Here is a 72,089-nt window from a genome sequence, read left to right as displayed (position 1 = left end):
GGAGGGTGCTCGGGGCAGGAACTTGAGGACGCGCGAGGTGGCTGCGGGATGGATGGATCTGGCTGGTGGTTGGCTCGATGGGGAAAACGAGGGTGGAGAAGGTGGCGGCGGCATGGGGATTGATGGATGGGACATCTCCCTAAAATTTAGGGTTTGGTCTGATTTGGTTAGGAGCTGCCCACTATATATAGTAGGTGGCTAATATGAGAGGGGATTAGCCCCTAGATTTTTATCGGACGGCTTCGGGTGTTCTAAACAAAGAACGGATGATGTTTAGGATAACTCGGGATTGATCCGGACCCACTGGTCATGACCGTGCAGTTCGGGGAAGTTTTTGGACAAGGCAGCAAAGAGTGTGGGTTGTGCGGAGAGGTTATGCCGCCACACAAGGGAAGCAAAACCCGGTCGATCTGAGAAAGGACACCGAGATGAAAGAGAAGCGGCACTATGAACGGATGCAAGTTTTATGAAAACATGAGAATGCAATGCTCATGATGACATGATGAACTGCAACAAACAAATAAATACACACAACGATAACAAAAAATATGGAAGCCGTCTGGAGCGTCGGTCTCGGGGCGTTACATCGATGGAGATTGCCCTCTCCCGATGTGAGGAGCGTTGGTGATGACGATGGTGATGATTTCCCCCTCCCGGAGGGAAGTGTCCCCGGCAGAACAGCTCTGCCGGAGCCCTAGATTGGTTCCGCCAAGGTTCCGCCTCGTGGCGGCGGAGTCTCGTCCCGAAAGCTTGCTTATGATTTTTCTTCGGACGAAAGACTTCATATAGCAGAAGATGGCCACCGGAGGGCCAACAGGGGGCCCACGAGGCAGGGGGCACGCCCAGGGGGGTAGGGCGCGCCCCCCACCCTCGTGGCCAGGGTGTGGGCCCCCTCTGGTATTTCTTCCGCTCAGTATTTTTTATTATTTCCAAAAATAACTTTCGTGGAGTTTCAGGACTTTTGGAGTTGTGTAGAATAGGTCTCTAGTATTTGCTCCTTTTCCAGCCCAGAATTCCAGCTGCCGGCATTCTCCCTCCTTATGTAAACCTTGTAAAATAAGAGAGAATAGGCATAAGTATTGTGACATAATGTGTAATAATAGCCCATATTGCAATAAATATCGATATAAAAGCATGATGCAAAATGGACGTATCAACTCCCCCAAGCTTAGACCTCGCTTGTCCTCAAGCGGAAGCCGATAACGATAAATATGTCCACATGTTTAGAGGTAGAGGTGTCGATAAAATAAAATACGGACATGAGGGCATCATGATTATTCTCATAACCGCAACATATAAGGATAATGTCATATGACCTCTTATGCTCAAGTAATAATCTATTCACAATGCAAAGTATGAATCAGAAACTTTATTGAGAACTAACAAACTATAATCTCAGTCATTGCAGCAATTGCAATTTATCATAACATCAGAAAGAGTCTATGTCAGAGCTTTCTAGCAAGTCCACATACTCAACTATCATTTAGTCTTTCACAATTGCTAACACTCACACAATACTTGTGGTTACGGAGTTTTAATCGGACACAGAGAAAGATAGGGGCTTATAGTTTCGCCTCCCAACCTCTTACCTCAAGGGTAATGTCAACAATAATATTCATGCTAACTTACATCCAATTAGGTATATATATCAGGATCTTTCCAACATCCTGTGCTTGCCAAAGGATAAAATGTAAAAAGGAAAGGTGAAGATCACCATGACTCTTGCATAAGGTAGAAGATAATAATAAAAGATAGGCCCTTCGCAGAGGGAAGCAGAGGTTGCCATGCGCTTTCAGGGTTGGATGCACAAAATCTTAATGCGAAAGAACGTCACTTTATATTGCCACTTGTGATATAGACCTTTATTATGTAGTCCGTCGCTTTTATTTCTTCCACATCACAAGATCGTATAAAGCTTATTTCCTCCACACCAATCAATCCTACATATTTAGAGAGCAATTTTTATTGCTTGCACCGATGACAACTTACTTGAAGGATCTTACTCAATCCATAGGTAGATATGGTGGACTCTCATGGCAAAACTGGTTTAAGGGTTTTTGGAAGCACAAGTAGTATCTCTACTTGGTGCAAAGAATTTGGCTAGCACGAGGGGGAAAGGCAAGCTCAACATGTTGGATGATCCATGACAATATACTTTATCTCAGATATAAGAAAACATAACCCATTACGTTGTCTTCCTTGTCCAGCATCAACTCTTTAGCATGTCATATTTTAATGAGTGCTCCCAATCATAAAAGATGTCCAAGATAGTATATTTATATGTGAAACCTCTCTTTCTTTATTACTTCCTATTAATTGCAACGATGACCAAAGCTATGTTTGCCAACTCCCAACAATTTTTAATCATCATACTCTTTCTATGTGAAGTCATTACTCTCAATAAGATTAATATGATCTCTTTATTTCTTTTTATTCTTTTCTCTTTTCTTTTATTCACTCAAGATCGTAGCAAGATAATCAAGCCCTTGACTCAACACTAATCTTTATTATATAGCTCACGGACTCGATTACATAGAGATCATAAAGCAAAACTCAAAACTAGATCATACCAAAACTTTATTCTACTAGATCAAGATGCTACTAAAAGGATCGAACTAAGAAAAACGGTAAAGATAGAGATGTGATGGTGATACAATACCGGGGCACCTCCCCCAAGCTTGGCAGTTGCCAAGGGGAGTGCCCATACCCATGTGATTATGTTTCCTTCTTCGGAGGTGATGGTGTGATATTCTTGGCGATGATACTCCTCAGGATACGATTCTCTTCTTCGAGCTTATTGAGTTGCTGCTTGAGATCCATTATCTCCTTACAAAGCTTTCCTGTAACGGCCAAAGCTCCTTGCACCCAAGGGTGTTGCATAGCTGTGGGAGAACAAGTGACACTCTTCTTCATATTTTCATAAGAAAGAAATCTAACATTGGAAGGGATAACCGAGTTTGGAATAGCCGAGCTATGTAGTTCTCCCATCGTGAATCCAGCTTGGAAGCGAGAAGTGACTTCTTGATCCTCCTCCATGGCGTCTATCCTCTTCAAATCATCCTCCATCTCTTCCTCCAATGTTGGCCCGAAGTGGTCAGCGTCGCTGTTTGTCCTTGATCTCGGTGCCGGATGAGACACCCGGCTCTGCCCGACTGACTCTTGAGAAGACATCTTGCTCTAACCTGTAGCAGCAACAACTCGAAACGAAAATAGAGGATATTTGCGTGATACAGGAGTCAAAACCTTCGGGAGATTGTATAATGGATTTTTACCGACCAAAATACGTATCGTGCAAGAAAACAGAGTTCGGAGACCACACGAGGTGCCCACGAGGCAGGGGGTGCGCCCAGGGGGTAGGGCGCGCCCTCCACCCTCGTGGAGCCCTCGTGTCCTTCCCGGACTGCTTCTTATTTTTCTATTTTTCTAAATATTCCAAAATGGAGAAATATTGCCTTTAGAACTGTTTTGGAGTCGGTTTACTTACCGTACCACATACCTATTCCTTTTCGGAGTCTGAAACGTCCGGTAAGTGTCCCTTATGTATTCCTCCGGGGTTACGGTTTCAATAACATTGGTTTCAACATTTATGGGATTACCTGAGATGTAGTGTTTGATTCTTTGGCCGTTCACCACCTTCGGATTTGTGCCTTCAAAGTTGTTCATTTTTATGGCACCAGAACGATAGACCTCCTCGATAACGTAAGGACCTTCCCATTTAGAGAGAAGTTTTCCTGCAAAAAATCTTAAAAGAGAGTTGTATAGAAATACATAATCACCTACATTAAACTCACGCTTTTGTATTCTTTTGTCATGCCATCTTTTAACTTTTTCTTTAAACAACTTGGCATTTTCATAGGCTTGGGTTCTCCATTCATCAAGTGAGCTAATGTCAAATAACCTCTTCTCACCGGCAAGTTTGAAATCATAGTTGAGCTCTTTAATGGCCCAATATGCCTTATGTTCTAGTTCGAGAGGTAAGTGACATGCTTTTCCATAAACCATTTCATACGGAGACATACCCATAGGATATTTATATGCAGTTCTATAGGCCCATAATGCATCATCAAGTTTCTTGGACCAATTATTTCTAGATCTATTAACAGTCTTTTGCAAAATTAATTTGAGCTCTCTATTACTCAATTCTACTTGACCACCAGACTGTGGGTGATAAGGGGATGCAATTCTATGATTAACATCATACTTAGCAAGCATTTTTCGGAAACCACCATGAATAAAATGTGAACCACCATCAGTCATTAAATATCTAGGGACTCCAAACCTCAGAAAAATAACTTCTTTAAGCATCTTAATAGAGGTGTTATGATCAGCACTACTATTTGGAATAGCTTCTACCCACTTAGTAACGTAATCAACAGCAACTAAAATATGTGTATATCCATTAGAGGCAGGAAAAGGTCCCATATAATCAAAGCCCCAAACATCAAATGGTTCAATAACAAGTGAATAGTTCATAGGCATTTCTTGATGTCTACTAATATTACCAATTCTTTGACATTCATCACAAGATAAGACAAACTTACGGGCATCCTTGAAGAGAGTAGGCCAATAAAAACCGGATTGCAATACCTTATGTGCAGTTCTATCTCCAGCGTGGTGTCCTCCATAAGCCTCGGAGTGACATTTGCGTAGGATCTGTTCCTGTTCATGCTCAGGTACACAATGTCTAATAACACCATCTACTCCTTCTTTATAAAGATGTGGGTCATCCCAAAAGTAATGTCTCAAATCATAGAAAAACTTTTTCTTTTGCTGGTATGTGAAACTAGGTGGTATAAATTTAGCAACAATATAATTAGCATAATCAGCATACCATGGAGCAGTACGAGAAGCATTTATGAAATTGTTCATCAGGAAAGCTATCATCAATAGGTAGTGGGTCATCAAGAACATTCTCTAGCCTAGACAAGTTGTCTGCAACAGGGTTCTCGGCTCCCTTTCTATCAATAATATGCAAATCAAATTCTTGTAGCAAGAGAACCCATCTAATAAGCCTAGGTTTAGCATCTTTCTTTTCCATAAGATATTTAATAGCAGCATGATCCGTGTGAATATTTACTTTAGAATCAACAATATAAGGTTTGAAATTATCACAAGCAAATACAACTGCTAAGAATTCTTTTTCAGTAGTAGCATAATTTCTCTGAGCATTGTCTAGAGTTTTACTAGCATATTGAATAACATTTAATTTCTTATCAACTCTTTGCCCTAGAACAGCACCTACAGCATAGTCACTAGCATCACACATGATTTCAAAGGGTAAATTCCAATCAGGTGGCTGAACAATAGGTGCAGAGATCAATGCTTTCTTAAGTATTTCAAATGCTTCTACGCAATCATCATCAAAGACAAATGGTATATCTTTTTGTAATAAATTAGTTAGAGGCCGAAATTTTTGAGAAGTCCTTAATGAACCTCCTATAAAAACCGGCGTGACCATGGAAACTTCTTATACCTTTGATGTCCTTGGGACATGGCATCTTTTCAATAGCATCAACCTTGGTTTATCAACCTCAATACCTCTTTCAGAAACTTTATGCCCCAAGACAATACCATCATTAACCATAAAGTGGCACTTTTCCCAATTCAAGACAAGATTAGTTTCTTCACATCTCTGCAAAACTCGATCAAGGTTGCTCAAGCAATCATCAAAAGAGGATCCATAAACAGAGAAATCGTCCATTAAAACCTCAAAAATCTTTTCACATAAGTCAGAGAATATAGCCATCATGCATCTTTGAAAGGTAGCAGGTGAATTACATAAACCAAAAGACATACGTCTATAAGCAAAAGTACCGAAAGGGCAAGTAAAAGTGGTCTTTGATTGATCATCGACTGACACAGGTATTTGAGAAAAACCAGAATAACCATCTAGAAAGCAAAAATGTGTATGTTTGGATAATCTTTCTAGCATTTTATCGATAAAAGGTAAGGGGTAATGATCCTTTTTAGTAGCTTTATTTAGTTTGCGGAAATCAATTACCATCCTATAACCTATAATAATTCTTTGCGGAATCAATTCATCTTTATCATTAGGAACGACAGTAATACCTCCCTTCTTAGGGACACAATGGACAGGACATACCCATTGACTATCAGCAACGGGATAAATTATACCTGCCTCAAGGAGCATTTCCTTTCTTACCACTTTTTTCATCTTAGGATTCAGGCGTCATTGGTGATCACGAACTGGTTTGGCATCTTTCTCCAAATTTATTTTGTGTTGACATAGTGTGGGACTAATGCCCTTAAGATCATCGAGAGTATATCCAATAGCAGCATGGTGCTTCTTCAGAGTTTTCAATAATCTCTCTTCTTCATGCTCTGAAAGTTTAGCACTAATAATAACAGGATATATCTTTTTCTCATCAAAATAAGCATATTTAAGAGTATCAGGTAACGGTTTAAGCTCAAACACGGGATCACCCTTGGGTGGAGGAGGATCCCCTAGGATTTCAACAGGCAAATTGTGTTTCAGGATGGGTTCTTGTTTAAATAATACTTCATCTATTTCCCTTCTTTCATTCATAAACATATCATTTTCATGGTCTAGCAAATATTGCTCTAAATGATCACTAGGAGGTACGGCCATGGAAGCAAGACCAATAATTTCATCTTTACTAGGCAATTCCTCTTCACGGTGTTGTCTACGAAATTTAGAGAAATTAAACTCGTGAGACATATCACCCAAACCAATAGTAACGACATCCTTTTTGCAGTCTATCTTAGCATTAACAGTGTTCAAGAAGGGTCTACCAAATATAACGGGGCAAAAGCTATCTTGTGGGGAACCGAGAATAAGAAAATCAGCAGGATATTTAGTTTTCCCACACAGGACTTCAATATCTATAAGAATTCCCATTGGTGATATAGTATCTCTATTGGCAAGTTTAATTGTGACATCAATATCTTCTATCTCAGCAGGTGCAATATCATGCATAATTTCTTTGTATAAGTCAAAAGGTATTGCACTAGCACTAGCACCCATATCACACAAGCCATGATAACAATGATCTCCTATTTTAACAAAAATAACAGGCATGCCTACCACAGGTCTATGTTTATCTTTGGCACAAGGTTTAGCAATTCTAGCAGTCTCATCACAGAAATGAATAACATGCCCATCAATATTATCAGACAAGAGATCTTTAACAATAGCAATATTAGGTTCAACTTTAACTTGTTCAGGAGGTGTATAGGTTCTAATATTGCTTTTATGAACCACAGTTGAAGCTTTAGCATGATCTTTTATCCTAACAGGAAAAGGTGGTTTCTCAACATAAGCAGTAGGAACAATAGGATCATTATAAGTGATAGTCTTTTCTTCAACTATAATAGGTGCAGCTATTTTTACTTCTATGGGAGGATAATATTTAAACCACTTCTCCTTAGGGAGATCAACATGAGCAACAAAAGATTCACATAAAGAAGCTATTATCTCAGAGTCAAGTCCATATTTAGTGCTAAATTTACGGAAAACATCGGTATCCATAAAAGATTTAACACAATCAAACTTAGGTGTCATACCTGACTCCTTACCTTCGTCGAGGTCCCAATCTTCAGAGTTGCCTTTAATTCTTTCCAATAAATCCCATTTGAATTCAATAGTCTTCATCATAAAAGAGCCAGCACAAGAAGTATCGAGCATGGTGCGGTTGTTATCAGAAAGCCGAGCATAAATTTTTTGAATAATTATTTCTCTTGGGAGCTCATGATTGGGGCATGAATATAACATTGATTTAAGCCTCCCCCAAGCTTGAGCGATGCTTTCTCCTTCGCGAGGCCAAAAATTATGTATATAATTGCGATCATGATGAACAAGATGCATAGGATAAAACTTCTGATGAAATTCCAATTTCAATCGTTTGTAGTTCCATGATCCCATATCATCATAGCCTATACCATGTCAATGCATCTCCCTTAAAAGATAAAGGGAAGACCTTCTTCTTAATAACATCATCGGGCACACCTGCAAGCTTAAATAATCCACAAACTTCATCCACATATATTAGGTGCTCATCAGGATGCATTGTTCCATTTCCTGCAAAGGGATTAGCTAGCAGTTTTTCTATCATACCCGAAGGAATCTCAAAGTAGACATTTTCATTTTCAGTAGGTTCAGTAGGTTGAGGAGCAACTCTTTGCTCTACTGGTCAGGGTGAAGATACCCCGAACAAGCCCCTCAGAGGATTACTTTCCATAGTAACAAGTGACAATAAATTTCAGCACACTATATAAATTTTTCCTTACGAAATTCCACCTACCAAAGGCGCTTCACTCCCTGGCAACGGCGCTAGAAAAGAGTCTTGATGACCCACAAGTATAGGGTATCTATCGTAGTCCTTTCGATAAGTAAGAGTGTCGGACCCAACGAGGAGCAGAAGGAAATGATAAGCGGTTTTCAGTAAGGTATTTTCTGCAAGCACTGAAATTATAGGTAACAGATAGTTTTGTGATAAGATAATTTGTAACGAGCAACAAGTAACAAAAGTAAATAAAGTGCAGCAAGGTGGCCCAATCCTTTTTGTAGCAAAGGACAAGCCTGGACAAACTCTTATATAGAGAAAAGCGCTCCCGAGGACACATGGGAATTATCGTCAAGCTAGTTTTCATCACGTTCATATGATTCGCGTTCGGTACTTTGATAATTTGATATGTGGGTGGACCAGTGCTTGGGTGCTGTCCTTACTTGGGCAAGCATCGCACTTATGATTAACCCCTATTGCAAGCATCCGCAACTACAAAAGAAGTATTAAGGTAAACCTAACCATAGCATGAAACACGTGGATCCAAATCAGCCCCTTACGAAGCAACGCATAAACTAAGGTTTAAGCTTCTGTCACTCTAGCAACCCATCAGCTACTTATTACTTCCCAATGCCTTCCTCTAGGCCCAAATAATGGTGAAGTGTCATGTAGTCGACGTTCACATAACACCACTAGAGGAGAGACAACATACATCTCATCAAAATATCGAACGAATACCAAATTCACATGACTACTAATAGCAAGACTTCTCCCATGTCCTCAGGAACAAACGTAACTACTCACAAAGCATATTCATGTTCATAATCAGAGGAGTATTAATATGCATAAAGGATCTGAACATATGATCTTCCACCAAATAAACCAACTAGCATCAACTACAAGGAGTAATCAACACTACTAGCAACCTACAGGTACCAATCCCAGACTATGAGACAAGAATTGGATACAAGAGATGAACTAGGGTTTGAGAGGAGATGGTGCTGGTGAAGATGTTGATGGAGATTGGCCCTCTCCCGATGAGAGGAGCGTTGGTGATGACGTTGGCGATGATTTCCCCCTCCCGGAGGGAAGTGTCCCCGGCAGAACAGCTCTGCCGGAGCCCTAGATTGGTTCCGCCAAGGTTCCGCCTCGTGGCGGCGGAGTCTCGTCCCGAAAGCTTGCTTATGATTTTTCTTCGGACGAAAGACTTCATATAGCAGAAGATGGCCACCGAAGGACCAACAGGGGGCCCACGAGGCAGGGGGCGCGCCCAGGGGGGTAGGGCGCGCCCCCCACCCTCGTGGCCAGGGTGTGGGCCCCCTCTGGTATTTCTTCCGCTCAGTATTTTTTATTATTTCCAAAAATAACTTTCGTGGAGTTTCAGGACTTTTGGAGTTGTGTAGAATAGGTCTCTAGTATTTGCTCCTTTTCCAGCCCAGAATTCCAGCTGCCGGCATTCTCCCTCCTTATGTAAACCTTGTAAAATAAGAGAGAATAGGCATAAGTATTGTGACATAATGTGTAATAATAGCCCATATTGCAATAAATATCGATATAAAAGCATGATGCAAAATGGACGTATCAAACGTCTACAAGACGAAGGTTGCGTAGTAGACATCATCTCTTCACTCGTTCTGTAATGGATCATCCCGCAACTAACTCATTAGTCACATTGCTTGCAAGGCTTATAGTGATGTGCATTACCGAGAGGGCCCAGAGATACCTCTCCGATACTTGGAGTGACAAATCCTAATCTCGATCTATGCCAACCCAACAAACACCTTCGGAGACACCTGTAGAGCATCTTTATAATCACCCAGTTACGTTGTGACGTTTGATAGCACACAAGGTGTTCCTCCGGTATTCGGGAGTTGCATAATCTCATAGTCAGAGGAACATGTATAAGTCATGAAGAAAGCAATAGCAATAAAACTCAACGATCATAATGCTAAGCTAACGGATGGGTCTTGTCCATTATATCATTCTCTAATGATGTGATCCTGTTCATCAAATGACAACACATATCTATGGTCAGGAAACTTAACCATCTTTGATTAACGAGCTAGTCTAGTAGAGGCATACTAGGGACACTTTGTTTTGTCTATGTATTCACACATGTATCAAGTTTACGGTTAATACAATTCTAGCCTGAATAATAAACATTTATCATGATATAAGGAAATAAAATAATAACTTATTATTGCCTCTAGGGCATATTTCCTTCAGGCTCGTGGTTCCGAGAGGGAACAATGCATGTTTGATGACAAACAGGAGATAGCTTCCTCTTACGGCCTTCAAATTTTTTCTATGTTTAACTGCACTACTACAACTGTCATGTGAAAATTTGGAAAATTCTAGGGGTCATTTGACCTTTTAAAGACATTTAAGTGATTTTCTAGCCATTTGATGACCGTAATTCAAATTTGAACTACATCTACATGCAACAGCTAACCATAATGGTTTGAAAAATCATATTTTTGTGTACTTGTGTGCGAGTTAAAAAATCATCAAACGATGTAAATATCTGGTGTTCAAAAAAGAAAATGGAAATGTCTGGCAAGACAACCGGCCCCCACAAGATTGGCACTCTATCTCGCGGGTAATTAATCAGACATGGTTCTGTATTGGAAACCGTCAGCTATTATGTTCACACACGGATTTTGCTGCGGGAATCGTGTGTAATTCAAACTACAGTACTCGTAAGTTCCGGCGACCGGCGTGTGTATTGTTCCCATCCATCTAGATTCCGGCCGCCAATAAACAGCCAGCTCACGTTATCCTGCCTGCATTCTCATCTACATCCTCCCCTCGCTCGCCCTCTCTCTCTCTCTATCTATCTATCTATCTATCTCTATCTCTCTCTCTCTTCTCAAATCTCTGCCATGGCGTCGCCGGTCTGCCCACGCGCTGACGAGGAGTCGGCATCCCCCGAGGATGTTCACTCGAATAGCAACGACGAGGACCCCTAAGCGCCGCCGGACAAGGTTGCGTCGAACCCCCCAACTTTGGATTGGTCTTGGGGCCAGTATAATCTTTGTCTGTGGAAGTCGCTGCTGCCGGCTGAGAAAGCCAGGCAAGTGGCGTTCAAGAAGGAGATGGCGGAGGAGGAAGCCAGGTACCAGGCGGCCTGTGAAGCCCGTGATGCCGCCTGGAAAAAGCAGGCGGCGGAGCTTTGGGGGCGGGCGCGTCGTCGTGCGGAGGAGGTGTACGAAGACGGGTACTTCGCGAGGAAGGTCAAAGGCGCTGGGCGCCTCGTCGCTGCGTGGAGGTGGGCCGATAAGCTCCAGTGTGCAACCAATGAGGAGCTCCGGTGGGCGCCCAATGAAATGGCAAGATCGTTCGCGCTCGTCCGCCAGCAAGAGGCAGATCGGTACGTCAAGCGTTGCGAGGCGGAGGAGGTGGAGTACTGCCTCCGCACTGGGAAGACGCCACGCACCAGGGAGCTGCTGGCGAGGGGCTGCCGGAATACTAGCCCCAGGAGGGATTATTAGTTTTAGTATTGTTCATTTTCAATTTTATGCATTGTACCTAGTAGTTAAGTATCATCACGTATATGTGTGATATTATATATATATTCTGTGATGAACTAATGAACAATTAATATATATGTATATATATTATGAATTCCATTTTCTATCTGTTTTTGTATACTAATTTAAATCTAGCTGTTGTCATCCACATATACAGAATAGAAAGCGTATATACACACATTGAACAGTGCAATAAACAGAGCAATACTATGATTGCTGTGAATACATAGCTATCCACGCCGAAATGACTCAACAAAATAAAACGCGTCCATGAGCCCATGACCAGCAGCCCTTGCCTACGGTAGCTCTTGGCTCTGCCTGAACTCGTGCAGGCGTTCGTCCAAGCGGTCGACACGCTCGCGGTACATCTAGAGCGCGATCTCGAGCTCGAAGTTGGCTATTTCATCGGAGATCATTAGCTAGAGGATGCGACAGCCATGTTCCTCTACTGCACCCAGGTGGACACCTGGGCCAAGGAGGCGGTCGAGCCTACCGACCAGCACACTGGCATCGAGCGGGCCGCGGACAAGGCGAACGGCGCGACCCATGCGAATGGCGCGGGGGCGTCCGGTGCAAGTACAGCGCGGCCGGCCTCTGGTGCAAGTACGGCGCAGAGGGCCTCTGCCCACTCCTGGTGAGGAATGGGGGTACTGACGGAACGTGTACCCAGCTGCGACACCATGTCGACAGCAGGCAAGCGCCGATAGATCCGCTCTTGCTGTGCGGCGCGCCGCGCCTCTCGCTCTGCGGTGCTCCAATGGTCTCGCCGTGCGGCGAGCCACAGCCTATCGGCGCGGACGCGCCTAGCTTGCTCTGCAGCGCACCATCGATCATGTTGTGCGGCGAGCTGCAGCATGTCGGCGCTGCATGCCTATCTTGATCCGCGGCGCTGAAGCTCCATGCGCTAAGGATCTGCTCAACCCTGGCGATGACGCGCATAACGACGTCATCCATCGCATTGCCGGGAAGCGCCGTGGCCTCGACGGGTCGTGGCGCCTTCTGGTTTTCCTCGTCGACGAGGTTGATGGCAGAGGCGGCGCTTTGGTGGGTTGGCATGCTTGAAAAAGGTGGATGTGCTACAGGCTGCGCTTGTTGCCTCCGTGCGTCGCGCGCCGCCTAGGTTTATGCGCAATATCGCTGGGTGGCGGGAAACAGGTGCGGGAAACGGTGGCGTGTTCATAAAACGCCATCAATTAATGAAAACTTAACATACTAGAAATGCATCAAGTACAACAACAAAAAAACTAAAAAAAAATTGGGACAACAAACATAACTTGTACAATACCAAGTCAATTTGCACTTCCCTCAACAATAAAAAACAATTCGTGTTGTCTAGCATATGGACTTTGAGTACATTTTCCCATTTTGAATGGGATTGTACTTGGGTTAGTTATACAACCATCTAAATATTATCTTCACAACACATCTACATATGATCTCAAATTTCAAATATATGTATCCATTTTATGTTGAATTCAAATCATAGTACATGTATGCTCTAGCTAGATGTTCGGAATCTAAACCATGTATGAGACTATTTACAATGTGTTTAACACGCACAACACACACAAACACCATTTAGACTAGTAAGGTACACATGCATTGCATGCATGAGATTTGGCAACCAAATTATAAATAAATACCACATTATAGCATGTAAGCTTTGAGTTATATATGCATGACGTAGATGTTCGTTTAATTCTTATAATTCATCTCATTCAAAATCAATTATTTTTATAAAAAAGCTAATCTATTTTAAGATTCATGGAATTGTCCGAGCATAAAGTAAAAACAAATAATGGCAATTCATGTAAAAGAATTTGGGCAATTATGATACGGAAGATTCTAGAACAAATGATAAGTGCTTGTGTTTTGAGGTTTGTGCATTATGCTTAAGTTCAACCGTGGAGTCTTCTAGATTGTACACGTGGCAAAATCTGGTGGAATGTAGATGATATCCAACGGCCAGTAGTGCTCGGATTTTCCATCTGTGCACTGTTGGATTGGCTTCATCCAACGATCATCTTTCAAAGTTATTCGCACACTATATAGGGGTATAGATAAGGAACATCGAGCTAGCACAAGAAGTAGATGATGCTGAGATGAACACGGACCACACTAGGGAACCCGTTGGTGATGAATTCATCAATCGCAACGGTTGTACACTAGCAAGCGTTTGCCCACAACACACACGGCTTATTCCATCACAAACAGGTCGGATGGATCAACTATATGCCACGTATCGCACATTGTCAAAAAGTAATGCGGTAGACCTTCTTTAACATGTGTTAAAAAAATAAAAAAACAAGGACCTCGAGGTTAAATTAACTGATAGGATGGGTCATATCTGTCAAATGACAGATATGACCCATCCTATCAGTTAATTCAACATCAACACAACTTCCCATCTAGTCACCCATCTGATGGCTGCTCCAGCCTGAGCACACTTAACTTGAGAGTTCTTTTACATGAGCTACTGGTGGAACAGCTAGTCCTTGCTGATATAGGATGCCTCTTCGCATCCTTATGACGTATCTGGATGACCGCCCGTCCCCCAATGGCCAATAGGTGTTGTGTAGACATAGCATAGCACATACGTCTTATTAGAAGCAATAATATGTGTTATTATCGGTCTTCGCACACATTTCTGATTACAGACCTGTTTGTCGCGTATCACACATATCTTGTTATATTGAACCGTTTATGTTCTCTTGTCTCAACGCAAACAGTTCATCCGAGTGAACCGCATGCCGTATATCGCACACACCTTGATCTGGCTGACCGTTTTGTTTTGTATTGCCTAATCACAAACAGTTCATCTGAGTGAAGCGTATGCTGCATATCGCACACACCTTCATCTGGCAGCCCGTTTATTTTGTTCCTCCTCATCGCAAGCAGTTAATTTAACTGAACCGTATGCCCTGAATCGACACGCAACCAAAATCTGAACCGTGTTTGATGCATTCGTCATCGCAAACGTTTTGCACCTTTTTTGACGGTTTTTTACACCATCGTTTGCGATTATTGCATCGCACACAGTTTCATCGAAGGATCTCTGATCGTAGTGTCGCGTTAGCAGCATCCTGCAGTAGTGAAGTATACAGCTGTGGCTCATCATTCTTTATTTGGTTCTTATGTAATTCTTGAACATATGTACCTATGAATCGAATAATGCATTGGCTGTTTGAACCTGATGGATTTGAATAAAGCTATAGCATACATTCAAATTCGGTACAATTTGAAATAGCAGCAATTAAATTACGGTGAAATTACGCTCTCCAGGTCGTTACGGCACACACGGTTGGTAAAATACAAATGTTTGTGATATACATCATAATCCGAGATGGTTCACAGAGAGGAAACGTGTGCAAGCATGCACATAGTTGCCATTTGCAAAGCGTGTCCGATGTCAGACAATATCACAAATGGTGCGGGCAAACTAAACGTTTGTGTTAGTTGCCTTATCGTACACGATTCGCAATCACGAACTGTTTCTGATGAAGTATGCATCGTAAACGTTGCACCACAGAATAGCGTGTGCGATAGTTGTCATGTACGACGATGTTACGATGGTCCGACGTTTCGTAATCCTGTCCGACACTCGTACGACGATTAGCTAATCTTCTTATTTAGTTATCGCATACGGTTTGGGAAAAGCAAATGTGTGTGATTGTATGCTTATCATACACGTTCTATAATAGTGAACTATTTGTGATGGGTCGCGCATCGTAAACGTAGCATCACAGAATACCGACTGCGATGGCAATGCGAGCACAATCGAGTAGGAGTATTGTATATGCATCTTTGCTCCCTATCCCCGATGGTTTCTGGGTCGTGTGGGAAGCCCCCCAATCGCCGTCACTCACTAGACGATGGATCCAAATGCCGTCGCGGAAAGGGGTTATAAACCGTTTGTATAGCACCGACGCGTACCAGTGAATGGCATGACTGCAAGGCACAACTGTCATGTCCCACCTCCTACAGTCACATATATAGTTGTTCAAGTTAACACAATATGTGTTCTCAGACCTACTAGTCACTTGCCAGATGCCTGGACCTGCCATGTATGCTTCACAATACTTAGCCCACTTCTTGCCTTCTTCTAAAATTTATGAGTAGGTTGGTGTGATCTCCCATCTGCATGTCTCTGTTTTCTCTCTGATTTTCTGAAACTTGATCTTCAACTTTGTTCTTATGCCCTCCAACATAGTCCTGATTGGTTTGTTCCTAACATCCAATGTCATCCTGTTGAAAACTTCACTAAGGTTGTTTACAACCAGGTCAGTTTTGCAAATAGTATCCATTTATATCGTGCCCATGTATGGTCTGGTATCTGTGACAACCACTACCAAGCCTCAAAACTTTCTTTCTTCCAATTTTCCATCCCTTTATCATGACCATTCTTAGTGAAGGAATAGGCAGCCTGATCTAAGTGTTTCTTGAGTTCCTCCCCTCTAAAACCAGCAGATTGGAAGTTGGCATATATATGTCTAAGACAAAACCTCTATGGGGAGTCAAGGAATACATCATTGATTGGATTCAGCAATCCCTGTTAAGTATGATGGCTAACTATGATGCTAAGTTTAAAGTGTGGTCATGAGTAGTGGAGCACATACCTTTTGTCTGTTAGACATAATTGTGTATTTTCCAAACTTGTTCCCAGTTTCAATAACAGTTCTCAGCTGTGTGAGAAACCATGTCCAACTGTCTGTCTCTTCCTTGTCAACAACACCAAAGGATATGGGGAAGACGTTGTTGTTCCCATCCCTCCATGTAGCTACCAATATCTGTTGTCCAGTGCTGAGCTTGATGAAGCAACCATCTAGACCTGAAGATATGATCACATTAGTTGTAAATAACATGAATGCAACCATCTTAGATATATGTGTAAGGATCAATACCTATAAATGGCCTGCATCCATTTAGGAAGCCCTCCTTGCATGCAAAAAGGCAGTAGAACATGTAGTGAAACCTGGGGGTAGGAGCTGGATTTTCTAGGTCCTCTTTTGTTGTCACTATGCATCTACTGACTGTGTTAGTATCTAGCACACACTGTAGATAGTCCCTTAGTCTGTGATATCGGAGTTTGTGATCTCCTTGCACAACTTCAACTGCTTGCTTCCTTGCCCTATATGCCAAGCTTTTAGGCACATGAACACCAAATGTTTTCTTTGTGTATGTCATAATTGTCTCAACACCAGCTCCAGGGTTTGATCTAATTGTATCCTCACAAACCTTGGCAACCCAATTGACTGTAACCTTGGTGCTCTCTCCACTTGCCCCACAAGTGTGATCCAAGTTCATCTTCTTGATGCTGAAAGTTGCCTCATTAGCTATTCTAGAGGCCACTATGTAGAACTCACAACCTTGCTTTCTATCAGAGCACCAAGCAATAACCCTAGTTGGTTCATTTCTGTGATACTCAAAATTCCTAAGTGTCCTTACATGGAAATTTCTAAGTGCTTCTCTGAACTCCACAACATTTAGGAAGCACAAATGCAATGCAAACTGCTCATGTGCATCAGGCAGTGATGGATCATACCATCTCCTCTCCTTCCTCTTCTTCAACCTTCTCTTCCTACCAGAAGGCAACCTTGGAACTTCTTCTACATCACTAAGGCCAAAATCACCTGGAAAGCAGTATTCATCAGGTTCAGGCATAAAATCTTCAAACTTGGTGTGTTCAGGCTCACTGTGTGACTTGCTAGTTGGGCCTGATTTTCTGACGGGCTTAAGCTTCTTTGCTCCTTTATCTGGTACAACTGAAGGTTCTTCATGTTCAGAAAGGATTTGGTCTTCCTCCCAAAATTCAGAAGGTTTTGAGTTAGCACCATAATAGTGCTCTGCAGTATCTTCCTCTTCCCTTTGCTTATGGCTTGTCCCTGTGTCAGCCTCATCTTTACCCCTAGACCAAGCCTTGTATGACATTTTCTGCCCTATGTAATCACTCCTGAAAAACCCAAAATCTGAAGAAGATTTGTCCATCTCATCTTCATCTTCATCTTCATCTGCATCTTCTTCTACTTCTTCTTCTTCCACTACATTTTACCCCTTGCTGAAATTACAACTCTGCTGTGTATTAAGATAGGGCTCCTCAGGGATTACTGGTGGCAAAGTAGAATTACATGCTAGATGGAGGACACCTTCTGGAGAAACACTGTAAAACAACTGGCTCACCAACATTATTAATGGGAATCTGGTCCTCAAGCAAGATGTGATCCATATTATCATCTGTTGGGCTTGGATCAGTAGCTTTTCTGACAGTGATGTTCAGGAGCTTCTTATCAACAAATAAGTCAAGCATTTCTTCTACTTTATCCTCACTATCCAGGACCTCCACACCCTCCAAGCCCTTTCCCTCTTCCTTAACATAAGTAAAAAATGCATCCACTCCATACCCCTCCAACTCAACCAGTGCTAATAAGGTCAAATATGTGATATGTGAAATTGCAAACTTTCCCTCCATATTGTCTCTACCTAGAAAATGTAGCCTCACCTCCCAAACCTCAAGGAAGGAGATTAATTATGAAGGCACTGAAACTTAAATCTGCTTAGTTACTATACTGAAACTCTGAATATTCTACAAAATATGCACTAGCATGCCAACAAACAAATAAATCTACTCAGTTGCTATACTTCACTATCTTAATAAGTCACTATCATCTTCTAACCCTAATTTATAATTTTCCTAATTATTCACTATCATCTTCTAACCCTAATTTATAATTTTGAACTAAATCTATGAATGGTACTGAAATTACTTGCCTGACTCCACCAAACGACGACGCCCACCTGTGGCCCCCCTCTGGATCCGCGTGGATGCACTTCGCCACTGCCATTGCCGTGCGGTATGCCCGATCTAGCTGGACCTCGGGCGGTGATGGTTGCGGTGACCGCTGCGTTGGGAAGCTCGAGCTGCCTAGCCATTTCTCCACCTCTGAATGTCCACTAGCTACTCTCCTCGATGGTGACACCTTGGCCCGAAGGCACGCCGTCGACGACATCTGGTTGCGGCTCCGCCATCGCACCTAGGTCATAGAGCGGCGAAGAGGAGGGGGAGAGTGAGAGGGAGGGCGGCCCGACCGGCTCCTTTCGTTTCGACCGGACCGGTCGAGCTAACAACCGTTAACTGCTGCACCGTCCGCGCGCTGGGCCATGTGGCGTGATCCGTGGGCCCAATCGGTCAGAAAACGGTTAAATCGCTAGTCACTGCGGTTTTGGGCTTTTTAAAACAGCCGCCCGCGTGATTGGTATTTTTTGAGAAAAATTAAAATCTGATAGTTTTTTAAAACCCTAGCGTGTAAACTAGTAGTTTTATGCTATTTACTCAGGCGTTAGTGAGTGGATACTGAATAAAAAGTCAAGTACACCTTCCATGGCCACTTCCATGGCTCGTACGTCGGGTGTTGACACGGAGGGCGACGGGGCGGCACATCCAATACTACCACCACGTAGCTGCAAGGGGTGCTACTTGAGGCGGACACATGAGGCGATCTGGGACAGAGACGAGCGCGCGGAGAGATGGGAATTTCTTTTCCGCTCGCGATCAAATAGCACGGGTGGCCTAATCCTAGGGCTCACGTGCGGCCGGCCAAAATTTGGCCTCCTTTTAATGGTGTATTTTTTTCGCGAATACGCAAAGCTTACGTATCATTCATTGATAGGGAGAAGAGTTTTAGTACATGAACAGGTAGGGACGGCGTCAAGGCCTAGCCTGAGCATGGAGAAGCTAGGGGATGCTCGGCCCCAAGGAAAACACTAGTCCCGCCTACGGTATGATGATTGCTAAACCCTTGGCTCCTGCCGTGGCCCATGAGCGAGCCTCTTCTTGGATGTCGTGGAGCAGCTTGGACGTAGATGGTGCGGCACCGTCAAAGACGCAAGAGTTGCGATGCTTCCAGATGGACCAGACGATCAGTAGGATAAGCGAGGAGATTCCTTTCCGGTGCGTCGCCGGCGTGGCCAGAGTTGTAGCACGCCACCAATCAAGGAAGAGGTCGGAGGAGGCGGGCGCGAGAGCTGGTGGGTAGCACCAACTGAAGCAGTCGTGCCACACCTGCCGTGAGAATGGGCATCCCACAAGCAAATGCTCCACCAGAGATCGCCGCCACCAGAGATAGCCGCCGGCAAGCCCGCGCGGTGTCGAGGAAGGTGGCGGCGGGGCTGGCTGCTCCTCGCGTGGAGAGCTTGGTGTGCCGGGGTGGCGGCCCCGGTCAAGGTGGGCGGCGCCTTCCCTGACGGAGGGTGGCTGCGGGTGTGTGGCCGGTCTTCCTCGGCTTGCGTGGGCGGCGAGGACCCGGTGGTGGGATCTCATGGCGGCCGTGATTTCGTCGGCCGGCCGTCAGATCTGGATCGACCTGCGCCAGCTTCATCTCCTTCACCTTATCCCGCTCGATCTGGGCTTCGGTGTGGCCTTGCTCGCCGGATCCGCGTGGTGGGCGGTGATTGGATGATGGGGCTCTTGGGATCGGGGGAAACCCTTGGCCGGCGACGGCGGCCACAACGACGACAACGCCGCGGTGCCGATCCACTCCTTGGAGTCTTCGTTGAGATCCCGGCAGGGATGGCGGCGGCCCATGCACGAGAGATGGAGGTCTTCGATCAGATCTGGGTGAAAACCTGCTATTGGCTATTGCCAAGGCCGGCGACGGCGACGTTGTCTGCGTCGTTCCCTTCCCGAAGGCATCGTCGTGGAGAAGTTCAAGGCCACTCTCTGCTACCTCCGGGGGAAACCCTGCATCAGTAGATCGGATGACGGCGGCTCTCTGGTGTCGTTTCCCCGTTGGGGGCGTCATTCTTGGAGGTGCACACGGGCTCGAGGGACCGGAGGACGGCGTCTTTGGTGGAGCGGTGCTTCATTTTCCACATTGATGGTGGCGGTTCTCAGCGGCGTGGCGCTGTGGAGTCTCGGCGTCTGATGCGAGGAGATGGACTCGCGCATGAGGAGGAAGCTGTCTGGCGTCATGGTGGCGTTGATGGTAGAGAGGCCTGACAAGGTTGGTGCATCAGTTATGCTCTGAGGATGGACCGAGGGAAGATGGAGGTGACGGCCCTTGCAGCGTGCGGTGCTCACTGGGAGTGTGCCAGACCGGTGTGGGACCCAATCCAGGTAGTGGCTTGGATGGGACACCCGGCTTTAGATGTTAGGCTTTGGTGCGATGCCTGTTTGGTATTAGGCCCGGACGTTCGGCACGCCTTCATCATAGGGATAGGAGTAGCAACGGTGTTGCCAAGATGATGGCTTCAGGCTTATTGATGTATCACCTTGTATGGTCTTTGTGAATAATTAATAATATGACTGCATGCATCGTCCAGATGCAAAGGCTGGGGATACATCCTTCTTTTCTAAAAAAACAAGCAAATGCTCCATGGACTCGCAGGCCTGGTCGCAGAGGAGACACGCCGTTCTTCTTTTGCGAATATCTGGAGAGCCTTGTGAATCCCCAGTTTCTTAAAATCTCTTTCACGCCGTTCCTTTGTCCTTCCTATTTATTTATTTATTTATTTATTTATTCAGAACAATCCTCAAAATATCGTTTACCGAATTAACTACTCCAGTTCCTAGCTACCCCAACGACTGATCCGATTCGACATGATTCGCGTATAGAAGATGATCGCAAACAAGGGTGACGAAAATTCCTCTCTGTCCATTTCCATCACCCAGCTAACCGACCGATCGCATAAAGCGAACACTCCATGGAGCTCCGTCCCTATCTGCATGTACATCCATGTCCATGTAAAATCCTCGAAGTATCTTTTGCTGAATTAACTACCCCTAGCCGCCCCAACAGAAGATTTGGCATGATTCTTTTTCCGAAGAAGAAGACTATACAAGATGATGGCAAACGTCCATCTCCATCAGACCATCACCTACCAAAGTACCAATGATCCATACACACACACCTTGTTCTTTTTTGACCGGCCGCATGCGTAACAGAAGCAAACACTCCAACCCCACGGCCATGGAGCTCCTCCCCTTCCTCCTCCTGCTACTCGTGGGCGCCACCGTGGCCTCCGGCGAACCGGCGTACCCTGGCTACGGCGCCACCGAGGCCGAGCCGGCGTGCGGCGTGAAGGAGGAGGCGGCGGTGCCTGTGCCGGAGAGGCGCGAGGAGTTCGACGGGGGGCGGATCCTGGACATCAGCCACTACTACCGGGAGGACATGCCGGCGTTCGAGTCGGCGGAGGGCACGCCCGGGTTCCTGCGGCTGGCGCGCTCCATGCGCAACGGCTCCGACATCGCCAACTTCTCCGAGCTCCGGCTCACGGCGCACTCCGGCACCCACGTCGACGCGCCGGGCCACGTCTTCGAGCACTACTACGACGCCGGCTTCGACGTCGACACGCTCGATCTCGCCGTCCTCAACGGTACGCCACGCATACGCTTCTTATTTTTTGATCCTACAAATAAATCGCTGGAGGTAATATCAGTGGCAAATACGGTCTCTTCTTCCGTATCCAGCCATATCTAGTGCTACCTGGCGTATCAGCATGAATGCGACGCACATGTCAGTGACAGGAGTGGTGAGGCGTTGGATGGGCCAAGTATTATTATCTATTGTTTACAAAAAACAACTTCGGCTTTGATTTAATTATGCATCTGTCAGCACATAGTGGTTTGCAAGAAAAAGGATTAAAAAAATAGCGCAAGGGGATCAACGAGCACTTTTTTTGCAGAAAGCACCTTTGCATTTTATTTATTTATGCAGAAAATCCTCATATAAATATAAAAATGCCAAATCGGGGCTGCGATTCAAACCCATGACCTACTGCAGTTAGCAGCGGATAGATAACCACTCGACCAACTGGCATTAAACGATTAGGTAGCACTGTTAACTTTATATAACATGGACAGTACGAATTAATGTAAAAAATCGCAAAAAAGGGTGTGCAAAAAAGGGAAAGCCTCGGTTCGAACCTATGACCTCGCCGCTTGTGAGATATACACAATTTATCTTCTGTATTCTTGTTTCTTTTTTTTCTATGTAAGAAAACAACTTATACTGTATATTTTTTTTCGACAAATCAACTAATTTTTTGTTTGATTTCGAATAATTTTAATTTTGAAAATCTAGGAAAAAGGAAATACAGTGCAGAATGAATGTAGTAAATTTCTTGGACACATCAAGTAAATTTTTGTTTGAATTCTAATAATTTTAACTTAAAATTCTAGTGCATAATGAAAGAACATAAATTATTTTGGACAAATCAATGAATTTTTTGTCTGAATTCGAATAATTTTAAATTTGAAAATCTAGATAAAATAAAATATAGCTCAGAATGATTGTACGTAATTTTTTTGAACAAATCAATGGAATTTTTGTTTGAATTCGTATAACTTTAATTTTTACCGAAAAAGGGTTTCCCCCGCTTTGTATTCCAAAGCAACCAGCCAACATAGGATACATCTCGACGCTTGGGCGAGCAACACAATAAGCCCAAAGACAAAAAAGAAGAAGAAACATAATGCCAACAACGGCAGATCGACAAAGCGCAGAAGGCCCGCCACCGTTGCGCCCTCCGGAAACACCCCACCACCGCCCGAGGTTCCGAGTGCCGCATACCAAGCAGCACCTCCAAGAAGGTATGCGACACCGACGACGCTGCTGCCCGGACAAGTCCTAGGGTTTCCCCCGGTATGCGGAGGAAAGTAGGGAATGGCTACCACCGACGCCCTTCAAGAAGGAATGGTGGCACCCGCCGGTGTCACCGCATCGGCGCCGGACGAACCGACAAGGATTTCTCCCGCACACCAAACACCACCGCCCATCCGGAGCCAACCATCCAAACTACCACCCAATGCGCCACCTCGGTTGCGCCGCCTCCCACGTCGTCTCACTACGAGGACCACCACGAGGCCGAGAAGACCGGAGAGAAGCGCCACGCGACGAGAACAACAGCACCAATGCCGAGCCGAAGGGAACCACCTCCACCGCCGTCGTGCGAGAAGTCGAGCCTCCGGCACTGTCGCGGTAGCCGACCGGACATGGCGGCGGGGCATACCAGGCCACCCCTGGCCCGGCCAGGCCCGAAACGGCCCGCTAAGCCCCGCCGGCCGTGCTGCAGCAAGCTGGCATCGGTGCCGCCAGCCCCCGTCGCGCAACACCGCTCCCCTGCATCCCGGGAGTCACGCCGCCAACCAGCCCCGCCGGCGGCCCGCCCAGGCCAGATGGGCCCCGTAGGGCCTAGATCTGGGCCGAGCGCCGCCGCCAGGATGAGCCACACGCCACCCCGCCGCCAACGACGGCACTGCCGCCCAGCTGCCCACCTGCTCTGCGACAAGGAACCCCGCCGCCAGCTGGACCGCCGCCGCCTAGGAGCACCCCCCGGTGCAACTCCGCCCCGTGCCGGAGCCACCGGGAGGGGAAGGGCAGGAAGGCCGCCGCCACCAGCGACCCCGGGGCCAGGACGGCCGCGGGCGCCAGCGACGGCGGCGGGGAGGAAGGGGAGAGGGGGGCTGGAGGCGGGAGAGAGAGGTGCGCGGCCGGCCGCCCGCGGGGGGGCGACGCGGTCGCGAGAGCGAGCGATAGAATATAGGTCAGTGTGCATATACGTACATTTTTTGGACAAATCAACTATTCTCTTTGAATTTGAATAATTTTAAATTAAGAAATCTAGATAAAAGAAGATGTAGTGCAGAATAAATGTACGTAAATTTCTTTCGGACAAATCAGTGGATTTTTTTTTAATTCGAATAATTTTAAATTTGAAAATCTAGATAAAAGAAAATAGAGTTCAGCTGATTTATCCGAAAGAAATTTAAAATATAAATAATTTTAAATTTGAAAAAAATAGACCACTTAGTCAGAATGACCCCACTCTCCCCGTGATATACGCATATGTCATGGAGAATTTCTATTCCCCACGTAGTTTTCTTAAACAGAACAAGATAAATAACAACATACACACGGACATTTCTATTCCACGCATGAACATTTTTTTTTTGAAATGCGTGAACAATTTTAAAATGCAATTTGTCTTTTTACAATGTTTAAATAGTTTTTACTTTTTAAATGTTTTACAATGTTTAAATAATTCTTTATGGAGTGGAGGATATCGGATAGAAACCCTTGGTGCTATGTTTTATTCCTGTTTCTCATGAACCATGTGTTGGAAGGTGCGTAATTAAATAAAAGTCGAGGGTGCGTTCTGCAAAAATAATAGATAATGTGTGGCTCATCCAACACCTCACCACTCCCAGCCACGGGCATGTGGGCCGCATTCATGCTGACACGCTGCGTGAGAATACAACTAGATACCGAAGAACTGACCGTATCTACATGCATAGGCAAGTTATGCGACTGCAATGATGTATTTTTCAACTTTTAGCACTAAACTGAACATTAGATGCAAGTTCTATAACTGTCATTGATATTACCTCAATCGCTGGCTAGGTAGCTAGCAGTAGGCATGTGATTCATTAGTGGTACTAATTATCGATCACAGGAATAATTTTGAGTCTCTGACTTGTAATCTGGTGTGCCGCAGGACCAGCGCTATTGGTAGATGTTCCAAGGGACCGCAACATAACAGGTAAACTACATAAACCCCCACTCCACTTTCATATTTCAGGGTTCATAAAGTCAGCTATTCAATTAGGCTCCAGGGAGCATTCGCTCTAAAATAGTTTAGTAAATGTGAAAAAAATACAAAAAATCTAGACATGTACGTGTTCATGTCCAAATGTTATCTGTATTGTTTAGGGGGAAAGCCCAATCATTCTGACCCATGCAAAAAAAGTTTTACATTTTGAATTTCATGAAGTAATCTCACATGTCTGAATTTAAATTAAAAAAATGTTACATTTTTGAATTTCAGGAAGTAATCTCAACCGGTTGACAAATTTGGTTTCAGATATTTAAATTGGCATATGTCAAATTTGTGTCCTTGTAAGATACACCAATTGGAAAGTAAAAATAGCAAATTTTCAGGATTAAGAGCGCAAGCGAGAATTATATATGTGCGCACACCACTGCGTTTCATTTTGAACTGTAAAGATGATATTTCCATGTTACATCATGATCATGTAATACTGGTTCTGCCACCTCAAATTATATTGTTTCATAATGTTTCATGGACTCATGGTAGACAATGTGTGCATATATGTTCATTAAAAACACCCCCAAATACAAATTCCTTTTCTTGCAGCTGATGTCATGGAGTCCTTGCATATTCCTAAAGGAGTCCGCCGTGTACTCTTCCGAACCTTAAACACCGACAGGTAATACCAACATACTATGCATGCACACAAGAACTCGCATCACATTCATGTACTCCCTCCGTTCGGAATTACTTGTCATAAAAATGGATGTATCTACAACTAAAATACATCTAGATACATTCATTTCTTGGACGAGTAATTCCGAACGGAGGGAGTATATGTGTGTTGTGTGTACATACAACACATGGTGGTTTTACTCTATGATGGTGATGGGACCATAAAACCTAAACCTAAGTTAGCGTATTATGTAATTTTTAACCTCGTCATCTCTGCCGATCAAAAAATTGAGGTGGATTTAACACTTGGAATTACATCTTATGTTATTTTTCTTAGTAACCTTGTGATCACTGCCGTCTGTAGGCCAGAAAATTTAGACTGTTTTACAGAATTGTGTGTGGGGGGTGGTGTGGGGGTTCAATTGAGCCCACATCCTACACTTGTATAGTTGGATTCTCATGGTATGATCTTATTACTGTTTAACACTGGTTGCCAATTATTTTTAACTTCATAGTCCATCTCAAAAGAACATATATACTCCCTTCGTCCGAAATTACTTGTCGCAAAAATGGATAGAAATGGATGTATCTAGAACTAAGATACGTCTAGATACATCCACTCCTACGACAAGTAATTCCGGACGGAGGGAGTATTGAACAAAAAAAATCGTATGAACATGCAATTTTAAGCATGACAACTAAAGTACGTTATAGAAAAGATAAGCATATCCAAATATTTTCAATACTTCCTTTACAGTTACGTTGTCTATGTTGTGCGCATGAGTTAGGTAATATTAATCATGTAAATTGAATATAAAATGCATGTGCTAACGCAATATGAAACAACAGAAATTTCAATATCGGTCTTTGTTTATATTTCCTTTTAGTGGATCAACCCATTTTAATTGTATATTTGATATATGATGTTGGTTCATTGATTTGTTTAATGTTCCTGGTACTCATTTTTTAATGGAGTGTGTATGACCTTTTCGTATGGAGCAAAATGTATATCATATTCGAAGTGAGTTATTATTTAATAAAGACTATGTAGTATAAACTATATCAAACATCAATCTTTCCTTAATGCAGAAAGCTTATCTGGAAGAAAGAGTTTGATTCAAGTTATGTTGGCTTCATGGAGGATGGTGCTCAATGGTTGATTGATAACACTGACATCCAACTAGTTGGTAAGTCGAAATGTATTCATCCACTTTGTGCACAACAGTCTTTGGATTAAATTTGCAAGATATGTTTTTCATCAGCAATACTGTTGCTACCAATAATGTGTGGTAAATCACCAAAGCGAAAATGGCTGATTTAAAGTTTTAACTTACTGAACATGTAATATATCTTTGGTCTTAGTCTCCCATCTTCCTCACATTCTCTTCTCTAATCTTAATTAATATTTTGTTCATGCAGGAGTTGATTACTTGTCTGTGGGAGCATATGATGAATGTATTCCGGCTCATCTAGTTTTTCTTGATAAAAGGGTAAGGGTTTAAACCCATTCGAGTGGTAAACCGGTCTCTGTGGGAACATATCTTAGGGAGGTGACATATTACATAAACCCGTTTAGTTCAAATCAATCTCATCCATATTTGGAAGATACGAAAAGGTTATATTCAACATAAAAATTGGTTGTTCGGTAGTAACCCTTTTGCTACTTGTAATTTCCATATCTTCCAAAGAAACATTGGTTTCGATATTGAGATCACTCTGCGTGTAAAATCCCTAAAAACCAGATTGAGACTCCTTTTAAACCTGTTATCTGTTCCTTTCAGGAAGTCATCCTTGTGGAAGCATTAAACCTTGAACATGTTGCCACTGGAATATACACCTTGCATTGCTTGCCACTAAGGTTGCGCGGTGCTGAAGGTTCTCCAGCGAGATGCATCCTCATCAAGTAACAACTGCGCACGTATATGATATGAAATAAGAAGATATGTGTATCACGTACATCAATATGAATTTGTAAATGGATGTGTCCAAACTCCAGTAGATAACAGATGAAACATACTACTAGTTTGCAGATTTCTGCAAGGACTAATAGGCTTACGCAGATTGCGCATTTTGTGGTGTAGCCGTCTCAAACTGCTTTCATGCTAGACAGAAACATCCTAGAAGGGGTGGTAGTCCTTCATGAAACTCTCTATGAAATCCATACGAAAAAACTAGATGGGGTGGTTTTCAAAGTGGATTTTGAGAAAGCGTACGATAAGGTAAAATGTCTTCAGCAGGCCTTGCGTATGGAAGGTTTCGATCAGTCCTGGAGAAACCAGGCAGACTCTTTCACGCAAAAAGAGAGTGTTGGAATCAAAGTGAATGATGACATAGGTCATTACTTCCAGACACACAAGGGTTTAAGGCAAGGAGACCCGATGTCACCGATTCTGTTCAACATAGTGGTCGACATGTTGACAATCCTAATAGGAAGGGCTAAGGATGATGGCCAGGTAGGTGGCCTCGTTCCGCATTTAGTTGACGGAGGAGTGTCTATCCTACAGTACGCTGATGATACTATCATCTTCATGGAGCATGATTCGGCAAAAGCAAGGAACATGAAGCTTGTGTTATGCCTGTTCAAACAATTGTCGGGGTTAAAAATTAACTTCCGTAAAAGCGAATTATTCTACTTTGGAAGAGCTAAAGACGAATAAGAAGCTTACAAACAATTGTTAGGGTGCGAATTGGGGTCTTTACCCTTCACGTATTTGGGTATACCAATCCACCATCGCAAGTTGTCCAACAAAGAATGAAAGTGCATTGAGGATCGGTTTGAAAAAAACTAAGCTGCTGGAAGGGCAAGCTCATGTCATACGGAGGCCGGCTAATTCTCATTAATTCGGTACTCACGAGTATGCCTATGTTTCTCTTATCCTTTTTCGAGGTACCATTATCCTTTTTCGAGGTACCAGTTGGAGTCCGGAAAAGGCTAGATTTCTACTGATCGCGCTTCTTCTGGCAGAGTGACGAACGAAAACGAAAGTACAGACTCGCTAAATGGGATATCATTTGTAGGCCGAAAGACCAAGGGGGTCTCGGCATTGAAAATTTAGAGGTGAAGAACAGATGTCTTCTCAGCAAGTGGTTGTATAAGTTATCTGTAGAGACGGATGCCACTTGGGCCAAGATTTTGCGTAATAAGTACCTCCAATCCAAAACCTTGTCACAGGTGACGGTAAGGCTCACTGATTTGCCCTTTTGGAAAGGACTAATGAGAGTGAAATCAGTCTTTTTTAACAGGACAAAATTTGTAGTTGGAAATGGTACTACCACGAGATTCTGGGAGGATACATGGCTAGGGGAGACGCCCCTTGCACTCCAATATCCCTCTCTCTATAATATTGTTCAGCGAAGAGATGCTTACGTTGCAACAGTATTACAGTCCAATCCTCTTAATATTCAATTCAGGAGGACGTTAGCGGGGAACCGTTGGGAAGTTTGGCTCCATCTTGTGAGAAGATTGATTGATGTTCAATTATCTCAACAGCCTGACCAGTTGCGCTGGAAACTAACAAAGAATGGAGAGTTTTCGGTTAAATCCATGTATTTGGATGTTATCAATTCTAGCTCTATTCCTCGTTCGAAATATGTTTGGAAAGTCAAAGTTCCTTTAAAGATGAAAGTGTTTATGTGGTTTGTCCATAAACAAGTCATTCTAACTAAGGACAATTTGACAAAACGCAACTGGACAGGATCTACAAGATGTAGTTTCTGTGAGAGTGATGAATCCATCAAACATCTCTTTCTTGACTGCCCTTTGGCAAAAAAATTATGGCGGTCGGTCCACATAGCATTTAATATTACTCCTCGGAATACTATCAACACGTTATTTGGGACGTGGCTAGACGGGATAGATTCCGAAACAACGAGACATATCCGTGTAGGAGTATGTGCTTTATTGTGGGCAGTTTGGAACTGCAGAAACGATTTGGTTTTTAACAGAACAACAAATATTCATTTCTTGCAGGTTATCTTTCGGGCCACTACACTGATTCGTATGTGGTCGATACTCACTCCGATGGAGACCAGGGAGCGTTTGGTTACTGGATCTATCCGATGAGAGATGGTAGATGAGAGATGGTAGCTCGGGATATCTTCAACCGGTTTGGATGGCGGTCATGTAATAGGATAGATGTTTAGTTTCCTATCTTAATTTGTGCCTGCCGGTTGTGGCTGTCATTTTGTTTTGCTTTTGATCTTTGTGAGCCTTTTTATTTTTCGAGACATAGGCCGTATGCATCGTTCTGATGCAGAGGCCGGGAATAACCTCCTTTTCGAAGAAAAAAAACACTTGCTTTGAATCTGGCATCTCTGTACAATGCACAGTAAAAGGCTAGTACTGATACTGCGAATTTTAGTGCTACATTTCAGCATGGTTGAACTCAAGCCAACCTAGGCCAGCTAACCAAGCATCATTTGGACTATTTACCAGTAACCTTGGATGTGCCACAGGTCTATTGGTTGCCAGTAAGTTACATATCAGAGGTTCCTGGCAACTACAATTGTGCCGTGACCAGCTTCCGCCGTAACTCACTATACAACCATAATAAAATTTACCATAGTAACCTTGGTGAAAAATGTGTCATAACGAAAGATGCTGCACTGCCTAAACTTAAGCATTTGTGACATACTGACACTGAACTGGCAAAATTCTCAGTTTGGACCATGGAAACAGTAAAAGAAAGCAACAGAGTATGCAGTTCAACAGCAGCGTAGGCGGGAGGAGCATTGCGATTCAGAAGATTGATTGCGATGCAGTTCAACATAATAGTTTGCTTTGTAGTTTAAGCTGTGAAACATCAACGAAATAGTAAAATGGCAGCTTGAACCTCTGCGTTATGTTAAAATCTGAATATATACTGTCCCCATGGTCCAAATAAGTGATCACGCGTAATCTCGTCTGGTAACTTTCTGTTTATTTTACAGCATCGTTCATGTCTTCTCGTATCCTGCCTATGCAATGAAGCACACTGGGCAATTAAGAATTTAAGATGCCTGTCCTAAGCTGCAAGGTGCAGAAAGAACAAGAGAGCCATTGATGCCCGATGCTTTTCTTGGCGTTGGAGCAAAGAACAACAACGCGCGCCTCCTTCATTTCCTTCCCTGTACTAGTAGCTTACACATAAACGAAACTGGGGCCTGTGATTGTGAATACAAGGGGACTGAGTGAGGATGGGTGTTGGAGGTGGTTCGTCGGCGTCGGCGTCGAGGTGCAGGAGCACGGGGGCGACGATGTCGGTGGCGCCGGCGAGCGGCGGTAACAGCGTCCGCTGCTGCCGCTGCATCAACATCTACTTGAACAACAACGTGCAGGGCGTCACCAACTCCGTGCTCTTCGGGAGCAGCGTGGTCATGAGGGACCCCGGAGCTAGCGTCGTCCCGTCCCGCCGTCCGCCGCGCGCTGCCCGTGTTTGCTGCCGAAGGCAGAGGCGGCAACAGAGGAAAAAGAAGATGATGAAGACGACGATGTGGGCTGCTGCTGCGATTATTTGCCTCGCGGCCCTCGCCATCATTGTTCTGGTGCTGAGCGTGAAGCGTACGTAAATGCAGCTAGAGTTTATTTCAGGTTTTTTTTTCTTTGAAATCAGAGGTCAGGTTTATCTATTTTTTGAAAGAAATTCAGGTTTATCTATGCGTGTGTGGTTCTCCAAAGTGAAAAAAGGAACACCGACACACCACGAATTTATCCCTCTTTTTTGTGGTTTCGCTGATTTCTTCATGATGTTTTGAAATGAGCGGTATTTTTTTAATCGGGCTAAAATCGTGGTGTGGCAGTGTTCCTTTTATAATGAGTGGTATTTCCATTATATAATGAGTGGTATGTTTTGAAACGAGTGGTATGCATGTGCAACCACTTGCGACTTGAAAATATCTTTAAGAAAAGCGACTTGGAATTATCAATCATATTAAAGCATCTCTCATGTTTCGTATAATCGGCCTAGCTTTCTATACACCTGAGGAAGATGACCCTTCCCGTCAACCTTCCCACCAAAGTGTCGCGCGCCACCGTCATGCCCATCCGTTGGACACCCCGCAACCACCGTTGTTAGAAGGAATATAGAAGAAATCGGTGGAATTCTTGATGTATACTCGAGCCTCGTGGGCGTATATATAGGACTTCCTAATAATCACGATCATCCACATCCCCCCGCAGTCACAACGGGAGCGACACAGCCGGTGAGACTGGAGCAGAATCCGAAAGTAAGCCGACGGACATCCCTGCCACAGTCGAATGGTCGATACATCACGGAAGTTGTAGCAGGAGTGGAAACCGACGAGGTTGCTCAAGCAAGGCGGTAGCCCTTTGTGCCGATGTCGAGGTAGCCAAGAGCGTAGGGTGGTGTAGCCGCGCGAGGGATGCCGTGGTCGATGTCGAGTCGGAGTGGCCGGTGTCGAGGTAGTACCCGTGGACCGGGAGGAAGAGCGGCGGCGATGGCCGGCTAGGTCAGGAGCGTGACGACGGTGCTCGAAGTAGGCGAGGAAAAACCCGACAGCGTGACGAAGATCGGCACGGACGGTGGCGTTCCCGCGTCTAGGAAGGCGGCGCGGCGCATACCGCACAAAAATCGACGCGCGTGGACGGCAAAGTGGACCGCGTGCCGCGGCGCTACGACTCAAAGGGGCGACGCAGCGGCAGCGCATGGGTCGAAGCGACGACGGGGAAGACCTGAGGTCGGCGGCAGGGACCGTGTGCCACGCTCGCTATGGCCCGATGGGGCGACGCAGCAACAGCGTGAGGGCGGTAGCCGCTATAGCCACTGGGGCGGCCTGGAGCGGATGGCCTCGGGGCGGCGGTGGACCATGGGACACGGCACTACGGTCCGAAGGGGCGACGCAGCGGTAGCGCGGGGTCAGTGCAACCGCGGGAATCGCCCCGGGGCGGCGGCGTGGACCCGGCTGTCCTTCTATATGTTAACGTATAAATGTGTTACCTAGTCTTTTCCATCAGATCGGTCTTTTGATTGCATTGGCTAGAGCATGCACTTTTATATGGCATCAGAGTCAAGAGATCTTGAGTTCGAGACTCGACTGACGCAATTAAATTGCAGCCCACTTTCGATCCATGTTTAGGCCCGAGGGAACCACACGTGAGGGGAAGTGTTGCCGTATAAATGTATGGGTTAATTATCCTTTTGCCCTCAGTGGTGTCCATGTGCTCAGTTTTTGCCCTCAATTGCGAATCGTGCTCAGTTTTGCCCCTAGACTGTGCGCAACTACTATGACGAGGCTAAACGGGCAGTTTTGAGTCCATTCCGTCCGCCAGCGTTAGTGGTAGTGGGTCCGAAGCTTACATGTTGGACCGCGTGGACGTGGGTCCGGAGCTGACATGTGGGACCGTGCAACAAAGTCCCCAAATCAATCCTAGGGTTCTAACCGGGCCACTCGACGCCCACTCTGTCCTGTCCGCCGGCCGGCCGTCCTGCGCCGCCGCCACCAGCTGTGCTGCCGTGGCCACGGTCGCGGCCGTCCTGCTCCACCGCTACCTGCTCCGCACGCCACCTTCCTGCGACGTCATGGGTGGGGCGCCCGCCACCTGCTCGACACGCCTCCTTCCGTGCGCCCGGTCGGAGCGCTGATAGGTGGGGGGCTGGTGCACACAGAGGAAGTACGAGGGTGAACCCCAAGGCGAAATGGCGAGCGGCGGCGACCCCGGAGTACTTGGCGAGGCAGGCATCGGGCCGGAGATCCGCCGCGTCCACGACTGGGTTCCCGAGGGGTAAGTCATGCCTCCTGTTTAGATTGAGCTTAATTGTGCATCTGAACAGTCGATTCGAGTTGGTTTGCCCGGTTAGTGTGCTGATTGCGTCTCTGTTTTTCATCGGTTAGGATGGAGTTGCGGTTTGCTTTCTTGGTGCACATTAGAAGGGACCGGTACATGTTGAATGCAAAGAACAAGAAGAAATTCCAAGGAGGTTTCGATTATCCGTTGCCAATGGCTTGTAATTGGAGTTTCAGACAATTTGGGGAGGTAATTTGCAGCCAATATCCTTGGGGTTTGCTTGATGAAGTGGAATACAAATACTATGATGGGGAAAAGAAATGGGTGACAGTTAGTAATGATGAAGAGCTGGCTACCATGTTTGCTAGGCATAAGGACAAAGAGAATTTTCGTGTGAGGCTGCAAATTGATGTGCCTGAGCAGGCATTTGGACCAAGGATGGCGGGTGCAACTTCTCGGGCAGAACCAAGTCGTTGTAATGGCAGCTCTAGTGAGAACAGTTCAGTTAGTGCACGGCGACGTGGTGGCTCGACAAGCATGGGCACCGGCAGTAGGGTTCCCCTGAAGTGGAGCCTGATGCCTACAATTCTAGGGTTGATGAAGAGAAGCTATATTATGATGTTATTCAGAATTTACGACGGGCACCTCGGGCTGAAAACCAAGATGAGGCTCACAATGCAGCCCGTGTGGATGATGATGCAGTGGGTGAGGACGAAGACCTTGCAGCTGTTGAATGGGACCCTGATACGTCCATTTTGCATCATGCTTTTATATCGATATTTATTGCATTATGGGCTGTTATTACACATTATGTCACAATACTTATGCCTATTCTCTCTTATTTTGCAAGGTTTACATAAAGAGGGAGAATGCCGGCAGCTGGAATTCTGGGCTGGAAAAGGAGCAAATATTAGAGACCTATTCTGCACAACTCCAAAAGTCCTGAAACTCCACAGAAGTTATTTTTGGAAATAATAAAAAATACTAAGCGAAGAAAATACCAGAGGGGGCCCATGTTGGAAATATGCCCTAGAGGCAATAATAAATTGGTTATTATCATATTTCCTTGTTCATGATAATCGTTTATTATCCATGCTAAAATTGTATTGATAGGAAACTCAGATACATGTGTGGATACATAGACAACACCATGTCCCTAGTAAGCCTCTAGTTGACTAGCTCGTTGATCAATAGATGGTTACGGTTTCCTGACCATGGACATTGGATGTCGTTGATAACGGGATCACATCATTAGGAGAATGATGTGATGGACAAGACCCAATCCTAAGCCTAGCACAAGATCGTGTAGTTCGTCTGCTAAAGCTTTTCTAATGTCAAGTATCATTTTCTTAGACCATGAGATTGTGCAACTCCCGGATACCGTAGGAATGCTTTGGATGTACCAAACGTCACAACGTAACTGGGTGGCTATAAAGGTGCACTACAGGTATCTCCGAAAGTGTCTGTTGGGTTGGCACGAATCGAGACTGGGATTTGTCACTCCGTGTAAACGGAGAGGTATCTCTGAGCCCACTCGGTAGGACATCATCATTATGTGCACAATGTGACCAAGGAGTTGATCACGGGATGATGTGTTACGGAACGAGTAAAGAGACTTGCCGGTAACGAGATTGAACAAGGTATGGGGATACCGACGATCGAATCTCGGGCAAGTAACATACCGATAGACAAAGGGAATTGTATACGGGATTGATTGAATCCCCGACATCGTGGTTCATCCGATGAGATCATCGTGGAACATGTGGGAGCCAACATGGGTATCCAGATCCCGCTCTTGGTTATTGGCCGGAGAACGTCTCGGTCATGTCTGCATGGTTCCCGAACCCGTAGGGTCTACACACTTAAGGTTCGATGACGCTAGGGTTATAGGGAATAGATATACGTGGTTACCGAATGTTGTTCGGAGTCCCGTATGAGATCCCGGACGTCACGAGGAGTTCCGGAATGGTCCGGAGGTAAAGATTTATATATGGGAAGTCCTGTTTTGGTCACCGGAAAAGTTTCGGGTGCTATCGGTAACGTACCGGGACCACCGGGAGGGTCCCGGGGGTCCACCAGGTGGGGCCGCCGGCCCCAGAGGGCTGCGTGGGCCAAGTGTGGGAAGGGACCAGCCCCTACGTGGGCTGGTGCGCCTCCCACAAGGGGCCCAGGGCGCAGGAAAGGGGGGAAGGGGGAAACCCTAGGCTTAGATGGGCCTAAGGCCCACCTAGTGGTGCGCCCCCCCTCTCTCCCCCCTTGGCTGCCCCCCTAGATGGATCTAGGGCTGGCCACACCCCTTGGGGGGGAACCCTAGATGGGGGTGCAGCCCCTCCCCCTCCCCTATATATAGTGGGGGTTTTGGGGCTGCCATACACATGAGAACATCTCTCTCTTGGCGCAGCCCTACCCCTCTCCCTCCTCCTCTCCCGCGGTGCTTGGCGAAGCCCTGCAGGATTGCCACGCTCCTCAATCACCACCACGCCGTCGTGCTGCTGCTGGACGGAGTCTTCCCCAACCTCTCCCTCTCTCCTTGCTGGATCAAGGCGTGGGAGACGTCACCGGGCTGCACGTGTGTTGAACGCGGAGGCGCCGTGGTTCGGCGCTTAGATCGGAATCAACCGCGATCTGAATCGCTACGAGTACGACTCCTTCATCCGCATTCTTGCAACGCTTCCGCATCGCGATCTACAATGGTATGTAGATGCACTCCCCTTCCCCTCGTTGCTAGATTACTCCATAGATTGATCTTGGTGATGCGTAGAAAATTTTGAATTTCTGCTACGTTCCCCAACAGCCCACACCCTGGCCACGAGGGTGGGGGGCGCGCCCCTCGTGGGCCCCCTGGTGGCCCTCCGATGCCCATCTTCTTCTATGAAGTCTTCCGTTCGAAGAAAAATCATAAGCAAGCTTTCGGGACGAGACTCCGCCGCCACGAGGCGGAACCTTGGCGGAACCAATCTAGGGCTCTGGCAGAGCTGTTCTGCCAAGGACACTTCCCTCCAGGAGGGGGAAATCATCGCCATCGTCATCACCAATGATCCTCTCATCGAGAGGGGGTCAATCTCCATCAACATCTTCACCAGCACCATCTCCTCTCAAACCCTAGTTCATCTCTTGTATTCAATCCTTGTCTCTAAGTCTGGGATTGGTACCTGTAGGTTGCTAGTAGTGTTGATTACGCCTTGTAGTTGATGCTAGTTGGTTTATTTGGTGGAAGATTATATGTTCAGATCCTTTATGCATATTAATACCCCTCTGATTATGACCATGAATATGATTTGTGAGTAGTTACGTTTGTTCCTGAGGACATGGGAGAAGTCTTGCTATTAGTAGTCATGTGAATTTGGTATTCGTTTGATATTTTGATGAGATTTATGTTGTCTCTCCTCTAGTGGTGTCATGTGAACGTCGACTACATGACACTTCACCATTATTTGGGCCTAGAGGAAGGCATTGGGAAGTAATAAGTAGATGATGGGTTGCTAGAGTGACAGAAGCTTAAACCCTAGTTTATGCGTTGCTTCGTAGGGCACTGATTTGGATCCATATGTTTCATGCTATGGTTAGGTTTACCTTAATACTTCTTTTGTAGTTGCGGATGCTTGCAATATGAGTTAATCATAAGTGGGATGCTTGTCCAAGTAAGGACAGCACCCAAGCACCGGTCCACCCACATATCAAATTATCAAAGTACCGAACGCGAATCATATGAACGTGATGAAAACTAGCTTGACGATAATTCCCATGTGTCCTCGAGAGTGCTTTTCATTATATAAGAGTTTGTCCAGGCTTGTCCTTTGCTACAAAAAGGATTGGGCCACCTTGCTGCACTTTATTTACTTTTGTTATTTGTTGCTCATTACAAATTATCTTATCACAAAACTATCTGTTACCTACAATTTCAGTGCTTGCAGAGAATACCTTGCCGAAAACCGCTTATCATTTCCTTCAGCTCCTCGTTGGGTTTGACACTCTTACTTATCGAAAGGACTACAATAGATCCCCTATACTTGTGGGTCATCAAGACTCTTTTCTGGCGCCGTTGCCGGGGAGTGAAGCGCCTTTGGTAGGTGGAATTTGGTAAGGAAAAAATTTATATAGTGTGCTGAAATTTACTGTCACTTGTTACTATGGAAAGTAATCGTCTGAGGGGCTTGTTCGGGGTATCTTCACCCCGACCAGTAGAGCAAAGAGTTGCTCCTCAACCTACTGAACCTACTGAAAATGAAAATGTCTAATTTGAAATTCCTTCGGGTACGATAGAAAAACTGCTAGCTAATCCTTTTGAAGGATACGGAACATTACATCCTGATGAGCACCTAATCTATGTGGATGAAGTTTGCGGATTATTTAAGCTTGCAGGTATGCCCGATGATGTTATCAAGAAGAAGGTCTTCCCTTTATCTTTGAAGGGAGATGCATTGACATGGTATAGGCTATGTGATGATATGGGATCATGGAACTACAAGCGATTGAAATTGGAATTTCATCCGAAGTTTTATCCTATGCATCTTGTTCATCGTGATCGTAATTATATATATAATTTTTGGCCTCGCAAAGGAGAAAGCATTGCTCAAGCTTGGGGGAGGCTTAAGTCAATGTTATATTCATGCCCCAATCATGAGCTCTCAAGAGAAATGATTATTCAAAAAATTTATGCTTGGCTTTCTGACAACAATCGCACCATGCTCGATACTTCTTGTACTGGTTCCTTTATGATGAAGACTATTGAATTCAAATGGGATTTATTGAAAAGAATTAAACGCAACTCTGAAGATTGGGACCTCGACAAAGGTAAGGAGTCAGGTATAACACCTAAGTTTGATTGTGTTAAATCTTTTATGGAGACTGATGTTTTCCATAAATTCAGCACTAAATATGGACTTGACTCTGAGATAGTAGCTTCTTTTTGTGAATCTTTTGCTACTCATGTTGATCTCCCTAAGGAGAAGTGGTTTAAATATCATCCTCCCATAGAAGTAAAAGTAGTTGCACCTATTAAAGTTGAAGAAAAGACTATCACTTATAATGATCCTATTGTTCCTACTGCTTATGTCGAGAAACCACCTTTCCCTGTTAGAATAAAGGATCATGCTAAAGCTTCAATTGTGGTTCGTAAAAGTAATATTAGAATCTATACACCTCCTGAACAAGTTAAAGTTGAACCTAATATTGCTATTGTTAAAGATCTCTTGGATGATAATATTGATGGGCATGTTATTTATTTGTGTGATGAGACTGCTAGAATTGCTAAACCGTGTGCTAAGGATAAACATAGATCTGTGGTAGGCATGCCTGTTATTTCTGTTAAAATAGGAGATCATTGTTATCATGGCTTGTGTGATATGGGTGCTAGTGCTAGTGCAATACCTCATTCCTTATACAAAGAAATTATGCATGATATTGCACCTGCTGAAATAGAAGAGATTGATGTTACCATTAAGCTTGCCAATAGAGATACTATTTCACCAATTGGGATTGTGAGAGATGTTGAAGTCTTGTGTGGGAAAACTAAATATCCAGCTGATTTTCTTGTTCTTGGTTCCCCACAAGATAGCTTTTGTCCCATTATATTTGGTAGACCCTTCTTGAACACTGTTAATGCTAGGATAGACTGCGAAAAGGATGTTGTTACTATTGGTTTAGGTGATATGACTCATGAATTTAATTTTTCTAAATTTCGTAGACAACATCGTGAAGAGGAATTGCCTAGTAAAGATGAAATTATTGGTCTTGCTTCTATTGCCGTACCTCCTAGTGATCCTTTAGAACAATATTTGCTAGACCATGAAAATGATATGTTTATGAATGAAAGAAGGGAAATAGATGAAGTATTCTTTAAACAGGGACTTATTCTGAAACACAATTTGCCTGTTGAAATCCTAGAGGATCCTCCTTCACCCAAGGGTGATCCTGTGTTTGAGCTTAAACCATTACCTGATACTCTTAAATATGCTTATCTTGATGAGAAGACGATATATTCTGTTATTATTAGTGCTAACCTTTCAGAGAAGGAGGAAGAAAAATTATTGAAAACTCTGAAGAAGCACTGTGCTGCTATTGGATATACTCTTGATGATCTGAAGGGCATTAGTCCCACTCTATGTCAACATAAAATAAATTTGGAGAAAGATGCCAAACCAGTTATTGATCACCAACGACGGCTGAATCCTAAGATGAAAGAAGTGGTAAGAAAGGAAATACTAAAGCTCCTTGAGGCAGGTATAATCTATCCCGTAGCTGATAGTCAGTGGGTAAGTCCTGTCCATTGTGTCCCTAAGAAGGGAGGTATTACTGTCGTTCCTAATGATAAAGATGAATTGATTCCGCAAAGAATTATTACAGGTTATAGGATGGTAATTGATTTCCGCAAATTAAATAAAGCTACTAAAAAAGATCATTACCCCTTACCTTTTATTGATCAAATGCTAGAAAGATTATCCAAACATACACATTTTTGCTTTCTAGATGGTTATTCTGGTTTCTCTCAAATACCTGTGTCAGCTGATGATCAAGCTAAGACCACATTTACTTGTCCTTTCGGTTCTTTTGCTTATAGACGTATGCCTTTTGGTTTATGTAATGCACATGCTACCTTTCAAAGATGCATGATGGCTATATTCTCTGTTTTTTGTGAAAAGATTTGTGAGGTTTTCATGGACGATTTCTCCGTCTATGGATCCTCTTTTGATGATTGCTTGAGCAACCTTGATCGAGTTTTGCAGAGATGTGAAGAAACAAATCTTGTCTTGAATTGGGAGAAGTGCCACTTTATGGTTAATGAAGGTATTGTCTTGGGGCACAAAATTTCTGAAAGAGGTATTGAAGTTGATAAAGCTAAAGTTGATGCTATTGAAAAGATGCCATGTCCCAAGGACATCAAAGGTATAAGAAGTTTCCTTGGTCACGCTGGATTTTATAGGAGGTTCATTAAGGACTTCTCAAAAATTTCTCGGCCTCTGACTAATCTATTGCAAAAAGATATACCATTTGTCTTTGATGATGATTGTGTAGAAGCATTTGAAATACTTAAGAAAGCATTAATCTCTGCACCTATCGTTCATCCACCTGATTGAAATTTACCCTTTGAAATTATGTGTGATGCTAGCGATTATGCTGTGGGTGCTGTTCTAGGGCAAAGAGTTGATAAGAAAGTAAATGTTATTCAATATGCTAGTAAAACTCTAGACAATGCCCGGAGAAATTATGCCACTACTGAAAAAGAATTTTTAGCAGTTGTATTTGCTTGTGATAAGTTCAGACCTTATATTGTTGATTCTAAAGTAACTATTCACACTGATCATGCTGCTATTAAATATCTTATGGAAAAGAAAGATGCTAAACCTAGACTTATTAGATGGGTTCTCTTGCTACAAGAATTTGATTTGCATATTATTGATAGAAAGGGAGCTGAGAACCCCGTTGCAGACAACTTGTCTAGGTTAGAAAATGTTCTTGATGACCCGCTACCTATTGATGATAGCTTTCCTGATGAACAACTAAATGTCATAAATGCTTCTCGTACTACTCCATGATATGCTGATTATGCTAATTACATTGTTGCTAAGTTTATACCACCTAGTTTCACATACCAACAGAAGAAAAGGTTTTTCTACGATTTGAGACATTACTTCTGGGATGACCCACATCTTTATAAAGAAGGAGTAGATGGTGTTATTAGACATTGTGTACCTGAGCATGAACAGGAACAGATCCTACGCAAGTGTCACTCCGAGGCTTATGGAGGACACCACGCTGGAGATAGAACTGCACATAAGGTATTGCAATCCGGTTTTATTGGCCTACTCTCTTCAAGGATGCCCGTAAGTTTGTCTTATCTTGTGATGAATATCAAAGAATTGGTAATATTAGTAGACGTCAGGAAATGCCTATGAATTATTCACTTGTTATTGAACCATTTGATGTTTGGGGCTTTGATTATATGGGACCGTTTCCTGTCTCTAATAGATATACACATATTTTAGTTGCTGTTGATTACGTTACTCAGTGGGTAGAAGTTATTCCAACTAGTAGTGCTGATCATAACACCTCTATTAAAATGCTTAAAGAAGTTATTTTCCGAGGTTTGGAGTCCCTAGATATTTAATGACTGATGGTTGTTCACATTTTATTCATGGTGCTTTCCGCAAAATGCTTGCTAAGTATGATGTTAATCATAGAATTGCATCTCCTTATCACCCACAGTCTAGTGGTCAAGTAGAATTGAGCAACAAAGAGCTTAAATTAATTTTGCAAAAGACTGTTAATAGATCTAGAAAGAATTGGTCCAAGAAACTTGATGATGCATTATGGGCCTACAGAACTGCATATAAAAATCCTATGGGTATGTCTTCGTATAAAATGGTTTATGGAAAAGCATGTCACTTACCTCTCGAACTAGAACATAAGGTATATTGGGCCATTAAAGAGCTCAATTATGATTTCAAACTTGCCGGTGAGAAGAGGTTATTTGACATTAGCTCACTTGATGAATGGAGAACCCAAGCCTATGAGAATGCCAAATTGTTTAAAGAAAAAGTTAAAAGATGGCATGACAAAAGAATACAAAAGCGTAAGTTTAGTGTAGGTGATTATGTGTTGCTATACAACTCTCGTTTAAGATTTTTTGCAGGAAAGCTTCTCTCTAAATGGGAAGGCCCTTACGTTATCGAGGAGGTCTATCGTTCCGGTGCCATAAAAATCAACAACTTCGAAGGCACAAATCCGAAGGTGGTGAACGGTCAAAGAATCAAACATTATATCTCAGGTAATCCTATAAATGTTGAAACTAATGTTATTGAAACCGTAACCCCGGAGGAATACATAAGGGACACTTTCTAGAACGTTTCAGACTCCGAAAAGGAATAGGTATGTGGTACGGTAAGTAAACCGACTCCAAAACAGTTCTAATGGAAATTTTTCCCTGTTTTGGAATATTTAGAAAAATAAAAAAATAAGAAGCAGTCCGGGAAGGACACGAGGCCTCCACGAGGGTGGAGGGCGCGCCCTACCCCCCTAGGCGCGCCCCCTGCCTCGTGGGCACCTCGTGTGCTCCCCGGACTCCGTTTTCTTGCACGATGCGTATTTTGGTTGGCAAAAATTCATTATATATTCTCCCAAAAGTTTTGACCACCATATCACGCAATTGTCCTCTGTTCTTGTTTCGAGCTGTTTTTCTGACAGATCTAGATCATCATGACGTCTCCAAGTGCCCCCAAGGACAAGTTCTTCGAGAAGGTGACCAACCCCTACCTCGCGGAGGTGCTGCAACACCCTCAAACCATTGAGATGCATGAGGGGGTGCTACACATCCGCGATGTTGAGGGACCAAGGAGGACCGGAAGCATGGAGACAAGACTCGAGGCAATGGAGCAACAAGTTTTCAAGTGCCAGGAGATGGTGGAGCGTGGACTTGACTCCAATCACATAATGATCACGGAGTTCACCAACAACCACAAGCTGGATGCCAAGGACATTGGGGAGGCCATCTTCAAGCTCCACGAGAAAATCGAGCACCTCCAAGCCCAAATCTATGACCTGCAGACCCTTTGAACCCTCATATGGAAGAAGGTACTGTTTTTGTATCCACGAGTGAGTGTAGAAATGCACTTGTGACATACTGCATCAAGGTAGAACGTACTTTCAAAGTTGACAAGAGCGATCAAGTACGTTACAGAGTGCACTGTCCCACTGAGGGTTGTCCATGGAGGATGCTCGCATTTAAAATGCGAAATAGCACAAATGTTCAAGTCAAAGTGAACCCTTTTAAGCACACATGCCAGGAATCAACCCTTAGGAAGGATACAATCAGTAGAGCCAAGTCAAGATGGGTGGCATAAGAAGTGGATGAAAGAAAACCAGCAAGTGGGTCCAAAGGAATTGCAGAAGAACATCAAAGACAAGTTCAAGATAGATTTGCCATACATGAGGTTGTTCAATGGTAAACAACATGCTATGGATTCTATTTATGGTAACTGGCAGGAAATTTTTCAATTGTTGTATTCATTCAAAGGTGAAGTGGAGAGGACCAGCCCAGGTAGTATTGTAGATATTGACCACCACACCATGGAGTACACATTCAGGGGAGTGACAAAGATCAAGAATGCTTTAGGAGGGTTTTTGTCTGCTTTGAGGCTTGTCGCCGGGTTTTTTTGGCAGGTTGCAGGCCTTATTTGGCTATTGATGCTACTTTTCTCATAGGGAGGTTTAAAGGACAGTTAGTAGCAGCTTGTGCAGTTGATGCACACAGTTTTGTATTTCCAGTTGCGTACGGTGTGCTGGAGACAGAGTCTGAGGAGAGCTGGACTTGGTTTTTGCATAATCTGCGCCGGGCTATTGCACATCCCAATGGGTTGGTAATTCATACTGTCGGTCTGGGGTTCCGGCAAAACCCTTAAGGTTCGAACTCTGGGGTGCGTGCGAAGTTCTTTCCCTCCTACCGTTCTACGCCCTAGCTCGCTAAGATCTCGTGGGCGAACTCGACGAACTCACAACACAAGGGACACAAGATTTATACTGGTTCGGGCCACCGTCGTGGTGTAATACCCTACTCCAGTGTGTGGTGGTGGATTGCCTCTTGGGCTGATGAAGAACAGTACAAAGGGGAAGAACAACCCCCTAAGGTTGAGGTGTTCTTGTGCTTATCGTACTTGCGTGGGTGAGGACTCAATGCCAGATGCCTCGATTGTGATGGCTAGTTCTACTTATATAGGCTCTGGTCCTCTTCCCAAATATCGAGCGGGAAGGGAGCCAACAACGGTGGCCAATTTGAAAGGGGACAGCTAGTACAAGCTATCCTGACAAAAGCGGTCTTCGCCTGCGAAAGGGCTCTGGTGATGACGTCGTCTTGGGCTCCACGCTGACCTCCGTCCTGCTGGCCTGCTGGTCTTGGTCTCATTGCACCGATATGGAAACCTTTGCCTGATGCCTCGGTACTCCGCGCCTGCGCTGGCCTCCTTAGCACCAAAGAGGAAACAAGGACGTTGTGCGCGCTGGCGCCCGCCTGATGTCGATCGTCATGGCTCACGTCACGAGAGTCTCGCGAGGTTTGCCCCGCCTTGATACCTCCGCTCCTCGTGAGCCTGCCTGGAGAGGCCACTCCTGAGGAGGTCTTGCGTCGTCCGCCTCGCGAGGGTCTAGAATGCCTCGTTGACGAAGATGGGCCGTACAGGCCTGCTAGCACAGCCACGCCGTGGGCCGCAGGCAGGCAAGTCTGGGGACCCCCGTTCCCAGAACGCCGACAGTAGCCCCCGGGCCCAAGGTGCGCTCGGGCTTGGCTTTGCGGCGAAGCCAAGGGTCAAGTGCGGAGCGCCGCGGGCCCCAAAAGCCTGCGGTCTTGGTCGACGCGTGGCGGTTGATTGGACGTGGCCGTCTCCACTTCCCCACGCTGCCTTGGCAACTGCCCGACTTGACAAGTCCCTGCGACATGCAAGGAAAACCATCATTACTTGTGATCGTGGAAGGCACCGTTTGGCCTTCTTTCGCTATAAATGGGGAGGGGGCTGGAGCCCCCGTCGCCCATTTCTTCCTGGCTTGCTTGCTTCTTTCCTCCTTGCTCCCCTGCTTGCAACAATGGCGCCATCGAAGAGGTTCTCCGCCGCAGAGAAGGGCAAGGCCCCTCGGGAGGGTCCCGGCTCCCCGGCGCCCAAGCATGGACGTGGCCGTCCCCACAAGCATGTCGCGACCCCCGCCGTGGCCCCCGGCTCTCGGGGTGGCACCGCAGCGCGCGGCAGGAGTCGCTCTGGTCGCGGCAGTCCTGTCGACGAGAGGAGATGCGCCGTGGTTGCGCGACCTCCCCGACCGCGGTTCCATGTGTCTGAGGTGCTTCCGGAGTTCGTTGTCTGGTCGGAGGATCCGGCCGGCAGCTGGCTCCAGCTCCCCCGCTTCTTTGCCGGCGAGCTGCCAGCCTCCTGTCCAGGCGGGCTCTGGCTGCAGGCAGACGGTTGCTGCAGCCGGGCTTCTTGGGTCGCGGTCGAGGTCTCCGTCGTGGGCAACATAGCTCTGGCCCGCGGTTGGTAGACGTTCGCCCGTGCGCGCGGCCTGGGCAGGCGGTGCACCCTCCACTTCAAGTTCGACGGCGACGCGACCCTCTTCATGAGGGTGTTCGGGGAAGACGGTCGCCGCGCCGGATGCTGCCCCGAGATGGACGACAGCGAGGAGGTGCTCGGCCTTGGTGATGGTCGGGACGAGGAGGAGGACGAACCCGCCGGTCACGCCTCGTCCGGCTATGGTGGCTCCTCCCTTGGCGACAGCTCCAGCAGCGGCAGCCTTGATCAGCCGCCACGCCGCCGCGCCCGCTTCGAAGGTGGTAGCGGGTCGTCCCGTCGCCGTGCATCGGTGAAGCGCGAGGAGGGGTCCGACTAGACCCGGGACGTTACCGAAGCCCTGCCCCCGTCGGCTGCTGCAGGGGCGAGCGTCGCTTTTGTTATGTTCCCCTCTTCCTTCCTGCATCGAAATGAAACCAGCATGGGCCCGGAGGGGCGTGTATCGAACCGTAACTTATTAACCGTTATGCTACGCTTGTTGTTTCAGTGCCGCGTGGTTATTTTGCGCAAAGATAACTTAGACTGGGCATTCGGGGCGCCCTCCTCCTCATGGGGCGTTTATTTCCTCGTGTCCATCTTGACCTTGTGGACTGCGGTTGCTCAGGAACTGCAAAAAATTTGCTAGGGAGTTTGCCAGGAGATTTGTTGTTCACCCAAGCCTTGACCCGACGCTTTGTATCATGGTACCCATGGGGCACGGACTGAGAGAGGTGCGCTAGCTTTCGGGCTCGAACGAGGGTAGCTCGCGAGAAGGCAGAGAGAAGAAAAACGCTCGCGAGGGCACCTGCCTAGCCCCCGTCGCGAGATATGCGAGAGAGAGAGAGAACACGAGCGAACCAGAGCCAGAAAATGTGGTAAGAGGCGAGGGAATCGAATCAGCAAGGAACACCAAAAGCAAACTTCGATTAAGGAAAAAGCGAGCCAACTACGGAAAGCAAATGAAAAGCCGCGTCCGGCACCTAATCTAGTCTTCTCACCAGCGCGGAGCTAAGTGCTGCCACTAGGCGTGGAAGGGAGCCCCAGGGCCTGAGGCCGGCGCTCCTGAGACTCTGGGGTGTGTACAGCCCCACTCATTATTACGTGAGAGTGTCACGGGCGGCGATTCTTCACAGGCACCGGGCCTTCTTCACAGGCTCTGGGCCTTTCTTCATAGGCTCTGGGCCTTGCTTCATGGGTAGAACTTCCGGAGGTGTTGGATGTTCCAGGCGTTCTGGATAGGTATCCCGTCCTGTGTCTCCAGGCACGCGGCGCCAGGCCTAGAGACATGGACGACCCTGAACGGGCCCTCCCACATGGGTGAAAGCTTGTGCAACCCTTCCCTCGAGAGGACCCGCCTCAGGACGAGGTCGCCCACCTCGAGCGTCCTGGAGCAGATGCTGCGGCAGTGGTATCGCCGCAGCGCCTGCTGGTACCTTGCCGCCCTTAGTGCAGCTTCGCGACGACGCTCCTCCCCCAGCACGAGGTCCATCCCCCGCGTGGCGTCCTGCTGCGTTTCATCGAACGCCAGGACCCGTGCGGAGTGATGCTTAACCTCGTGAGGAAGGACTGCTTCAGCTCCGTAGACAAGGAAGAATGGGGTCTCGCCCGTTGGCTTGGTGGCGGTGGTGCGGATAGACCACAGCACGGACTGGTGCTCGTCGTGCCAGCCCCTGCCACATGCCTCGAGCTTCTTCTTGAAGGTCCTGGTCTTGAGGCCCCTCAGGACCTCCGCGTTGGCACGTTCGGCCTGACCATTGCTCCTGGGGTGCGCCACTGAAGCGTAGCAGATCTGCGTTCCAAGGTTAGCACAGTAGGTTTTGAAAAGGTTACTAGTGAACCGCGAGCCGTTATCTGTGATGATACGGTTGGGGACCCCAAAGCGGCTCACGAGGCCCTTGATGAACTTGACAGCAGAGCCAGCTGGGATGGTGCGGACGGCTTCCACTTCTACCCACTTGGTGAACTTGTCGATGGCGACGTAGAGGTAGCGGTAGCCCCCAGGCGCTCGAGGGAACGGGCCCAGGATGTCCAGCCCCCAGACCGCGAACGGCCACGTGAGCGGAATGGTTTGGAGGCCCTGAGCCAGCTGATGAATTTGCTTGCCGTGGAACTGGCAGGCTTCACAGGACTTCACCAGCTCAGCTGCGTCGTTGAGCGCAGTGGGCCAGTAGAACCCACTGCGGAATACTTTGCCGACAAGGGTCCATGATGACGAGTGGTGCCCGCAGTCCCCACCGTGTATGTCAGTTAGCAGCTCCTTCCCCTGGTCCCTAGAAATGCAGCGCAGGGAAACGTTGTTCGGCCGCTTCCTGTACAACTCACCATCCTAGATGCAGTACGCCGTGGCTTGCCGAACCACACGCTCTGCGTCCTCCTCATTCTCTGGCAGCGCCCCTTGCATCAGATATTCCTTGAATTCCTTGGTCCAGCATCCCTCCTGAGGCTCGAGCGCCAAGAGCAAGCGAGGTCCTGAGGTTGGGCCACAGGCTGGGGCTCTTGAGGCAGGAGGCTGCGGGAGCTCCTCCCGAGGCTAAGCCGCGCTCGACAGTGGTGGTGTCACCGATGGCTTGAGCCGTTCCTCAAAGACACCGGGATCTTGTGGCTGCCGCTTGGATGCTCTCCTGGCGATGTCGTCGGCTTCCTTGTTGGTGCCCCGGGGCACGTGCTGCAGCTCCAGGCCCAAGAACTGCTTCTCCATCTTGCGCACCTCCGCGAGGTATGCCTCCATATGCTCGTCCTTTGGCTCGTATACTTTGTTGGAGAAGTTGACGAGGAGCTGCGAGTCGCCTCTAACGGTAAGGCGCTTCACCCCCAGAGCTGCCACGGCCTTCAGGCCAGCTATGAGGCCTTGGTATTCCGCGATGTTGTTGGAGACCTTCTCGCCCTGCTGAAAGTAGAGCTGCACGGTGTAGTAGAGCTTATCCTGAGTGGGTGAGATGAGTACTGCTCCAGCCCCTGCGCCCTGGTGCGCGAAGGCGCCATCGAAGTACATGACCCAACCGTCTGGTGCCTCACTTCCTCACGAGGTGGACCGGTCTTCGCCTACCTTAAGTGTCGGGACGTCCATCCATTCCGCCACAAAATCAGCGAGCGCGGCTCCCTTGATGACCCTGGTAGTGCTGAACTCTAACTGGAATGCTTGCAGCTCGATGTTCCACTCGGTGACCCTCCCAGCAGAATTGGGGCTCCTGAGCACCCTCTCCAATGGGTAGGCTGAGACGACCTTGATGGGGTGGCCCTGGAAGTAGTGCCGCAGCTTGCGCGAGGCCATCAAGAGTGCGAGCAGGAGCTTCTGAGGCATGGGATATCGTGCCCTTGCGTCCCGCAACACCGTGCTGACAAAATACACTGGGTGCTCGACAAGGGCTGGCGCGTTGGCGAGGCTTGTGTCTTGCGGGGGCCCGGACGTCTCCTGAGGTGGTGGAACTCCTGGTGCCTGGTCGCTTGCGGGGATCTCTGTGACGTCGTCCTGCCGAGCTTGGTCTTTCGTTGACGCCGCTGCGGCTCCCGCGACGCCTTCCTGATCTTGCGTCATTTCAGCTGTAGCTTGGAGCAACGCGCCCTTGGCTTGGTGCTCCTCCCGAACCGCCACCAGCGCTGCGCTAGCAGAGTACGGGGTGGCGGCCAGGTAGAGCTTAACTTTGACCAAGATTTAAACAAGTCTAAAACATCAAAATGAAAAACTAAGCCTAGATCCTTCTTAGTCACTCCAAAATGAAGCTGTGGTGAAGTTTTTGAAATTTTCATGTTCATTTCCTCAAAACACTTCTCTTCACTTCATACAAGAGAGTTTGAGATACTTGAGATATCACATAAGACACATGAACTTTTCGTTTAAATGTATGTAGACCTTGTTTATCAACTTAAATCGTTAGTATATGACATAAGAAGACTATGTGCGTAGGTTTTTCATTTTTCTGATTTTTATTTAATTTATTATGCTCATTTGAAATCTGGTCGAACCTATCTTTGACTGCTCCAAACCCCGCTAACCCTAGCGCTGAACAAGGACCGTCCATCTAACCCTAGCGGCGATCAAGGACCGTCGATCTAACCCTTATAGAAGGAATATGCGGGGAGGAGGGGGGCGATCCGCGAGATGCAATCTGATTGGCTGGGTGTTTTTTTTCTCAACACGTACCAGGCGTGCTGGATGGACCGTTGGCCGTCTCGTTGTCTGGGCCTGAGAGCGCTGTTAATGCCCGTCTCAACCTTTCCAGGCTTGCATGCATGGGAAGGGCGCGCGGCGTGGGAATGCATGCGCGGGAGGCGAGCGACGTGGCCATGCGCGTATTGATTCATTACGGCATTGTTTCAGATTACGGCAGTGATTCAGTTACCCAGTGATTCAGATGCACGCGCCCGGTCAAACAGCAGCCCTATCATTTCGTTGCAGTGATTCAGATGCACGCACGCGCCCCATCATTTCTGTGCCAAGACTTAACGGATATACACACGCGTCCGGATTCACACGCGCACCATTCGCATCCCTTCTTTCTTCCTCTCCCACCCACATGCCTATTTATATGCCTCTCTTCCTCTCCCACTCACCACCCAAAGCCAGATCCATTCTCTCCAACTTCAAACACCCAAGCGACCGAGCCCTCCATCCTCTCCGAGAACCCCAAGCACCAAGTGAAGATGCAGTACAACGGCCCGACCTTCCTTCGTCTGCCTGTCATGCCGGAGCTGCGCTACCCACCGGGCGTGCTCGTGGAGAGGGAGCTCCGTGTGCGGGCGACTTCCTGGTGGAGGGGGTCCGTCGAGCTCACCCACACCTTCCTCAGAGCCGGCTATGCCCACCTCCCATGGGGCTCGCCTAGGATGTTCACCCTCAACAAGGTTCGTGACCGCGCCGACATCCTCCTACTGCTCACGGTCACCTTCGCCAACCCGTTTGACACGCGCGAGCTCCTCGACCAAGTGTATTGGTGCGGCTGCGAGTCCATCTTCTTCACGGTGTACAACATCTTCACCAACTACGAGTGCATCTTCCCCACCGAAAACCAGATGCACTCCCTTCCCTACGACGAGGAGGAGTGAAGTTGAAGACGGTGTTGAAGGGGCGCGGCCAAGGTGAAGATGAAGATGTTCAAGAAGGGGTGCGAGCCCGGAGTGAAGTTGTTCGTCAAGCTCGTCATGTTTTAGTTTTATCGTTTTTATTTTGTTGCTTTTCTATGTCGTGCGTGCGGTGTCGTGTTGTGTCCCTGGACTTATCTATGCAGGGTACCCATCTATATAAGGGTACGGTGGGTTGTATCTTATCTATCTAAGTTATTATGTGTGTTCAAAAATGTCTGTGCCCAAAGATATCATTTCTTCCATAAACCAAGTCATGTGCCACTCTAAACCAAGTGCCACTCTAACCAGAATCATGTGGTAGTGCAAACATACGTTTTCAGCCCTCCAAAAGTTCAGTGCAAAACAAAGGAAAACCACTCTCACGTGTGTGCAAACATTCAGTACAAACATGCATTTTTAAACCCTAAACCAAGTCACGGTCTCACTATGTATAGTTTCCTTCCCTAGCCATGTCAAAGTCTTTCCATCTGCCCTAGCGGATACCAGCGCAGCCCTAAACGCCACAAACCCATGCGGTCCTGGTTCGAGTCCCAACCGCACCAATTTTTTGTGCATTTTCCACCTTCATTTTTTAGACAAATTATTTTTTTTCTCAATGTAATGCCCTTAAAAAATGCTCATTAATTTTGGCACCAGGTGTAAACCTCTACCAGAGCTGAGGCACATTTTCCATGACATTTTGGTCTTTGATTTAAATCACGATGTATTTGAATTGGAGTAATTAAAGTGGTATTAAATATTTAACAGCTCAAAAAAATTCTAAACTTAATTGTTTGGATATGGAATAATTCAATTAGCTTCCACAAAAAGTTTCAGAATTAAATAAAATGATTTACCACCTAAACTAAATCAGAACAGAAAACAGAAAAACACGCAAAAGATCTCATTTGCCCACCCCCGAATGGGCCTAATTGGATGCAGTTGGCCCATTAGTCTAGCCGCCACTTGGCTCTCCGCTCTGAATTTGGCACACAGAGAAACCTTTTTTTACAGAAAGGTAGAGCAGAGAGCTGCATTTCATTGATCAAACTTTCTGAATTTCTCATTTCTTCTACCTTTTTTCAACATATTTAAATGTTGGTCATTTCTTCTCCCTTTCTTCAACATTTAAACAACTTTGACCAACATTTAAACAAGGTGAATTTCTCATACAATTTCAAGCTTACAAATCCCTCCATAATTCATGCTTTTTCATATAATTTCAACATTACACCCAGTGCGATTATCATACCTACAAATGCCCAAGTAATTGCAAATGGGTATTTGTGCTTGATCTTCAAGCTTCCTAACATTCTTCTTCAACATCCTAAGCTCAACAGCTAGCTCTCTTTCATTGCATGCTTTGTCCTCCGTCTCTTCTTCCGGAGCTCGTGCTGCAGCCACTGCCGTTCGTGGCAGCATGGGCAACCATTCTTCATGCTCTTCTTGCAGTTCATTCATTAGAGTCTTGGCCAGAGCATCGACCCAAAGGAAGAAACACTTCACCTGCATGAACGCCAAACAGATCAACCGTATTGCTCAAAGATCCCGACCACGAAAATGGTGCAATTGCCCCGATTCTTACCCCATTCTCGCTGCACACGTAGAACATACAATTATGGTTCTTCGGTGTGTGAGAAACCCTCCGATCAACGCCCGCCTGGCACCACGGACAGACGAAGATCGGTATCTCCACGCGCGCCGGGCTCTGGATCCGCGAGGTGGCGCGGGAGCTTGAAGAAGACATCGAGCTCGGAGCCGAAGGGGATCTCAACGCCGTCGCGCCCTCCACAGCTATCTTCCCACCGCCGCGCTCTCTGTCGCCGGCTCTCTCTGTCGTCGTGGTCACCGCCGCGCTCTCTGTCGTCGTGGTCACCGCCGCTCCCTCTGTCGCCCACTTATATTGCACACCTGCAACGACTCTCTGCTCAACGGCTCTTTGCTGGGTTCCACAAGCCACGAGAGCAACGGTCTGATCGTGTAGCGCATCTCTGCCGCCTGGTCCCACCTGTAAGGGCCGAGTCAAAACGTTGACCTGACGGAGACGGCAGTGTTCACGGAACGAGTCGGTGCGGAAAGACTAAGGGCAAAACTGAGCACGATTCACAACTGAGGGCAAAACTGAGCACAGAGACACCACTGAGGGCAAAAGGATAATTAGTCCTAAATGTATTGTCGAGTCTATTCCATCCGATCGGTTTTTTAGTTGCATTGACTAGAGCATGCACTTCTACGACCACAATGCCAATGCCCGCCCGTGCCACCGCCTGGCCATGCATCTCGTCGATGCCACACCCTACTCCAGTGTCGCGCCCCTGCCGAGCCATAGCATCTTGCGCTACCGCCACACGCCAGGGAGGAAGGAGGAGCCCCGCAACCGTGGAAGCTGCCGCCGGGGGAAGGGGAGCGGCCCGCGGGTGGCGGGAGCTAGGGTTCGCCTCGACACCACTGGCAAGAGTGACACGCCCGAAGTGATTTTGATAGGTGTTTTTTCGTCTCACGTGAGAACTTCTCTCGTGGTGTTTTCGTATATCTAGAATTCATTTTTATTTGGCATGTGTCGTTGGTGGTTGCCAGATGGATTTTTTTTTGAAATAAAATGCAAGTTTTTAAGAAATCTTTTTGAGTAGGCTTAAATTTTCACGATGGCAAGCATGAATGTGAGTAAATAAATATGTGATTGAATGGTAGGAGCACAGTGATATTTCAGCTCACCAGACTTTAAGTTCTAAATGAAGTGCTCGTATTTTTCTGAATTTATTTCAAACCTTCTAAGGATTACTATAAAGGCGTCTGTGACAATTTCGTCAGTCAATCTTAAGATAATTAGCCGTCTCAGTCTCTCGAAGGTATTTATAGGGTGTGTGTTCATAAAAGTGAATGTATGTGCATATGTGTGAGGCTCTCCGTCCGTGCTGTCTAAAAAAAATGAGCGTCATCGGAATCACGATTTTCCGTTAAAAAAACGAGTTTCCATTAAAAATGTCAGGTCTGGATCTCGTTATTTTCAACGTGGAAAGGAAAAGGAAAAACACTCTTCGAACTTTATTTTCCAGCCCTCGCCTCGCCGCGCGGCCTGCCCCCCAACTCTCTCCTCTCCCACTCTGGTCTTCGCCGCCGCCGCCGCCGCCGCTGCCGCCCCGGAAATCTCCATCTCGAGCTCCCTCCCCTCGATGACCGTATGAGATGTGCGGCGGCGGCACGCTCTCTCCTCCCCCTCCCACCCGCCGCGGCGCCTATCCACACTCACACCGCATCCCCTTCCCTGGCCGCCGAGCTCGCCGCCGCCGACGCCCTCCACGCGCTGCTCTCCACGCTCCCGCCCTCCCTGCCCACCCTCCTCCCTTGCCTGTCCCTCCTCTCGCCCCGCCTCACCCTGCACACCGTCTCCGATGCGCTCCTGTGGGCCGACCTCCCGGCCGCATCCCGCATCCGCCTCTTCCTCTTCTCCGCCCTCTCCCCGCGCCTCCGCTCCCCGCTGCTCCACTCGCGGGCCGTCTCCGTGCTCCTCTCCGGCGACCCCGACGCCGCAATGTTCGACGCCCTCGCCGACGCCCGCGCCGCCGGCCTCCCCGCCCCGTCCGCCGCGTTCGCGGCACTCGTCACCGCGCACGCCTCAGCAGGCCGGCCGCAAGAGGCCGTCGACGCCTTCTCACGGATGGGCGACTTCGACTGCCGCCCCACCGCCTTCATCTACAACGCCGTCTTCAAGGTCCTCGTCGACAGCGGCGCGATCCTCCTAGCCCTGGCGCTGTATAATCGGATGGTCAGCGCCGGATGCCCGCCCAACAGGGCCACGTACAATGTGCTCATGGATGGGCTCTGCAAGCGGGGCATGGCGGGTGACGCCCTCAAGATGTTTGACGAAATGCTCGAGAGGGGGATCGTGCCGGACGTGAAGATCTATACTGTGTTAATCTCGTCCCTGTGCAGTGCAGGGAGGACTGAGGAAGCTGCGCGTCTCATTTGCTCCATGAAGGAGAAGGGGTGCCCACCTGACGAGGTCACATACAACGCTTTCTTGAGCGGGCTCTGCAAGGCTGGCAGGGTCGATGATGCATTTGAGCGGTTGGAGCTGCTCCAAGATGGGGGGTTTGCACTTGGATTGAATGGGTATAGTTGTCTGATAGATGGTCTCTTCCAGGCAGGCCGGTTTGATGAGGGCTTCAGTTATTACAAGGAAATGTTGGAGAAGAATGTTAAACCAGACGTCGTCCTGTACACGATAATTATCCGTGGTTGTGCAGAGGCTGGCAGGACTGAGGATGCCTTCTCATTACTCAATGTGATGAAGGACAAAGGGTTTGTGCCTGACACTTTCTGTTACAACACACTGCTCAAGGCTTTCTGCGATGTCAGTAACCTGGATATGGCTCAGTCATTGCGGTCAGAGATGTTGCAGAATAATGTGGGCCTGGACTCAACAACACACAATATCATGATATGTGGACTGTGCAAGAAAGGACTCATAGACGAGGCAATGCAGGTTTTTCATGAGATGGGAGAACTTGGTTGCCATCCGACGGTCATGACATACAATGCACTCATTGATGGACTCTATAGGGTCGGCAGGCTAGAGGATGCTAAGATGCTTTTTTATAAGATGGAAATGGGGAATAACCCCTCCTTGTTCCTTCGACTGACCCTTGGTGCCAACCAGGTGAGGGACAGCGAGAGCCTTCGTAAGCTGGTTGATGGTATGTGTGAATCTGGGCAGGTGCTGAAAGCATTCAAGCTTGTTCGGGGTATAATAGACAGCGGAGTTGTTCCTGATGTTGTCACATATAACACACTGTTAAATGGACTCTGTAAAGAGAAGAATCTTGACGGCGCACTGCGGCTCTTCAAAGAGCTCCAACTTAAGGGAATCTCTCCTGATGAAGTCACTTATGGGACTCTAATTGATGGGCTTTGGGGGGCACACAGAGAAAATGATGCCATGATGTTGTTCCAGAACATATTGCGGGGTCATGGTTCCCCTAGTTTGTCGATCTACAATACTATGATGAGATCACTCTGTAGGATGAAGAAATTAACGCAAGCAATCAACCTCTGGTTGGATTACTTGCCCAAAAAGTACAACCTCACACCAGAAGATGAAGTAATCGCTAATGCCCGTAACTGTTTTGAAGTAAGATCCCTGGATGAAGCAGTTAAGGAGTTAATCAAGATTGATCAAGAATATGACTCCGTTAGCTCAAACCCTTACACCATTTGGTTGATAGGGCTTTGTCAGGTAAAGAGAATTGATGATGCTCTTAGGATATTTCATACCCTTGAAGAATTTGGAATTGATGTCACACCTGCGTGCTGTGCTCTTCTTATCAATTACCTATGCTGGGACAGAAATCTAAATGCAGCAGTTGAAATCATGATGTATACATTGAGTAAACGTTTCATTGTGTCCCAAGCTGTAGGCAACCGTTTACTTAGGCGGCTTTGTATCCGTTATAGAAGGAAGGATGCACAGGCACTTGCATGGAGAATGCATCTTGTAGGATATGATATGGATGTATATCTCCGTGAGCCTACAAAAACTTTGCTATACAGTCAATAGAAATATCTGTAGTGTTGTAGGACTACAGAGCTACCCCCAGGAGGGATGCTGATGTTTTGTCCTGTATCAATTTTGTTAGGTAAAACAACAAAATAGGGTGTGATTCACTGATTTCTTACCTCTTGCAATGGATTTGTAACCCATCAGTTGAGTTGTAACTTCAATAATGCGGCAAAAAGTTTTATGTCAGCAACATGTTATACCCTCTTGTCAGCACTGTACAATAACATGCATTTACTCAGGGGAAAAGCTGTGATACATTTGCACTGTTTGATTTTATTCTTCTCATCTGCATCTGGAATATGGTGCATCATAATGCAAGCAGTACGCACTGGATCAACAGAAACAATAAAAACAGGGCTCATAGCATATTTTTTGCTTCGAGTAATGCATGTTTACTTGATCTTACTGTACTTATTGAATAAACATACTAACTTTTACTGTTGTATTGTACTGCCTTTGAATTTATTTACCATCTCGTCGTTCTGGAAGTGAAAAATTGGCTGGGTAGATGCTCTGCAGGTAATACTTGACCGAACAAGGTTGTTTCCCTTGCTTGGTTATTTTATTATGCGACCGCACGACACTTACAATTAGCTTTCTTGTTTCTTCTTCTGTGTTGAACTGCAGTATCCCTTTCTGTTGGAAGCCGTGACATCATATTTTTTCGCCAAGAAAATCTTGGAATTGGAGATATGTTCAATTAGATTGATGGTAGCTAGACAGCTAATGTTGCTACTACATAGTTGTATTATGGTTAATGATCTCAAGCAATTTGAATGGTCCAATAAGAAGAAAGCAACTTAGCAAAATTTGATTAATTGCAAGAAAATTACTAAGTCGGGAGTTTTATTTGCCTTAATTTAACATTTTATCTAAAGTTCAGAAAAAAGTGACTTGTTCTGTTTCTCATCCTTTAACGAGCGATTTAGTTTGACTGTCAAATTTTGATAACTATGTGAATGACATAACATAATGTCCTTGTCAACCTTTCAACCATTTGCAGCACATTCACTACAGAATACACACTTGACAATATGAAGTAAATGAGGTTACCAGGGCGTGTCTTTGCTATTATGATACACTAAATCAGGTCAGCTGCTGCCTCTGATTCAGTTTTTAGGTCTTAGCCGCTGGCCACTTCTTGTAAAGATTTTTAGTTTGCTTGTGTGACAAATCGGGGTGTGAACTCTTATGGATCACATGGGCGATTTTGAACCCCAATCTGGATTGGCCGATCTGGAGCGGCCTTCGAAGTTCATTCCACACAGAATTTGGCACTTCCTCCGATCCATATTACTTGTCGCTCAAACGGATGTATCTAGCATCCGTTTGAGTGACAAGTAATATGGATCGGAGGGAGTAATTGTGATCTAGGTGTCCAGATTTTATCATGTGAACATGTTGCTGGGTAAACCTTGATTGCGTTATGCATTGGACAGATGATTTCATGTTATTTGTGAATACACATCGTAGCATGAATTTCATAATATATTTAAATATAAACTTCGACATATCCACTTTTCATGGAGACATGGAATAAGATAATATTTTTCCTTTTGTAGCAACCTTCAAACACATTCAAAATCTTAGGAATGATATATATGATTTTGTTATTGAAGTATGTTAATATCACACTGCATATCAAATTGCAGATCTCCTCAAGCAGTTGAGAGGTAAGTGATAGTTTGGCAAAGAGTAATTTTCTTTTTGTAGCAATCATCAAACACATTTAAAAGCTATGGTTTTTTTGTTCCAATTCATATATACGGATGCCTGTAACATATTCCCTCCGTTCCAAAATAGATGACCCAACTTTGTACTAACTTTAGTACAAAGTTGGGTCATCTATTTTGGAACGGAGGGAGTAGAAATGATTAAACTAAGATGGTTTTTGTGCTTCTCTTCGTTGGTATGGGTGCACTCATATCCGAGAATTTTTCCTTAGATTGACTATGATTCCAGAATTACCACATGTTGGGTGGAAATTGTTTGCATTTCAGATATGTTCTTCCTTCTATATTGCAACCCCCTTTGCATTGCTACAATCATTCTCAACATGATACTATTATCACTGTCAAGGGTATATGAGTGGCACCCGAATGAGTGAGCAGTGCTGTTCTGTCTTGTTGCACTACCAACGGTATCTAGGACACCTGCTTAATGGTTGTTTGTGTCGATGTAATTTGTACTGTATCGTCCCGATGTTATTTCGGGTAATAATTTTGAATTGCTGGCAATAGTTGGTTTAGTTACTCACCCCTAAGCCCTAGCTATGTCAAGAATCAATAGTCAGCCAGTCTGTGGATGGAGTTTTATTTTATTTTGATGTTGTTCAGGAAAACTGCAAGTGCCAGTTACAGGTAAAAGAAACACATCACTCTTTATCGAACAAGGATAAACCTGATGTGCAATCAGTACACAGATTAACATTGTTATGGAATTAGCAGGCAATACAATGTGTGCAATCAACCCATGTTAGCTGACACTCCCAGGTTGTGATGACTGGTGAGCGGGACGTTACTTTGTATACACTACTGCTTGGGTTTCACCCGTGATATTCATTTTCTTCTATTTGAACTGGCATCTTGTAATGGATGCACCAAATCAGTGTGAAACTATGATTTTTAAGCTAGTTTGTGTTTCCATCAGCCAAATGATATTCGGCAATTCCTGGATCTTTGGGTCCTCCTTCGCGGAGTGCAGCTACAAGTGGGCGTGGAGGATACCATATTGTGGAAACACACGGCCTGTGGGAGCTACTCATAACGTGCACTACTTGACCATCACCCGTTCTGCCATCCAAGACAGGTTATGGACATCCGTTCGCTTGGCAAAGCGAGGGTGGCCAAACAGTGGCCCGTGCACCTTCTGTAGGCGTGAACAAGAGACCGTCGAGCACATTTTCTTTCAATGTAGATACACCTTGAGAGTTTGGGAGATGGTCAGAGCTTGGCTTCAACTCATTGATTTGGATACTTCAGGTTGGGCGGCTTACACGAGCATCCATGAGTGGTGGTGTGAATCGGCTTCCGCCTACAGTGCACACAAGAAAGTGATGCTGTCTATCTTCATGCTCGTTTTTTTTTGGCGACTATCTTCATGCTCGTTTTGAAAGCAATTTGGGATGAAAGGAACACACGGGTTTTTCGAGGCCGCTCCACTCCAACGTTTACCACTCTCCAAGCTATCAAGCACGAGGCGACGCTATGGGTCCTAGCAGGGGCGAAACATTTGGGTCTTCTAATGCCGGGAGAGTAACGGCTTGTATTTTCTTTTCGGCCTTTGGCCGGTGCCTGAAAACCTTGTTAAACCTCCTTCTTATTTAATGAATGGGGCAAATCTTTTGCCTCCGTTTCAAAAAAAAAAAGGTTGTTTCTTTCTGGTTGCTAATACAAAGTATGATCTTCGCCAGAATTACATGTTGGCTGGTGGGATTTTCTGTTCAGGTCTGTTTAATTGTGTCTCTTCCTGATTTTTGTTTTGAATTTCAAACCGTAAAGTTTGCTATGGTGCTATTTCTTTTATTCCTCCAATCCAAAAGATCACACATCCTCTTCTGTAAACTGTTACTGCACCGGTGTTCAGAAACAAATACAGTAGATAACAACTGCCTTTGTTGCATGGTAGCTGGAAATCACTGGTGGTGACTGACCAGCAGTTGACACCGTATCTGAATTGGACAAGCTGTTTGCCACAATTTGATAGGAACCAAATTTCATCCAGAATTTGAAATGTTTTTCGTAGATCATAACTGTGAAGCTGAGTATGTGACACTTGAACCAGTTTGGCTTTAGTCACCCGTACACTGCGAGTTAAATGCTTACCTCAACATGGAGAGATTTTGCTCTGAAACCCTGTCAAGCAGAACACAAATTATTGAAATGCCATTACGCATGCACAATCATGATCATATGGGAGTCCTCGTCCAGAGTGTCATTTTTTTTTATCACCAAGCACACGCGATGTTGGATTAAGTTCTTTTTGGGGTCAGATTTTACAAAGTTGGGGTCTGGAAATAGTACACTGCAAATACGGTAGATTACAGGATCAAACCGACCCGTAGCAGCTGTCACCTTTTTTGCCGCGAGAATGATGAGATTCGTGTGCACCAAGGTAGGGCTAGGGTTTCAATGGGTCAGTTGGTCCAATCAACAACCCCTTGACCACACCACGCCCAACAAAAGCCTTTGAGGCCAGCAGCTCAATCAAAGTACTAAAACCCTGACAAAAAGATCCGTCGGAATATATACAACCCCTTCTCCATTTAGCAAAAATGTCAACCATGATTGCTTCCCCACTGACTCTCCTTCCCTTCATCACTAGCTATGCCTGGGAAATCAAGGATTCTTTTCTCTGTGCTCTCATTAGGTTTTATTACTACTACTACTTTGGAATAAAATTGCATGATTGGATACATACCAATACTTTGCGTGCTACTACCTCTGTTCCAAATACTTGAAGTTTCAGGTTTACTCCAAGTAAAAATAATAATTTAAAGTTTGACCAACTTTAAAGATTTTCTTTTAATATCTACAACATCACATATACATATCATTTCAGAAAAAGAATCATATCATGAAAATATATGTTATGATGAATCTCACCTACGTAATTTGGTGTAGTAGAAGTTGGAATGTTTTCCATAAACTTAGTCAAATTTAAAGAAATTTGACTTACACAAACCCAGAACTTCAACTGATTTTGGAATTGAGGGAATCATCGCTAAGCTCCCTCTGCGTCGGTATACAATGTTTCTTTTCTAACATCAGTACAGACAGAAACACTCATATATACGCACATACACTCACCTCTGTGAACGCACACATGTATACCCTACCTCTATGAGCACCTCCGAGAGACTGAGCCGGCATATCATCTTGAGATTTTACAAAGTCACCGTAGCGCCTTGTCTTTTTTGGAAAAAGAGGAGGACCCCCGGCCTCTGCATCTGGACGATGCTTGCAGCCACTTTATTAATTATTCACACAAGACCTTATAAAGTCATACAACAGTAAGACTAAGCCACCGTCTAGGCAACATCTGTCGCTACTTCTATCCAGTGATGTAGGGATGCTGATAGTCTGGGCCTAATACCAAACAGACATGGCAGCCAAACCTAACATCTAAGACCTGAGGTCCCAACTAGGACACCTGCCGGGTATGGGGCACCCACCAGTCCGGCGCACTCCTCAACCAGGCGCCTGCCGGGTATGAGGCCGCCGCAGCCACCTGCCACCAATCCATCTTCAGTGTTGTACTGCTGCATCTACCTTGCCCGGTCTAGCTGCTGTCGACGCCACCACGACGCCAGACAACGCCACCATCCTGCGCTCGTCCATCATCACACGTCCACCGACGAGACGCCGCTGCTCCATGCCGCTGAGACCCGCCGTTGTCGACGTGCCAGATGCCACGCCGCTCCTCCGACGCGAAACACCACCTGTTGCCACTGGTCCCATCCCCTCCGCCTGCAGTTCCTCAAACCGAGCACCCAAACGCCCCAAGCGGCACCTCCAAGAAGGGTACCACACACGCAGTGCCGCCGCCGCCCAATCTAAGGAGATTTAGGGTTTTCACCCGGGCATGGGGTCGGGGTGGAGGGCAGGGACCTCGACAGTGCCTACAAGGAGGAGAACGGTGACCCTGGTCGTCGCCACCGTCGGGATGAACGAGTCATCCAGAGTTTCCTTCGGTCCGATGTCACCTCTACCAGCCCCCGCGAACGCACCGAGGCCGACGACCACGATCGTAAGCCACCAAGTGCAGCGGGAGAGAGCCTGCAGCGCGGAGGAGATCCACCAGCGACTCACCACCCATGCGGTCAAGACGCCGTCCATCCACCCCCCGCGTACGTCGCCAGCCGAGGGCGCCGTCGCCATGCCTAACGAGGCCGCCGCCGCTGGTCCATGTTCCTCCAGGAAAGCTGGAGTGGCGAGATCCGCCATGAGCGACGAGATCCGGCACCGCACGACCGACGCCATCGCCCTAGCCCGCCGTCGACTGATCCTGCCGCCGCTGGGAGCCCGCACGCTGCCGGGAGTCCCACACCCATGGATCTGGGCACCCGTGCACCGCCGCGAGTCCGTCGCCTCCGGGATCCGCCACACCGTCGGGAGGGCCACACCCCGCGGATCAGGACGCCTGCGCCGCCGCGGATCCGGGAACGGGAGGAGAGACCCTCCGCCGCCGCCGTCGCACGCACGGGCTTTGCCCGGCACCGACCATCGGCAGCGGCGGCGGCGGTTGAGCCCTCCCGAGTCGCCCGCGGGGGAGGCGACGCGAGAGGGACGCGGGGAGCAACGAGATGGTGGTCGCCCTGGTACTGGCGGCGGAACGGAGCGACGAAGACGGCGGCGGGTTGAGCTCCTGGGCGAGATGCGTTTCCTCGTAGTCGACAGAAACGACTCCTCCCACTAAACGCGTATGGCCAAAAATCCTAAAATAAATTCAGGATAAATGCGAGCACCAGGACTTGAACTCTAGTGGTTAGGGATACCATTATCTATCGAACCATCCAATTACAGGTTGGTTCGCGTATACAATGATTTTTGACTGCTTGACAGCGCGGACCGTCATGGTAACCTAAACAGAGATCCAGAATGGACAGGTTTTACCCAACAGCTCCGGAACAAAACGCATGGCCAGCAAGTATATAGCAGTAAGATAATGTTGTAGCAGTGCAACCTGCAGCAAGGAGTGGGTGTATGTGTATTGTTTTGTTGTGTGTCTGTCCAACACTTTTTGGAGTTTTCTGACGCACAAATAGAATATATGTGGGATCCATGTTTGTGTCGTCGCCCAAGGATCACGGGTGTTCTACAGTACATGCTCGATGGTAGTATCCCGAATGGTACACCGCCAAAACAAAGCAAATCTACCCTGAAAACGAAATGAATGTAGGTTGCTACGAGTATGGCAACATGGAACAAGGCATAATAAAGAAGCAAATGGTGATAAGAAGGCACGTACTCCTACTGTACCACTACTACTACTAGTTCAGTAGGTATTCCCAGTGGTACACACCCGCCAAAACAAATCTATCCTGAAATTGATTCTACTACCCAACAGCTCCATGGAGGAGTACTACAAGTATAGCAACATGGGATAAAGAAGCAAATGGCAAGACGTGTACTGGTTGTTCAGTACCATCGTATTGAATGCCATTTGGGCAGAGTTTTGGCCATGCAGAATATACCCCATGCAGAGTGTATCCAAATCCAAGGGACTCCTGTAGATGGATCTTGTGTCTCAAAATTCCAAGATCCAAGCCGCAAGACCAAGACGCATGCGGACCGCTCTGATGACGGACCACGGTGACAAACGAATGCTTTCTAGGTTGGTGTGAGATTAGAACAGCGGCGATAACATGTTGGGTCTTATTTTGTGTCTAGACGTTCGATCGGGAGAGATGCAAGTAAGTAAACGGACCATCAACATCCGGGATGCACGAGCGAGCACGCACCAATTCCTTTCAGAAACTGGACGGGACAAAAATCATGGTGTACAACACAAGAAAGGGAACCACGAGCACCAGAGAAGAAATCAACAAGCAGAACTCGCCGTGGAGGAGGGGAAGGGGAAGGGATGATCGGAGCAGCCGAGGTCGTCGTCACTGTCACTGCGCGGAGGAGCAGGAGTTGGAGGAAGGAGACGGGATCCTGTCGATCGCCTGGAGCACGTCCTTCATGGCGGGCCTCTTGCCGGGCGCCGCGGCGCAGCACGCGAACCCCAGCCTCAGGCAGCTCGCCAGCGTCTCCTCCCTGCCCTCCATCTCCCCCCGCAGCGCCGCGTCGGCCAGCAGGAACGCCTGCTGTCCCTCGCCCTCCCCCGCCGCCCACTGGCAGAGCTCCACGCTCGTCAGCGCGCGCCCGGCCACCAGTTCGAGCAGCACCATGCCGAACGAGTACACGTCCCACTTGGCGCTCGGCTTCGTCGGGTTCTTGGCCGCCTCCGGCGCCTGGTAGTGCGCCGCCGCCTCGGCGGAGGAGGAAGGCCCGGCGCCGGCCAGCGGGCTCGCCCCTCCTGCTCCGGGTGGTGGCGGCGACAGGTCCGGCAGGCTCTTGGCGGACCGCTTGCTCCCGAACCGCCCCGCCGGCTTCAGCCTGCTGTCCCCGGCGCCGCGGACCAGCCGGTGGATGCCCAGGTCGGCCAGCAGCGGCTCCATGTCCGCGTCCAGGAGGATGTTGCTGGGTCTCACGTTGCCGTGCACGCACTTCTTGTCGTGGAGGTAGGCCAGGCCTCTCGCCACGCCGCGCGCGATGCGCAGCCGCGCGCTCCACCCGAGGTTCATCGGCGGCGTCCCCGGCTTCCCTGCTCAGCGATCGATCGAGCTGCGTCAGCAATGCACAACCAACACTAAATGAAATGGCGCGTTTACGTCGGGCTGGGTTGGGCGCTTACTTTTCACGGAGGCGTTTGCGAGGCTGCCATTGGCGGCCAGGTCGTGGATGAGGAGCATCTCGTCGGGGCCCCAGTAGAAGCCGCGGAGGCGCAGGATGTTGCCGTGACGGAGCTTGGCGATGGCGCGCATCTGGGCGTCGAACTCGCTGAACCGCCTCACGCCGGCGTCCTCGCTGCCGATCCTGCGCACCGCCAGCGCCGCGCCGTCGGCCAGCACCGCCTTGTACACGATGCTGTCGCCCGCCGCGCCCAGGATGTAGGCCGACGCCTTGAGCAGCGTCTCCAGCTCCAGCTCCACCTCGCCGCCCACCGTCACCAGCACCGACCTCTCTTTCGCCTTCTTGGCCGCCACCGCTCCCTCGCCTGCCTTGTGGTTCTCCTCCTTGGCAACGAAGGAGGCCGACGTGTCCGTCACATCCTCCTCCGTGTCGTCGCTGTCGTCGCCTGCCTTCTTCCCAGGACAGCACGACAGGCTCCGGCCGGCGACGTCCGGCGACTCGTCCGACGGGTCCGGCTTCTTGAACACCGCCGCTCCCATCCTCTGCTTCGCCACCTCCTGCCGCTGCTTTCGTTTCCTCACCTGGTACACGTAGAAGAACACCGCGAACAGGATGGCGATGCCGGCCACGTCGCCGGCGGCAATGGCTATGATGGTGGCCACCTTCAGCCTGCTGCCTTGTCCTCCTCCTGATGACGGCGCTCCACTGCCGGGCATCGTCTCGGTCGGGTTGTTGGGTATCGCCGCAAGGGCCGGGGGCGACTTCGCCGTCCCGTTCGGGGGATCCACGGCGGAGGCGGAAGCGTCGGAGCAGAGGCTGTCGAGCGGCCTCCCGCACAGCTTGTCGTTGCCCGCGAACGCCGTCGTCCTCTGGGCCACGAACGGCGCCACCATCGGGATCGCGCCGGTGAGTTTGTTGAAGGATAGGTCGATGGTGACGTTGGCCGGCAGGTGCGACGCCATTTCCGGCGGTATGGCCCCGGCGAGCCGGTTGGAGGAGAGGTTGACATACCGCAGCGCGGCGCCTCCGAAGTCCACCGGGAGCGTGCCGTTGAGCATGTTGGAGCTGACGTCGAGCACCTGCAGCGCCGGGAACCCACCTCCGGGGAGCGCGCCGGAGAAGTAGTTGCTGGCGAGGGAGACGGCGGTGAGGTTCTGGAGCAGGGTGAGGTTCCCCGGTATGGCGCCGGAGAGCGCGTTGCCGGCGAGGTTGAGGGCGCGGAGGCTGCGCAGCTGGCCGACCTGCTCCGGCAGCCCCCCCGTGATGCCGTTGCTGGCGAGCGAGAGGATGCGGAGCTCCGGCGCGCGGAACAGGTCGACGGGGAGGGTGCCGTTGAGCGCGTTCCCGGAGAGATCAAGGTGGCGGAGGTGCTCGATCCGGCCCAGCTCCGGCGAGATGGGGCCGACGAGCTGCTCGTTGGGCAGGATGACGCTGACGACCCTCATCTGGTCCGACGACGACGTGGCGGGGAAGGCCATGCAGACGATGCCGTTCCAGGCGCAGGGCGTGGGGTCGGCGTAGCCCCAGCCGGAGAGGGAGCCGAGAGGGTCGGCGAGGAGGGAGGACTTGAAGGAGAGGAGCAGCACGCCGTCCTGGTCAAGCGCGACGGCGAGCTGCGACGCCGCGTGGACGCCCAGCAGCAGCACTAGAAGCCACGAGATAGGGAGAAGCAGAGGGCGTCGAGCTGCGGCGGCCATGGATGTAGCAAGGCGGCGCCGGTGGTGCGATGGCAATGGCAATGGCATGTCGTGGCATGGGGGTTGGAGAGGGCATAAGAAGCAGGGTTTTGGGTGGCGACGGTGGTTCTGCTCCTCACTCCCTTGGATTGGTTGAGGTGGTGGTTCACCAAAACTGCGCTAAAGGTTGAAGAAGGAGGGAGAAGATATGGGAGTGAGTGGAGTCAGAGCACAGTCGAGAGTGAATTAGATCCCCTCTTGGTGTCCTAAAGTATCGAAACATTGGAGTTGGGAGCCAAAGGGAGTGCTCTGTGTGAGTGAGAGTGTAGTGGGGTTTGGTTGATGCATGCTCTGTTTTCTGTGTTTGCGTGTGAACTTTTGGACCCGGCGTCCCAAGCCCTCAGCTCATGCATATGCATAGAAGGAAGGAAGGGGATGAGAAGAGGAATTGGTGAAAAGGTGGCTGCTTTGGCCAGAGCAAGGGCCCCTTTTCACAAAGATGGAAATAGGAGTGCCGAATCATGCAAAGGGGTGGTATGGTGGTATACATACATGCACAAAAGTAGCTAATTCGTGTGTGAAAAGTACTAGCATATTTGCAAGATCCAGCTGTGATGATTTTTTCCCTAGACAATCGAGGTGTGATGATACCACTATGTTACCCATACATCTTTCTATGTTGGGCCTGGATCTTGCAACTTGTATTAATGTGGAGTTTTTTCAATCAGCCAAATTTCTAACCGGAAAGTCTGAGGCACATGTTTCCGATTCTATCCACCGAGCGAATGGTCCACTACCGTCGCATGAGGAGAAGTTGGGGGAGAGGAAGAAAATCATGAGTTGGATGGAGGGAGACTGACTAGTGAGCGTGATAACTTAAAAAAAAAAACACTAGTGAGCGTGGTAGGCATCGAACGGGTCTCCCAAGCACCTTCAGGGCATTTCTGTTGTCAAGCAGATATAACATGTGGCGTTGGAGCAGGAACGAGGGCGCCATTGACCGAGTAGACATAGGAGGCATCAATTATCGAGTGGCGGGAAGAGTAGCCAAATCGCCAACGAGAGGTGAGGATGTTGCAATGAGATTGGGGATCAAAATCAAGAGTCTTTCCCAAGGCGGGTGACCCACGGGACCCTAGCCGCCGCCGGGCACCCCACCCTGACTCTTCAGCTGGCGCCACTATTGCTGGCCATCCTCACAGCGACGACGAGCCCCTCGCCATCGAAGGTGTTGAGTGGGGAGTTCGTTGGGTGGCTCGATAGCATGGTAGAGTCGCAACCATGGAACAATGCTGCAAAAAGATAACATGAGGCACGAGCACGACGTGGAGGTGCCATGGCATGGGGTGACGTTGTTGTACGGTGACATAGAGGATCGGTGGCATTTATATAGCACGTGCGCACCCTAGATGCCGCCAGTGAACCTTTTTCCTCCAGGGGGATGGAAGCGAGAGTCACCCTGCAGCTGGATCAATTCGAAGTCCCCCCCCCCGCGTCGTCTCCTCTGAGGCGACTCGGGGGCAACCCTAGCGCCGCCGCTCGCGCTCCCTCCCCTCTCTCCCTTCCCTCCGCCGCTGCCAGAGGGGCTCGCGGCGCTCGCGCGCGGCCCCGATGAAGGTGGCGGTGGGGGATCTGGCGCCTTCTCCATGGGTGGAGGGCTGCGGCTCCCGGGGCGGCGGCCCCGGCCGGTGGCGTGCGGCGTGGCCTGGGCGGTGGGCGGCGCCGGCGGGTGCTGGTGGGCGGCCTCCACGGCTGCGTGGGCAGGTGGTGGTCATGGACGTCGGTGCTGCGGTGGCGCCTCGCTGGCCGCCGGTCCACCTTGGAGAAGCTTCGGCGCCGTCCGATCTGCTCTGATCCGTGCCTGTGTTGGTCCCCGGCGGCTGCGGTCGGCGTTTCTTGGTGATTGCTGGCCGGATCTGGCGTTTGGGCGAGGATCCGGGGGAAACCCCTGGCCGGCGCGGCGCCCCCCAAAGTCGACGCCTTTGGCGCCGATCCCCTTCTTGGAGGCTTTGGGGTGGCTCCTCTCCCATTCGCCTTCCCCCCTGAGCTCCGGCGAAAGTCGGCACTCCCCTGATCTGGGCGTCGACGACACCTTGGTGCCGTGATCCTTCTTGAAGGCGGCGACCGGGATGTGCTCTTGGGGGTGGAGCGGCTGGTGACTTGGCTCCGAAGCATGACGGCCTGGTCTTCCTGCGACTTCCTGCTCGGCTTCGCCCAGTGCATAGTGATGCCTTCTTCGGTCTTCTCCATCGGTGTGCGCCTTCGTTCGACAGCTCGCGCCCCGTGCTCCGTGCTGCCACTGCCGGCTTGGTGCTCGTCTGGTTGGTCCACTGTGGTCCGCTGGTCAGCTCCGTCTGCTTCTCCTACGGCAGCTGGACACCTTGAGTTGGGCTTTGTGATAGCCATTCTGCTGTGCGCCAGTGCGGCACTCATCGAGCCTGGGTGAAAGGGTAGTGGCCCTTTGCGACGGTGGAGACAGCTCAAGTGTAGCCCATGTTTGGCCTGTGGATGCAGCCGGCGCTCGATGCTTGCTCAATGTGGCCCTCCTTCCGTGTTCTTAGTTGGCTAGTTGGTGTAGGCGTAGTGCTGGGCGTCGGCATCAGTGTTTCTGCTGTTGCCATTGTGTTGTTCCACCTAGTGCCTTGTATCTTTCTTTCCGCTTTCCTTTGCATTTCATCTGTATCATGGTGCCTTTGTAATCCTGGCCGGTTGATGGCTTTGTTAATTCAAAATCGGGCTAGGTTCGAGCTCTTCTCGGGCTCGGCCGGCGCCTTTTCTCTAAAAAAAAATTTGACTCTGTAAGGGTGCCTCGTGCTAGATTAGGAGTTCAACGGCCGTGTATTGGCTACAATGTGTTGTGTGCGCAGTGTGTGTCATCTCGTGCTGGTTGCTTCAACCACTGGTACAACGAGCTGCTATACAAACTATTTTTAACCCCTTTCCGCGACGACATCTTGAACCGTCGCCTAGTGAGTGTGGACGATAGGGGGGGGGGGGTTTCTTCCCACACGACCCAGAAACCGTCAGGGATAGGCCCTTCGGTCACACATGCTGGACAAAATGAGATCGTGTGTGACGGGCGAGCGATCAAATACAATTATACAGGCCCAATCGGTTCCAGTTGTAAGTACATCTCACACAGTCAATCCCTTGGAGAGGGCATAAGAAGCAGGGTTTTGGGTGGCGACGCTGGCTCTGCTCCTTACTCCCTTGGATTGGTTGAGGTGGTGGTTCACCAAAACTACGCTAAAGGTTGAAGAAGGAGGGAGAAGATATGGGAGTGAGTGGAGTCAGAGCATAGTCAAGAGTGAATTAGATCCCCTCTCATATCCTAAATGTAACACCCCGCATGTAACTTGCCATATTTGTAACTCCGACTCTTGCCATTTTCGGCGTTGTGTTATGATATTCCCTCCGTGGTCGGGTTTTGTCTTTCGTTTTGCATTTTGTTCATGTCATGCATTTCATATCCTGTCTCATGTGCATTGCATTTGCATACGTGTTTGTCTCATGCATCCGAGCATTTTCCCCGTTGTCCATTTTGCAATCCGGCGCTTCTATCTCCTCCGGTGCACCCCTCTTGTTTTCTTTCGTGTGCGGGTGTCAAACTTTCTCGGAATGGACCAAGGATTGTCAAGTGGCCTTAATATACCATCCGGAGACTACCGGTCAAGTTTCGTTCCTTTTGGAGGTCGTATGGTACTCCAACAGTTAACCGGGCATCCGTCATGTCCATTTGTGTGTCCAGCAAAAACCCCCCTAAAAACCAGCCCAAAACCCCTCCAAGTCATCTCCATGCTCTAGGTCGTTCGATCACGATCGTGTGGGCGAAAACCGCACCTCATTTGGAGTCTCCTAGCTCCCTCTACCTATTTATATGCATCTCCTCCGAAAAACGATCTCAGTCCAACCCTAACTCCGTTCCCTCTCCGCCGCCGGACACGTCCGGACCGGACCGGACGCGTCCGCCGCCGCGCCCCGACGAATCGGATTCCGCCACGTGTCGCCGCCGCCACCTCCACCGCGCGGGCCCGCCGGCCCGCACCGCCGCCGCCCGACGCGCGTGCCCCGAGCGCCCCGCCGCTTCCTTCCCCGCGCGACCCGCCGGTGTTCCGCCGCCGCGCCGGCAACCGCGCTCCGGCGAGCTCGCCACTGCAGCCGCCGCGCCTCGGGGGCCCCGCCGCCCGTGCCGCGCCCCTGCCCCGAGCGGAGCCCGCCGCCCTCGCCCGGATCCCGCCGGTGCCGGCCCCGCCGTCCCCTACCTCGCCCTCGTCGACCTCCATCGCCACTGCCGGCGGCAGCCCGAGTCCGAGCTCCCCGAGGAGTCCTCGATCCAGATCCAGTGCACTGTTCGGTTGACTTTTCCCCCGAGCCCCTCAAATTTCCTAAGTTTTTTTGCATCTTTAATATTATGTTCTCCTGTTTGTGATGCCATAACTCCTAGCATGTAGCTCCGATGCACGCGTGTAATATGTCAAATTGTTCGTCTTGTGATGCTCTACATTTTGTTCAATTGCACCATGTTCATTAGAGGTCATATTGATGTCCAAATCTCTGTTGGAAGAGGGCTAGTTGCTGTTATTCTCTGGTTCTTATCAGAACTTGGAGATTTGTCATGTTTGTATCTTTAATTCTGTGCATCTTATGAACATGAGCTCTACATGTGTTTTGAAGTATGCCATGCCATCTTTCCAAGGGTGTATGCCATGTATTTTTGTGATCTCTGTGGAGACTAGCACAAGCATGCAAAGTAGGCCCCATAATATTTCTGATTTCAGGGACTTAGTGATTTCTCTAAGTCCTTGTCTGCTGTTATTTTGTTGCCATGTAAACTTGATGCTATAGAGAGATCCAGGCATATTTTGGAGATGTTCAGGAAGGATGTTTTGTAGCTATAGTTGTAATTGATCCATTCCTGCAATTGTTTGCAATTATGGAGTGCCATAGCATGACTCAAGCTTGCTCTACTTTTGCTATAAAATATTTCTGGCAGATTCTTAACATGATATGCAATTTTGCCAAGCTTATTGTAGTTGATCCATACATGCTATGCAATTTTTCTTGCCATGGATAGCTTCATAAACATGCCATCTTGCTGTAGGTATGCTTGTTTTGTCATGCATTGCTCTGTAGTGAGTGCATCAAGCTCACAAAGAGGCCTACATATTATTATTTCTGCCATGCTCTGTTTTCTGCTAAGTCTGAAACCTGATAACGAAACTTGCTATGTTTACATGCTTGCCATCATATCTTCTGGTACTTTTTGTCTTATGGACAGTAAGGGATTTTTGTCATATGAATTTAGTAGAACACTGCCATGCCTTGTTTTGCTATGTTATGTTCCTGTATCATGTTGATTTCGTGCTCTGAACATTGCTACCTGATGCTGTTTTCTGCCATGTCCAGTTTTTCACTAAGTCTGTGAACCTGTTATCTTTTGCACTTTTGCCATGCTTGTTTGAGCTTGATATGTCGTGATCTAGCCGTAGCTCAGTGTTCATCTTTTGTCAAGCATCTCCTGTAGATTACTGCCATGTGCTCTGTTGCTATGTTGGAGTGCTGTAGAATTGTTGCTTGTTGCATTTTAAGTGCTATCATGCTGTTAATCGCAGATTCGTGTCATTCTTGTTTTGCTT

General features: G+C 47.7%; 3 protein-coding genes across 3 annotated transcripts; 2 read left to right on the top strand and 1 right to left on the bottom strand.

Moving 5' to 3' along the window:
- Positions 1–21,611: 21,611 nt before the first annotated feature.
- LOC109783997 (cyclase-like protein 4) lies at positions 21,612–28,091 on the top strand. Its single transcript, XM_020342602.4, has 6 exons — positions 21,612–22,162; positions 25,283–25,327; positions 25,943–26,015; positions 27,101–27,198; positions 27,431–27,501; positions 27,793–28,091. Exons 1-6 carry the CDS (start codon positions 21,679–21,681, stop codon positions 27,916–27,918), a joined length of 897 nt encoding a protein of 298 aa, XP_020198191.1. The 5' UTR covers positions 21,612–21,678; the 3' UTR covers positions 27,919–28,091.
- Positions 28,092–53,810: 25,719 nt separating this feature from the next.
- LOC109766112 (uncharacterized) lies at positions 53,811–56,575 on the top strand. The gene has a single exon (XM_020324884.4). The coding sequence runs from the start codon at positions 54,000–54,002 to the stop codon at positions 56,373–56,375; it is 2,376 nt and encodes a 791-aa protein (XP_020180473.1). The 5' UTR covers positions 53,811–53,999; the 3' UTR covers positions 56,376–56,575.
- A 7,246-nt stretch (positions 56,576–63,821) lies between these two features.
- LOC109766121 (receptor protein kinase-like protein At4g34220) lies at positions 63,822–66,985 on the bottom strand. The gene is made up of 2 exons (XM_020324894.4): positions 64,779–66,985; positions 63,822–64,688 (listed from the first exon to the last, which is right to left on the bottom strand). Exons 1-2 carry the CDS (start codon positions 66,520–66,522, stop codon positions 63,994–63,996), a joined length of 2,439 nt encoding a protein of 812 aa, XP_020180483.1. The 5' UTR covers positions 66,523–66,985; the 3' UTR covers positions 63,822–63,993.
- Between the last annotated feature and the right edge of the window lie 5,104 nt (positions 66,986–72,089).

Source organism: Aegilops tauschii, chromosome 5 (genome assembly GCF_002575655.3).
Source record: "Aegilops tauschii subsp. strangulata cultivar AL8/78 chromosome 5, Aet v6.0, whole genome shotgun sequence".
NCBI classification, from domain to species: Eukaryota; Viridiplantae; Streptophyta; class Magnoliopsida; order Poales; family Poaceae; genus Aegilops; species Aegilops tauschii.
This window is presented reverse-complemented; position numbering and strand designations above follow the sequence as displayed.

Excerpts from the sequence above, each read along its gene's own strand:
- LOC109766112 (XM_020324884.4), top strand. The coding sequence starts at position 54,000 with ATGAGATGTGCGGCGGCGGCACGCTCTCTCCTCCCCCTCCCACCCGCC.
- LOC109783997 (XM_020342602.4), top strand. The coding sequence starts at position 21,679 with ATGATCCATACACACACACCTTGTTCTTTTTTGACCGGCCGCATGCGT. Across the intron at positions 22,163-25,282 it reads CGATCTCGCCGTCCTCAACG|GACCAGCGCTATTGGTAGAT; the intron begins GTACGCCACGCA and ends GGTGTGCCGCAG. Across the intron at positions 26,016-27,100 it reads CGAACCTTAAACACCGACAG|AAAGCTTATCTGGAAGAAAG; the intron begins GTAATACCAACA and ends TCCTTAATGCAG.
- LOC109766121 (XM_020324894.4), bottom strand. The coding sequence starts at position 66,522 with ATGCCATTGCCATTGCCATCGCACCACCGGCGCCGCCTTGCTACATCC. Across the intron at positions 64,689-64,778 it reads CGCAAACGCCTCCGTGAAAA|GGAAGCCGGGGACGCCGCCG; the intron begins GTAAGCGCCCAA and ends ATCGCTGAGCAG.